We start from the raw sequence: 70661 nt of genomic DNA on the forward strand, positions 1-70661 counted from the left end.
GTTCAGAAGAAAGTTAACAGAAGGAGAGGGAAAGAAAAAGGAGAAAAGAGATAGAGAGAAAAGACAATGAAAATCTGCTTCATCACCTTTTTTTTCTCTTTTTCTTTTCCTGGATCACCTGTTGAGAAAGAAAAAAGAAAACAAGCAGAAGAAGACTAGAGCAATAGAATAAACAACATCACGATGATCTATGGGAATATAACAGTAAATACTAAATGTTAAACAATTTTTGTGCAGCACGTAAGATCGACAGCACACAGTGTGCTTTAAGGTAGGAGCCAAAAAGGGTGTAGTTTGTGTGTGTGAGCACTCGTGTGTACACCTGTGAGCATGAGCGCGCTTGTTTTTAAAAGGTTCCTTCATGTAATGATCTGCTAGAGGGTGTGGGGAGCCACAGCCCCGTCCTCCAGGGCATGAAGCAGGTATGGAGGAGATCAAGACTCCAGACATCCAGAGGCCCTCAGAGCACAAGAGACCAAGGAAGACCAACAGAGGGGCAGCTGTGCCACTATCCCAGAAAGAGCTGAGGAGAGCCCCAGATGAGGGGTCACTCAGCAGCTGTGGAGCAGAAGCCAGGGGGGTTTGCAGTGACCTGCCCGTGAGCTCCGCCGGCAGCCAGCTGCGCCAGAGTGACCGAGCCCCAGGCCGAGAGGCCGAGGGCACCCCACCCCCGAAGTGGCCCGAGCCACTGTCGAAATGTACCAGAAGACAATATTAAAACACCTTCGTTTCATTTTATACTCTGTCGTGTATTTCACGCTGCCTCATAATGTACTGTTTACTGCAACAGTTTACTTCTTCATTGCTTTAGAGTTTTATGCTTTTAGTGCAATTGATTGTCGAGCTTGCATATTTTAATGTCACATGTTGTTTATAGTAAGTTGTAAGGCCAGGTGTTGTGCAGGTGACCGTCATCTGATATTGATTTCCAGTCTGGGTTAATATGTAAGCAGAACTCATCTGCACTGAGGGTGGTTTGTTTGGGCATATGCATGAATGCAGATGAGCACATATACTTTCTTGCTGTTAAGATACGTTAGTGTAAATAAATATTTTTCAAACTGTGACACACAGCAACTAAATTCTGACCACTTCTTGAAGCATTGACAAAATAACGTCTCTTTTGTCCTAAATCTGTGCACATTTGTGCGCGTAGATCGTAATGACATCCAGCACGCTGATGTTCAGTACATCCTGGACTCAGTTGTGGATCAGTTGTGGAAGAATCCAGATAGGAGGTTCATCTATGTGGAGACGGCCTTTTTCTACCGCTGGTGGAAGAGTCAGAGCTCCAGCATGCAGCAGACAGTCAAACAGCTGGTTAATGAAGGTAAATACCCATTCAGTACTATACAGCTGCGTTAAGTGTTTCAGTGCATCCTTACCAAAAGCTGCTCCTCCCGCAGGCCGTCTGGAATTTGTGAATGGTGGTTGGTGTATGAGCGACGAGGCTGCCACACACTACAGCGCCGTCATTGACCAGATGACCATTGGTCTGAGGTTCCTTAATGAGACTTTTGGAGCCTGTGGCCGTCCCCGCGTCGCCTGGCACATCGACCCCTTTGGCCACGCCCGGGAACACGCCTCCATGTTTGCACAGGTAGCATAGCTCTTTATGTTTATTCTTCGAGTTTTGTACGAGTCACACTTCAGAATTGCTCAGCTCATTCACTGTCACACTTTCAAACGTTGGCCATGTTTAATATCAGCAGTATAGGGCAGAATAGAAGGATGAGCATAATTGGTCACCTTAAGGAAGGCCTGATTTCTAGTGAGACTTAAAATGGGAGAATTTATCAGTTAAAGAAGAGAGTTGAGGCTAATTAGAGTTAGAAGGTAGCACTCACGTCGAGAAAGACTCTCCGTTTTCTCATTACAAATTTTTGGCTGTATCGTCATTATCAGATTTGCTGCTCTGCAATGAATCAAATGGGCTTATTTCCAGAATGCTGCATTATTACATGAAGGCACAATTTAGTTCACTGGCTTTCCATTTGACTTTCCTTTAACCATTAACTGTCTGTCTTTTGCTGCAGATGGGATTCGATGGCTTCTTCTTTGGTCGTCTAGACTATCGAGACCGGGCTCGCAGGATGAGGAATAAGGAGCAGGAGCTTCTATGGAGAGCCTCCGACAGCCTTACTCCTCCAATGGCTGACCTCTTTACTGGTATGCAAAGTTTCTTTCTTCATCCCTTTATGTTAATGACTTCTGGACTCAGCAACAGGACGGTGTCACATTATTTTTTAACCGCTTGCCCCCGTTAACCAACAGGGATCCTTCCTAATGGCTACAACCCTCCTGAGGGCTTCTGCTGGGACCAGCTCTGCAGTGACCCACCTATCAGAGACGATCCTGATCTTGAAGACTATAATGTTGATGATGTGGTGGGACGCTTCCTCGTCATCGCCAACAGTCAGGTTGGACACAACTCCACACTGGCGCACAGAGACACTGATTTATCAGTCACGTGGTGTTCTTAACACCGCATGTTTAACTAACACTACGAAAAAAATGCTCATGTTAAATCAAAAGACATCAAACAACGCTTTCTGATTTAGAAAAAGAGGAAGCAGAAGGGATGCTGTGCTTTTTATCCCAGCCCATATACAGCTGTGACTAGCTAACATGACATGTAAAATTTCAGTAGGAACCTCTTGTTTCAAGTAATGTCAGCATATCTTCATGCAGGTCCCCATAATTTTTTTCTCAACCTGTCTGGTTTTATTTTATGAACCTGTCATGATCACAATAATAAAGACATCTACAGATAGTGTAATGCAATGTCCTCCTTTAATAATCCGCATTCACCACTTTAGCCATCATATAAATGTGCTTTGAATAGTGTGAGGTGACGGAGCCGGTTGGGAGTTCGGTTTCAGGTTCGGTGGAGTTGCTGGAGGAATGGGATCGGGCGTCCAGCGCGGCCAGCGACTGCAGCATGCTCAGCAGGCTGTTGGAGGAGGGCAGCTGCAGGTATTTCTCCGGGACGTAGCCCACCTGTCCGCTACGGTTTCTGGCCTGGAAACACAGACAATGCACACAGACGATGACAACAGCCAAAAATGTTTCAACAGGAAAACTCCTAATGAGAAAAAATAAAATTAGATGTAAAGAGTAGGGCTGTAACAATATCACTGCATCGTCGCCAGAATTTAATAACAGCCACAAAGAGAATAATAGGAGAGCTTTTGTTCGCTCTTCCTGAATTAACGAGAAATCTAAAATCCTAAACAAGCCTCTGCTGAATTCATGAAGCTTGATTTCATGAACACCGGTGGCCTCCCCTTCCGCTGCTTACTTATTTTCATTCAGATTGAAAACACTCAGAGGTATTGGGATCTCTGTTGGGGCATGCTGTGGGGAATCACAGCACTAAAACAGATCTATATAAATGATATTGCTCACATTTTTATGTATGATTATATTCATTAAAATAAATACCCCATTAAAACACTATATCTGTATATGAAAAGATAATCACCTAAGTAAATATACATAAAATATTGGCTCAACACGTGGAGATGGTCTGTGCCTCCTGAGCCACTGCTCATAAAGGCTAACAGGGACAAAAACAAATACAGTAGCAGTGTTAAGTTCAAGCATTGAGTGCAAATGTACGGTTTTCTGTGTTTTTGTTATGTTTTTTTTCATAGAAATGTTTTGTTTTGTTTTTGTTTGTTTTTTTTTTTGTCCGGTTTGGATCTTTAGCAATCAGAATTGTTGTCTGAAGGCCAAGAAAGATGCCAAGTGGATTTACTTTACCAAGTGGATCATCATGGCCTTGCCATATTAGTCCATTTGATTGACCTTTATTATAATTATGTATTTATTTTATTTTTGTTTTTTAAAGACGGGACAGACATGACTGGGGGATAGGACAGGGAGAAAGAATGACACAATAAATAAACAATAAACAATAAACTAGCTAACAATAGATACTTTTTTAATTTCACCTGCTGAGAATGAAAAAAGAAAACAAGCAGAAGAAAACGAGAGCAATAGAATAAACAACATCACAATGATATATGGGAATATAACTGTAAATACTAAATATTAAACATTACTGTGCAGCACGTAAGATCGACAGCGCACAGTGTGCTTTGAGGTAGGAGCCAAAAAGGGTGTAAAACACCAGTCAGTGTCACGCCGCCGGGTATATCAACTTCTCTTTTAAGCTGTGCTTTCTGCTTCATGCTCCGTGCCCACGCATGTAACAAGGGCTGCTACAAAGCCCTTTAAAACAGGAAGTAGCATGTGCTGCAGTGAGCTTGAATGGTGTCCCAATGCGCTGAGCAAGCACAGTGCAAGCATGCTAGCCAGGTGTGGTGCGTGATGATAAAGTGGTGACTAAAACTCTATAAAGGACATAACTAATATAACAGCAGGTCAGGGTTACTCTTACAATTTTCTCTGGTAAGAAGTCAAAATCCTTCATATAGAACTCTGAAGTTACCTGGAGAGATGAGATCCTGCTTCATAGTACAGGCCTCAGGGCAACATTTCAAAGTTAACGTGCAAAACAATCAATATATGTATTTGTATGTAACTGACAAAAAAAAGGAGAGAAAAGCGTCCAAACACTTCTTGTGTCATTCCAGAGTTGAGGACGCAGGTTATGGTGCCACCACTGGACTAGCTAATGAGAAAAGAAGTAAGATGATTTTTAACAAATTTGTTGTATTAAGAAAAAAGAAAACAAACCATCCAAACTGTTACTTTATTAGTAAAGAGATGTTGCAGATATTTGTACTGAAATTGTATTTTTCTTCATTTCTAATGTGTTCAAAGTAAAAACAAGCTTTTCCTGTGAGCTCAGACCATTTTATTTCTTTCTGCTGCATTTCTGCATAAAATACAAATCTGCATCATTTTTTAAAAAGTGCTTTAAGCTGAACTAATTGTCCCTTTTTTCTAGAACCTGGTGAATCACCCTCTCTTCACTGTGCAGAGACTGAGGTTGTCAGCTGTACAGAGCTCAATGATATTTTACAGAAATAATTCCCCGAGGTCCACCGAGTCAAGAGCTATCAGCACTGGTTCTGTGGACAAAGTCCTGGGAAAGATATATGTCGAGTGAGTTTGCATGATCCCTCAGCTCACAGCTGCATTTATTAAACATTCAAAATACAGAAAGATTTTATAAACCTGGGAAACTGTATTTCTGTCTTGCAGGGAGACTCTGGTGGAGGAGTGGTTCATAATGGCAGGATTTATGGGGTCTCTTCTTTTGTGGGAGATCCAGACTTTGTATGCAGAGCACCGGCTGCCTTCATGGACCTCTGTGATCCTGAGTATGCAGATTGGATCAGGAAAACTATCAACCCATAAAAAGCTGTGAGGTGTGGATAACTGTAAACAAGCTGAAATAAATAATCTTTTAGAGTTTAGCTTTGGTTTCTTTTATTCTCTTTGATATAAGCAGTAGAGGATTTCAGAATTTCTGTGTTATTTGCCAAAAGACGTTTTTTCAGCTGCACCCACACACAGTTTCTTTAGATAACTTCAACTGCAGAAAGTAAAAGCTCAGCATTAAGTTTCAAATGCAGTTTTAAAGATAATGATAATATGGAGTCCCTGAAGAAAACACCCGTCAATAGAAAAAGCTGCAAAATCCTGCAAAATGTAACAGAAGTTGAATAAAACACAACGGAAATAGAAAAAAATGCAACAAGGCTGAAAAACTGAACAAACAAACAAAAAACAAACACAAATTACAACAGAAATAATAACAATGATATAAAAAAAATAGAAGTAGAAAAAAAACATTCTCATCCTAAAACTTGGTGACAAAGTGGAACATGGTAAGGAAACACTCACTTAAGTGCTGTCATTACTCAAAGGTTCCTGATAATCATGCATGAAGTGATTTCTGGAGGGGAATGAAACTTAACTGAACTGCTCCCTGTGACATTTTGACCTGTCAAACGCAGGCGTAACTCCTGTTATTCATTGTTGTATTGCAGGTCTGCTGTGCACGACGTCTGTGAATCTGAGTAATTTGGTACAGATGAAGGAATAAGACTGCTCAGATGCTTTGGGTGTCACGTAATGATCCCTCAGGTTTGGGTGTCTTTGGTGCCCTTTGATTTCAATCTACCTGCACATTGAACAGAAATCCTGCCATGACAGAACACACTAATGCCTTTTCAAGGGAGAACCGATCCTAATCTGAGCTGTCAGCCCCAAGTTCTCTGCAGTCATCAAATCAAGCATAATCTGGTTTGAACAGGCTCCCTGCCTCACTGCAAAAGCCTTTTTACCAGCTGCTGTTTGACAAATTGCAAAGCCTCTGAAGAGACTTTAGAAAGGGGGAAAAAGGATACGAAGAAAAAGCTGAACAAAAAGCTATCCATGCACTGTTTAACATTTCACTTGGAGTTTATTGACTGTATTCTATCTGTGGATTGCATTATAGCTTCTCTGAGAGCTTTGCTCCCTGAAGATTTTATGATCTGTGAACGCTGAGTCTCTCTTGTGGCTGTAAACCAGTCTGCTCAGCATGGCACTGCATGGCAGAGTTTCTCTCCATTTTTTTGAATCACCTTTGCTCAGTTGTGCTCCTAACTGATCTCCTGAGTTTGGCTGTATTCCTGGACTTTGCCCTTTAGTTACTCTTCAGTCTCTTTGACACACAGGCTGCCAAATTTGAAATAACATTTTTAGTTTTGGAAAAAGAAGAGCGTGTCTAGCAAATTCTTGCACATCCTTGTTCTTAAATAGCACTTTTCTACTCAAGCACTCAAAGTACTTTATACACCTCATTCACCCATTCATACAAGCACTTTTCTGTACCTAAGTTCTTTCTATCTAACATTCATACTCTGATGGACACATGAAAGAGCAGTTTGGGGTTCAGTATCGTGTCCAAGGATACTTTGAGATACAGATCAGATCAGGCAGCGATCGAACCTCCAACCTTCTGATCGGTACTAATTGGACGTTTGCTGCTGCACATGTAGCATCACAGCTTAGAAGATGGTGGTGTGGAAATGTGTTTCCCATTAACAATTGACTAAGAAACTCTTAGTCAAGGGTTAACGTCACTAATGTCAGTATTTTCACTGACTCTAAAAAGGCACTGATCGTCATTAGATTAGATAAACATTGTGCCTTAAACCTGAGCTGTACAGGAAAATAGATTTCTGATACACATGTACATAAACAAATAAAGAGAGATGTTTCCCACCTGCTGAGAAGACAACAAATGCATAACCTGATTACCACCATTAATCTCACATCCACTGATTTCTGGCACCTATAAGTGAGATTGAGTTCACTGTCCTGCTGTCTTGGCCTTTAGGAGAACACAGTGAGACAGATGAAGCTTGCACCAGATGGTGGGAACACAATGATCGTGGTCTTAGACACAGCATCCACACTCTGTACATGATAGTGTGTGTGTGGTGCTGTTTGCAGGAACTTGATGAGGCTTTGCTTAAGTGGAAATCCACTGATGTTCAAGCCCCAGGGAAGTGGGCGGGGGGGATAGGACCTCTGGGGCCCTCTTCCTGATGGAGCCCTACCTGACTCCTTTCACTGCTAAAGCAAGAATGGTGCCACAGCTCATTGAAACAATACTTCATTTCATCAGAATCATCAAATGATTCTGTTAAAAACAACCGTCCAGTGTACTTGCATGGCAAACATCGTGATTAGATATTCAAGAAGAGCCTCTTAAAGATGAAGGTCTGTGTCTCTTGACCTAAACACATAATCCAGTTAAATCTGATTTATGTTCATTAATGCCCATCACACTGTAACTTAAAGTAATAAATCGGTCACTGATTAATTACAGAAGTACGTCTGTGAGCATAAAGATTTAAGCCTTGAACCATCAGGATAAAATGTGGTTGGGAAACTTAACAAGCTTTGATAAAACTTCATCAGTAGCTCAAGCAAGACCTCAAAACCTTCGATCACCACGGGTGGTTAGCAGACTGTGGTTGTACCATGCAGCCTAACAACATGCAGTAAATTGCAGGTTAAAGCAGTCTGCTTACACATTGTTAAACGAGGGAAGGGAACTAATGTGGCTGTCACATTACCCTTTTGTCCCATTTCATCCCAGGACTTGATTAAATTGCTGCTCACTTTCTACAGTACTTAAAACTGATCAGTAGGACCTGAAACTGCAAACATTCAAACATTCAGGCCAACAATCAGTTGGTGAACATATTAATCTACTACAATTAGCAAAAATGAATAAATAAACAGAAGAAAGTTAGAGTGATATCAGAGTCATGCAAGTTTTTGACCAGGAGGTTAAACTCATGCAAATTAGCTTCATCCAGGCTCATGAAAACACTTTCCTGCTTATAAACAGCAGATCATTTGTGTCAGTGTCAGGATGGTTTATATTTGAGCTTTTAGTTCACACAGAACAATTTTTATTAATTGTTTTTAGCGATTACGAAAGTCTGTGAATCCCCAAATTGTTCAGTTGTTCTCTTTGCTCCCCATGAGGTCACTTTCACCATGTGACAAAAACAACACCCCACTCTACACACTCGGGCCACCAGCAACTTTCTAAATCCTCAATAAAAAGCTGACAGGTTGCAATGATGTTCCAAATAACCTATTAAGAAAACCACTAAATACACAGAAAATGTTATGAAACTTGGTTTATTTTATATCTCATAGTTTTAAATGATGCAATAAAAATATGTACAAAACATCACAAACTGTAATATTTTACAAATGCTTACGTCCTGCTGATGCAATGGAGACATCTTCCAGTGACAGTCTTCATCAGTGTGAGTGTGAGGAGGATCCTAAACCCACCGACACAGAAGTGCATGTTCACAACTCCCTCTGTGCAGGCGGGGTCAGGACCCTCCTCACCCAGGGTGAGGAGGGTTGGTGCTGTGGCCAGTCAGGTATGAAGTGCTGAGAGTGGATCTTTGGTCCTCTGTGCAGCTCTGTCCACTCTCAGCTGCCCTGCAAAGTAATAACACAAGAAAGACGTCATTTTAACACAAAACAGCATTTTCATTGTTGGTAGCTGCAGTATGTTGTTAAAAAACTATTTTAAACCCAACGTATACACATGAAAAATATAAATAAAGCTAAACCTACAGTGCTGCTGACATAGGATGATGATTTATACCAACTATTGGAAGAATTTTGTCTTCAATACAGTTTGTTGTCAATGTGAGGTGATAACTTACATAGTTGGAACACAGCACCACTCTCCCGTTTTTCACTTGGTCATCCATCCTTCTCATCGGGTTGGTCGGGGTAAGGCTGTCTTCTGGGTGGGGTGTTTGCTCCATCTTGGACGTAACTGGAAGTAATAACAACTAAAAAACGACCTTTAATTCACAATGTAATATTAATATTAATGTCACATATCAAGAAAAAAAGAAATACATTTCACATGTGCGAGTCACATGTTCATATATCTGTAAAAACAAAAACACAAAGGCAAAGTTTAAAAACACGTTCTAACATAAACTAATCAGAGTCACTGTCATCCATGGAAAGGTTAAAAGGCCTCTCCCAGAAACGTCTGACTCCAAAACTACCTGAGGATGTTGAAGGGGCATCAAACTGGTCACTCACCTTGCACCTCTTTGCACTTACCTCTTCGGTGCAGATGTCTTCTCTGCTTCTCTTTTCTGAGGAAGGAGCAGCAGAGAGATCAGCTGAGGAAGCAGATGACAGAGCAGCTGAGAAAGGAGCAGCAGAGGGAGCGGCTGAGGAAGGAGCAGCAGAGGGAGCGGCTGAGGAAGGAGCAGCAGAGGGAGCGGCTGAGGAAGGAGCAGCAGAGGGAGCGGCTGAGGAAGGAGCAGCAGAGGGAGCAGCTGAGGAAGGAGCAGCAGAGGGAGCAGCTGAGGAAGGAGCAGCAGAGGGAGCAGCTGAGGAAGGAGCAGCAGAGGGAGCAGCTGGGGGAGGAGCAGCTGGGGGAGGAGCAGCTGGCGGATCACCAACCTGGGCAACAACTCGAGGGAAGAATGGGGCATTGGCCTGGCCGAAAGGCGGCATGGGGATGGGGGCAGCACCTGGAGCAATAGGACGTTGCCAATCGTGCCAAAACGGCTCTGGAGGGTGCTCCCGGATGAGAGGGGAATCATCTCTCTCATCCATGGTGTCATACCCAGAGTCATCGCTAAGCCAATCCCCCCACTCTTCTGAGTCGCTCCAGTCAGATGAATTGTCAGTCTGTTCACTCACCTCTTCATCGTCTATAGGTAGGTAGGGGCGGTACTCACCATACTCACCTTGCTGTTCACCGTCATCAGCATCTGGTGCTTCATGAGAAGAGGGTGAGGGTGAGAGAGGGATAAAATACCTACCATACTCACCTTGCTGTTCACCGTCATCAGCATCTGGTGCTTCATGAGAAGAGGGTGAGGGTGAGAAAGGGATAAAATACCTACCATACTCACCTTGCTGTTCACTGTCATCAGCATCTGGTGCTTCATGAGATAAGGGTGAGGATGAGAGAGGGATAAAATACTCACCATACTCACCTTCGCTGATACGCTGGGTATCAGTGTCCTGAGCTTCACCAGAAGAGGTGGTGCTCTGGAGACTGTCATCCAGGATCCTGATGACTTCAGGAAGGCCTTCTTCTGCAGGGCGTTCAACCACATAGTCAAGACGCCCTGTGAGGAAACAATTTTTAAAATAACATTAGGAATGTAATAGACACCCAGTGTTAAAGCAACAGACCTACATCTGTTAGTTTGAGCAGAGGATGAGAGAAAAGCATTTTATGTCAGACTGAATGACACTTCTACTTGTTCAATCTTTAAGTGAAGTTTTTTAATAGAAGACCACCAAACCTCCACCAAGGCAGCTCACTCTGTGTACTTTTAAGGTGACACTATATCAGGAGTGGGCAATCTCAGTCCACGAGGGCCGGTGTCCCTGCAGGTTTTAGATGTGTCCTCGAACCAACACAGCTGATTTAAATGGCTAAATTAGCTCCTCAACATGTCCTGAAGTTCTCCAGAGGCCTGGTAACGAACTAATCATGTGATTCAGGTGTGTTGACCCAAGGTGAGATCTAAAACTTGCAGGGACACCGGCCCTCGTGGACTGAGATTGCCCACCCCTGCACTATATTGACACTATAAATGTCACTGTATTTTGTGTACATTCAATTTGTTTTATTTGTTCTTTGTAAGCCTTTATGCAAACACTGTTGGAATAGGTAATGGATAATAGGTATTGATTTGTAAATAGCCGGACATGAGTAACTTATTATATAAATATACTACAGTACATTTATAACTAACCATGCAGCTCATTCTCCTGTTTTATTTACAATTCACGATGTCACACATTTTGAAAAAAGCTCATAGGTTAAATATGTGGATGCAAACCATAATGTAACATTTAGACCACATGTACCAATCGCATGTCCTAAATATAAAAAAAACAAAAACAAATTATATATATATATATATATATATATATATATATATATATATATATATATATATATATATATATGTTTTTTTTATTTGTTTTTTTTTTTAAATAAAAACACAACCTCCTTGGCAAGAGTAAAAATTGCACACACAAAGCTCTGCAGGTATGTCTGAAAATGATGGTCAAGTGAAAAACAAACAAACAGAAACTCTTAACCCAGAATCCACATTTTTAGAAATGTGCACAAGGACTGTATCTGCCATAAGGACAGGTACATCTAATCTGTGGTAAACATGCTATCACTGTGTAAATATCCCTGTGTACAATATCTCTCTCTGCTATCTAATAAGGTTAAAAGCATTACCGTAACAGAAGATAGGTCTTAATGCCATTATTACTACTGTTTTCATATTCTTTTGATATTATTTTATTTGCATTTTTTTTATCTTTGTGTTTTGCAGCAGAGAAAAAATATAGTTTATGTCAATAAAGCCTTTGATCCGGAGAAGAAAAGGATGTCAGGAGGGGACCTGGATCTGTGTGTTTACGCCTGCGTGTTCTGACCCGTGACATCTTGAAGATGCCGTTACCACAGAAACTGATTTTTGGGCATTTTACAAATTTTAGTCCATTAAGCTATTTTTAACCATTTCATTTTAAAGAAAAGTGTCAAATTTGAAGCCTTCAAGTCAAAGTAACACCTTTTTTTCATATTCATACACCAGTCGTTAATAATTTCTACACCTCTCCCGGAAAATTTAAAACATACAAACAATTTACAGGAAACAGACTTGAAATACACATATTTGATCACGTTAAAACTTGATATTCACACTGGAACTTGTTAAATTATTACAGTAATTTACATTTAAAGAAATTTTCACACTTACCTGCAGCGAAGTCCAGGTGACAGTCGGGGAGTCCGGGTCCACGGCGAGCCATCTTCAAACTTGAAAAACAAAAACAAGTACAAACGATGAAGTACTTGTTCTGCTCTCAAGTTATATCCGCTTTTAGTGAAATAGTTTGCAAAACTTAGCTTTCCACAGGCTGAGGTTGGAGCAGGTCGAAACAAGTCCACGAGCAAGTGTAAACAGACGTTTGGAACCTTGTGCAGCATTTATATACCCTCGGCGGCCATGGTTACGGTTGTCAACGTGTACACGTGCACGGGATAGAACTATCCGGTTGTCCAGTCTGACCTCACTAGCCGTGTCTGGGTCTAAACTCCGCTGCAGGTCCATATATCAAACGATCACTATGGCATTACTGAGAGTTGAAAAACTGTCTAAAGTCTTTCATCTTTAATAAAATGATCAGCGTTCTGCTCTACCAGGTGTAACAATTGAGTTTAACATCCAGGCATCCATGAAAACGGAATTTATGACATTTAACAGAGAAGTTAGCAGGGAGTTAGCTCGCTAGCTTCTATCTAAATACAATATAGCATGTCCTGACTGCAGGTTTTGGAAACAAATTCAAACGTACAGCTCTGCTATCACTTCCAGCATAAATGAAGACAGAAAACTAAACAGCAGTGACGTTTGTAGGGTTACTGAAGTTGGGCTAGCTGGTCTATAATGATGTGCTACGTGACCGCTAGCGACACAGCTATGTTAGCATAATATAAACAAGCTAACTTTTTTCCACTCGATAAAAGTTAATGTGAGTGTTCTCGGTGGTCAGGAACAAATGTAATCGCATGGCAGGATGCTGTAAAAGGACCAAACTTCAGCCAGGAGGACAACTGAGATAATCCATCCACAATACGAGGTTAGTCATTCATATACTGCTGCATGGGCTGGGCTGTAGTTACATCCTAAGGTTTTAAAAACTGAGCTTAAATAAATGATTAGCGGTAATAAAAGCCGAGGGAGGTCAACAGTGATCACTGACTGTTTTAGGAGCTTTTTGAGATCAAATAGAAGAAAATACATAACATTAAACATGTTAACAATACAAAAGCCATATTAAACGCAGACTACTTTAGACCCGGAAGTACGATTCGTGTGTCATCACTGAACAGCTAAATTCGTAGGAATGTTTTAGCTTATTATTTGGATAACGACCGTCATTACAATAAATTAAATTTGTAGTCATTTAAAACACACAGGCCTACAATCAGCTGGCCTATATAAAAAACAAAAACAAAACTTGAACACAGTGCTGAGCTGCATCTCAAATTAATCTTCCAGCTCTCAGCTGACATGTACCAGAGCCCGATTGATGGATCAGTTGATCAGGATCATTGGCCTGATATAGGTCTATCATAGTGACATGGCTCTTAATCAGTAGGGTTATATATTTCCCGATATGATATATTTTTTTAAAGAACATAATGTGGATTGTTTTTATTTGTTAGCTGTATGGGCAGCATTTTTGTGTATGTGATCCCTTTTCTTAAATTACATTTGCTATATACACATATTTTGCTCTCTTAGTATTTTTAGAACCCGACTAATATTGAAAACTTTAGGGTGATACTGATAAAAAGGAGTTAAAAATTTAGATACTGATACATTGGTCGATACTCTTTTTATAAATAGTATACAGATTACAGAACTTAGAATGTATACAGAAATTCATGTTTTTTGCAATGATCGTTCAAAATTGGTTTACATTTGTAAATAAATACAGCAATATATCTGCAAGATTTGACCAAATTCACCACTCTTTTATACTATGCTAAACAATCAAAGATTAGCTCATGTCTAGTTGAATGATGTTTTAAAAATGTGTTTTCCTGTAGTGTTAATCACAGTGATGTTATGAAGTAATGTATGAACCTGACGTATGATAATATTTATCTCTACAGAGGAAACATCCATCGAAGATTGAGCAGTACAATATCACTGTGGCATCAACATCTCGTCAGCGAAAGACCACAGCCACACCAAACAAGCTCTCAGCAAATACACAAGCCAAGTTACCAGACCTGATGTTGAGAGCTGCAAACAAACATGTTCCACAAGCAACTGTTGACATGCTTGTCATCAATTTCATATGTGAGGGTCTACAGCCAGTGGTAGAACAGCCATCTTTCAAAGAATTGGTTACCACATTACAACCTCAAGCCAAAGTCATCTCCAGACCCACTGTCTGTGCCAGAATCTGTGAAGCTGCTGATCACATGAAGATGACTTTGGTTGCAGCATTGGATAAAGTCAAATTTGTTGCTACCACTACTGATTGTTGGTCAGCTCATCAGAAAAGTTACCTTGGAGTCACATGCCATTGGAGGAAGAGTCCCTGGAAAGAAGATCTGCAGCACGAGCATGCAAAAGATTGAGAGGGTCTCACACATTTGACATGCTTGCTGGTGCGCTTGATGATATCCATTGCCAATACAAGATTAGAGGCAAAGTTGTAAGAACCACAACTGATAGTGGATCCAACTTTGTCAAGGCCTTCCACATGTTTGGGGCACAAAATGATGCAGATGAAGCTGAAGATGAAGCAGACCCAGAAACTATTGACCTGACTGACCATATTGACTACCATGAGGCAAGTGCAATTCTTGATGAAGACTCTGGTTTGGAGTATCAACTCCCGCCTCATCAGCGATGTGCATGTCACCTGCTAAACCTTGTGGCAACATCTGATGCTGCCCTAGCAGAGAGCATGAATGAAACCTACAAGAGGCTCTCCCGTGCAACCTTTGCAAAATGCCAGGCCATTTGGAACAAAACTCATTTGGCTAATGAAGTGGTAGAGGACAAGTGTGAACTACAGATCATTCGTCACAATGCAACACAATGGAATTCAACCTACCTTGCCATTGAAAGGATAATACGCATCATTGATGAGAAGGGGGAAAATGCCATCAGGAGCATTTGTGAGGAGTTCAAGGTGAAAATGTGAGTAAAATTGGACACCTACCAATATGGTTGCAAATTTTGTGAATTTTCCTTAATGGATGGTTAAAAACGTGAGCAGACTCTTAATATTAAATCAGAAGATCCCTATTATAGTCATGGTGGGTTTTGTTGTTGTGTCTTACAGGTTGAGTCCTGCAGAAGTTGCATTCCTTAGGGAGTACTGTACCACCATGAAGCCACTGGTGAAAGCTTCAAACATTCTTCAGTCTGAGTCCACTTCCTTTATGGGATGGCTCCTGCCAGTAATCCAACAACTACTGTCCAAACTTAGCAGGCTGGAGACATCAAGCAAGACATGCGTGCCACTCATCAGAGCCCTGCAAAATGGCCTTCAAAAGCGTTTTGGAGCGATGATGGAGGATCCAGAGTTGGCTGCAGCTGCAGTCCTCTTACCCAAGTTCAAGACTTCCTGGACTGACAGAGCAGATGTAACAGAGGCTGGTAAGGATTCATGTGATCCCATTTTTGTGTGTTTTTACATTTGAACACATGCTTAAGTGAGTATTTCACCTAATACATTGTAAGTTATTGATGGTCTGTCCTGAATACTAAACAATCCTTTTTGAGAATTTGCCGTTTTTAAATTTGTGTTCAGGAATAATCACTGAAATGTAAATAACAAAATTGTGTTATCTACTTGCAATTACAGCCTTGACATACATCAAACAACATCTTGAAACGACAGAGCATGAGAGTGAGGATCAGCAAAGAGAGTCATCTGATGAAGATGAATTCTTCTCCAGACCAATCTCCAGAAGGCTGCAAAGTGCAGTTGAGCTTGATGGTTACCTTGCTTGTGCCACAGACACCATGGAGCTGCTGCACTCCTTCTCAGGTATCAAAAACCTCTCTCTTAAACTGAACACAGCTCTGCCTGCTTCTGCTGCGTGTGAACGACTTTTTAGCTGTGCTGGTCTACTCTTCACAGCCAAACCAAGTCGGATTGCCTCTGTTAATTTAGAAAACCAGCTCTTGCTGAAACTGAACAAAAGGTTCAAGTGTGACAGAAATGCTAAGAGTTTAAGACACTCACCTGCCTGTTGTTCAGTGTATGGGGAAAAGTTTAAACGGTTCTACGCATGTTCAGAAACATATTTGTCATTGTTTTAACAAACAAAATTCCTTCTTTTATATCTACATTTATTTACAAAACAAGTTACCTTTCTATACCTTGTTCATCTGAGAAATGTGCTTTGAACATAAATATTTATACTGGTGAATCGAGTTGAATGCCTGCTATTGACGACAGAATAAAACATCAGTCTGTTAAAAAGTAATTAATACTCTGAGTAGTTTTTGAGAAGAGTACTTTGTACTTTTACTCAAGTATTTTTTAACACCAGTACCTTTTACTTGTAATTGAGTACAATTTAAGCAGTGTAACAGTACTTGTACTTGAGTACAAATTTTGAGTACAGCAGGTGGATGAGGGAAAGGGGAGGAAGGAGGAGGAGAGACCCGTGGTGGCCGCCGGACCGGCCGCGCTTCGTATTGAAAAGGAACCCGATTTGTCCCGGACTTCAGCTTGAATGGAAAACAAAAATACACAAAGCTGGAGTTCTTCTGTGTCTTTACGTGGCCAGCTGCCTCTTCTTCTCCCATTCTCTCTCCCTCTCTCTCCTGTTGCTACTTAAATCATGAAACTGATCAATGATCAGCTGATCGCTTTTCTCTTGGAGATACTATATAGCTCATGCTTACGGAGCCCCTCTGATGACATCCTCCAAAAAATTAATAGATTGTGGTGACAAAATACTACTTCCTGCCCTCGAAATAGTATAAGTGCCCACGAAATACTTATTTGTGGCCACAAAATACTATTTCGAGGGCACGAAATAACGTGCGCACGAAATGCTAATTTGTGGGCACGAATTGGGTATAACGTGGCAACGAATTACGCATTTGTGGCAACAAATAGATGACGTGCGCACATCATATTGATACATTGGACAGCTGTGTAGAGACATAAGCATAAGAGTAGGCTAAACCTGTACAACATGGCCAGAGACAGTATGATTGAGTTTTATTTTTGTCATGGTCTGCGTGGCAGACCTTGGGTGTGTGGGGAAGGAGGACCCAAAATGCGTTTATTTACAGTGGAGTAAACAATACACAATAATAGGTCTATGTCCCTCAGACCCAGATCCCTGACAATTTTAGGCTGGGAATGAGCTACACATGCATTTTGAAAAGCCTGGCACTGAAAGGAACCATTATTATGGAGAGACATTTAAACAGGATATTAAGAGCCCAGTTGCATTGCAGACGTAAGTACGACCCGGACGTTGGGATAGATTCTATTGTCAACCAACTGCAAGGGCCTGGGAAGGATCACGGTTATTGGTCAAGTGTTTCGTGCTCACAAATAAGCATTTCGTGCGCACGTTATACCCATTTCGTGGCCACGAAGTAGTATTTTGTGGCCACAATTTATTTATTTTTTGGACCATGTCATCAGAGGGGCTCCGTACATGCTAATATCACATCTTCACATTTTTTTTTAGAGGTAACAATAACTTTGCATTCTCGCTACTCACCATGCTCTAAAACAGGTATATGTTAGCAATGACAACATTTAACAAATGTTTTTAAAATTCTAGCCGTGCTAATTAGCCTTAGGATTGGTTGAGGTCTGTGAAAGCCTTTGGAACAAAATCAGTCTTGTAAAGCTCACTATTTTCCAGCTGAGCCTATAGCACATTTGTTAAAGTCAGTCCGGATTGTACAGCTTCTAATCAGAAACAATTAAAGTTTGTTTCTTTTTTTCTGCTCATCAATCTTTTTCTGTAACCAGGATACCTGGAAAGTCTTAAATAACTCATGTTAAAATGTTGCAGTGCTGTAGAGTGGGGTCATGTTAACAATCCATTCAAACTTGTGGTCTTCGAGGTCAACTTTAAGATTTATTGGTTGAAAATTGACAAAAAGTTTTAGAACTTAGAAACTATCATTCCTACAACTGTGCTGTGTATATGTCACAACATATAGCAGGAACCTATAAAGGTAACTGACCTTTGACCTCTCCTCTAAGAAGGTACATGTAATGTCTACAGTGATTAGACATACTTAATAAAACAGTGTGGGGCCCAGAGTATTGTTGTGCATCAGTGTGGAACATGTCAGTAACACTGAGGGTTACACACACTTTGCCAGGTACACCTGTTCACCTGCTCGTTAAACACAAATGTCTAGTGAACCAATCAGACGTCAGCAAATTAAAGTATTTAAGCATACAGACATGTTCATGATGACCTGCTGAAGGTCAAAGCAAGTATCAGAATGGGGGAAAGAGATTGCGTGGTTGTTGGTGCCAGATGGGCTGGTCTGAGTATTTCAGAAACTGCTCATCCAATGAGCTCACAAAATTACCTCTACAGTTTACAGACTGTAGTGGCAATCCAACCAGCAAAAGGCCACCTGAGGGAATTTGAAGTATTTCCAACTCATCCTGGTGATGAGGTCAAACACAACCAGTACTTTTAACATTTTATCAATTATTTACCAAATTAAAAAAACAACTTGTGGTAACTTATTTTTAATTTTGCTGCATACAAGTTGAATGAATGCTTACTGGATCTAGAACACCATTTAGATCATAACAGCTCCTGATCAGGATGAATTTCATTTTCAAATCAAATTTCATGTCGCAGTTTCACAATTTTGTAACATATTATTTCAAAGCTTGCTTATGGGCTCGTTTTGGAGCAGACCAACAGTCAGGCTCGTCTTCACCCTTACTGTCAGACTCTGAATTGATGGTTCTGCTATATCTCACCTGGCTGAGCTCTTGTAATTATTTTGTGATAAAACTTTTTCTATTTTGAGATCAAGATTCAAGTGGAAATCTTTGTGTGTCTGTCTCTCTCCCTTGGTTTCTGTAGAGGTACAGTGTGGGGGCGCCTGGATAAATGTTAAACAGAAGCTAGATGTAGTGTTCCTCCACTGTCCATTAAGGATATGAGGAAAAGAAATGGTCAAGAACAAAGTGTATGGTGTATTTATAAAAGAAAATGGCTTTTAAATTGTATACCAAAACCACCACCAGAAAGTCAACTACAACTTGTTACATAATCATCATGACTGTTGTATCAGTTTAACAGTTTATGGGTTGACTTCTTTCAGTTCATTCACTGTTTACATCATGAAGGAAAAAGAAGGCAACAGGCTGAGAAATGAAGCTGTTGTGTGTCTTTGTGGCCACACGGGGGCAGTGCTGCATAAATAGTAGAATCTCTTCCTGGACACTTTTTCTAGACCTTTTTAAATGACTAATAAAGACAACAACAAAATGAATTACATCAGGATCTGATATGGTTGTCTTTTTTTGTTGAGCTTTATATATTTCAGAATGCCTAGAGTTTGTTTGTTTCCCATGTTTTGTGATACAGAACATCTCCTCTCAGACGGCTGTTGTCTCATAATGGGTCATTACCTGGTCTGATGGGGTGTTTGTTCCATTTATAAATCAAGTGATTGATTTGTAAAATGAGAGATGGCCTCTGACCTGCTGACTGGTGTCTGATCTTCTCTGCTCCCCTCAAATTTGACAACTACTCAGCTGATGTGATGGTGGACAGGAAGTCACTAAACCTGGGACTCTGGAAACACATTTCTAGGGATAGAAAAGTTAATGTAGATCGTTTCAGGAGATAAATACGAAATAATCGATTTGGTGATTATACTAATATAGTAAGAAAATAATGCATGAAAAAAAGATTTTTTATCTATACACTTAAGCAACGACCAGAGTCTTAGAATTGCGCTTTCACCAGGTTTTACTTGACTGAACAACAGAACTTCTCTGTCTCCTTTATAAGGGGTCACATCCTGAGTTACACAATGAGTCTTTCAAATGTGTGCGATAACCCACTGCATGTGTAGTCGTGCTGAGACCGCGTGGTCTTACTTTTATTACCCCTTGATTCAGCTGTGACCTGCTTATCAAGTCTTTTTACAAGTACATCATAATTATCTGCTCTGTGCAGACATAAGTTGAGCAATGGTTTAACAAACTTTCCCATCAAAAACATGAAGGTTTAGCTTTAAGCTTATTTGTCCAAACAACAAAGGATAAACTGCCAGCACCTGGACTGAAACAGAACATAGTAGTGTTGGATGTAAGTAAAGGAAATACAAGTATAACTGTGACTATGGAACAAATCTCCTTCAATGTTAAACCTTAATGTTAACCTGATTGTGTTTATTAGAAAAATCAGCCATTACAGTGTCTGTGATTGCTTCACATAGTTAACTCTGGTTGTCTGTGGGTTTGTGTCAAACTTGGAGTGAACAAAAGCATAAAAACTGTGGAAGATGCAGACTGTGAAAGTCTAGTTTATTTCATGAATACAATTATTTTTTACAGTCGCTAGAACAAAGTAGCGTACATTCATGATAAAGTAAATACCACAACACAACATGGACAGTAAGAAGTAAACTGAATTGTCTTAGAACTTATTATATTCTTTAAGCTTAAAAGCAACACCCAGGATTAGACTGTTTGTGTTTTAAGCCTTTTATTCAAAGCTAGTATGTGTCAACACTTCTTTCTGCCAGCAGCATTATTGAAGTGACACTTTAACGACACTTTACCTGCTGATGCTTCACATCACAATCTTTATGACGAAAAAGCTCAGATGTCTGTGCTGTCACTTGTTATGAAAATGGACAGAACCTGGGCTCAGGCTTCCTCTTCTTCTTTCCTTCCTCTTTAATAATAACCATAGATCAGTAAAATAGCCATATTTTTAAACAAATGATTGTGATGAAGAGAATTTTTTTTTCCAGTGTGCATGAACTCAAAATCTTTTAAGTTTAAATCTTTTTTGTTTACCAACAACTGGGCAAATCCAAACTTGATGTACCAGGTCAACTCAGCTCCTGCCTTGACCTCCCCTCTGCTGAGCGTACACACACACACACACACACACACACACACACACACACACACACACACACACACACACACACACACACACACACACACACACACAACATAAAGCAACATTAAATAACGGATCTTTCATCTGAAATAATTACAGTTTGTATAAATTTACACTGAAGACCAAAATACACACACATACATAAAACCCATAAATCACTAAAACCTATTAAAACACATGGAAAATTACCTCATTTGTTGTGCTATTCAAAGATGTGTATGTGTGTGTATTCAGGCCAAGTCATAAAGAAAACAATAGAGGTCAATATACTTTATGTTCTACAGTCGCTGCAGATTAATGAAATATAGTGGAAACCTGAAGATCCTAGGTATAGTAGTTTGTGGGAAATAAATACAGTGAAGTGACCATTTAGCTCTTGTGGCATGAAACTGCTTAGTGCATTATTATTTGCTTTTCTACAATATGATATTTGTTTAATAATTGATTAATTTAGTGCATAAAATAGTTGATAAATAAAATGTTAAATATCTAATCTAAGGGAGTGTCTTTGACACATGCTGACTGCATTCTTCTTATAACCAGAACAGGAAGTGAGATCAGAGGAGAACAAGAGTGAGCAGTTTGGTGAAAGGAACAGGAAGGATGAAGAAGAGGTGAACAACCACACAGTTTAAAAGGAGACATTATGGCACAATAAGAGCACAAGCTCTAAGATGAAGACTGGTAATGATTAAAAACTGCACTAAATAGTATCATTCTGTGACTTCACACTTTAGGTAGTGCATAACATTTACCACTTTATATTAATTTTACTGTATGTTTAAATAAATAAAAACAAATAACTTTAAAAGGTGCTGTTATTGAGTGAAAATTCAAAAGACTTCAGGGCTGGGGAGGAAAAGGGAGAAAGATGGAGGAACACAGCACACATAAGAAACAGGTAAGAGTGGACATGAAGTCAAAGTCAGCGACATGTCCAATAATAAAGACCTTCCACCTGGCTACATACAGTGGGGCAAAAAAGTATTTAGTCAGCCACCGATTGTGCAAGTTCCCCCACCTAAAATGATGACAGAGGTCAGTAATTTGCACCAGAGGTACACTTCAACTGTGAGAGACAGAATGTGAAAAAAAAACCATGAATTCACATGGTAGGATTTGTAAAGAATTTATTCGTAAATCAGGGTGGAAAATAAGTATTTGGTCACCTCAAACATGGAAAATCTCTGGCTCTCACAGACCTGTAACGTCTTCTGTAAGACGCGTTTCTGTCCCCCAGTGAAACTGGTTCACCCGAAAGATAAAACGCCAAAACACAGACTTAACAATGTGGTGTATGCTGTACAGTGCAGCGAGGAATGCCCAGACCTCTACATTGGAGAGACCAAACAGCCACTTCACAAGTGCATGGCACAACACAGAAGAGCCACCTCCACAGGACAAGACTCAGCAGTCCATCTGCATCTTAAGGATAAAGGACACTCTTTCGAGGATGCCAATGTTCACATTTTGGACAGAGAGGACAGCTGGTTTGAAAGAGGAGTGAAAGAAGCCATCTATGTCCACTGTGAGCGACCATCTTTGAACAGAGGCGGGGGTTTACGACACCAACTCTCTGCCATCTATAATCCAGTTTCGAGTTCCCTCCCCAGACGCCTTAACGCCCACTCACATCCTGGGCCATCTGATCTCAGGAATTCGCATGATAAGGTGGGGCCAGGTTTCACAATGAACTCACCCGAAACTCTGGCTGATTGGGACCCACACCCAGTTTCACACCTTGGCTCAGGCGATTAGAGGATCATCAGGGGGTCCTTTTGTCCCTCTGTGGGGGGGATACTCCCACTAGGTCTATATCTGGGACTCTCCACCATTTGACCTTAGAACTGAAGAAGCTTCTCGGATGAGAGGTGAAACGTCTTCAAGTAACTTACAGTTTTTTACAGACGCTAGGACACATTTCTCAATACTTAGGTCACATTTGCAAAACTCCTCACACAGTGAGCACAACAGAAGTCTATGTGGGCTAAACTGAGGACCAGTTATCATTGTTTTGGCACAAAATGCATTCAATGACTACATCTCTCAAATTTCATGAATTATCTTCTCACTCAGACACAACAACTGCCAAAAACCTTTGTACGTGCAGGACATTTTGCATGTGCTTACATACTGTTTTCAAAACTGTTAAACTTATGGCCAAAACAATAACACAATGCAAAACTTGAAAAGACAGCAAAATCCAACAGCAATATTTTATTGACACATATTTTAAATCTAAAAATGCAGTTTAACCAGCCACAGCTTATTCTCATTGTAGATGAACATCTACACAGGTGTTACTCCTTCAATTTTTCAACTCCTTCAATTCTGGCAGCCAGAAGATTCTTTCCTAGGTGTATTGCCCTAGATGACATAAGATGTGATGTGGATGAGAACCTGTGGCCAAATGGAGAAGACAGAGTAGATTAGCATTACTATTGTATGAGTATCAGTGGATGGTGTGTATACAAATTCTTGTATTTTGGGATTACTTAGTGCAGAAAAATAAAAATACATAAACAAATATTAATGAATTCTGCATGATGTCTGATTCATTCCAGTAACATATATTGAAATTATAAACAGAGATGTTTCCTTGTTTTACACAGGAAAACACTGTGTAATGCTACATGTTGTTAGTGTTTTTTAGGTCATTGTTTTGTGGGTGACAAAGTGTGTTTGTCGGCTGTCAACCTTTGCTAGTGTTCTGGAAGAATGAGTTTATTTGAGACCTGAATGAAGTGTTTTGGTAGTTGTAGTGCATTTTGAATGTGAAATGAACTGCTTTGCCACGCTGAGGGTCAGTTAGGAGAATTGTGTGAAGAGTTTTGCAAAAGTGACCTAAGTATTGAGACATGTGTCCTAGCGTCTGTAAAAAACTGTAAAGAAGTCCAGACGCTTTTCTTTGCAAGCTCCTTTGACTACAATGACCTGGATGACTGAGAACCTTCACAGACATGAAGGTGTTTTGGCAAAAAAAGCTGGTCAAACATTAAACTGCAAAACTGAAAGTGCTGTTTGAGTCTGAACATTTTCAACTCACCACCAGAAAAAGATGCTGTTCTCCACAATATGTAAATAAGGATAGAGTATAGGCGATATCAGCAGCTGGATCAAAATGAGAATTTTATATCCCCCATAGTTGAGTATAGGCATTCAATCCAAAAGGTCACATGTTGTGGAGAAATAATGTGAATCTTTTGTGCAATCAAATGTTTTATTTTTATTTTAATAGCACAACAAATAATACATTTGTTAATAAATCTTATTCAGACACAAGTTTGCTTGTTGCTTGCTTCCTCACAAACGACCATTTCTGCTCCTTACATTCATCACCCTGAAAACAGCACAGTGAACAAATCATACTGAAACACTGTGTTTATTTCAGTTACAAAAGTTATTTTTATTTTAGGTTTCATGAAACACATATATATTGTTGGCAGTACTTTAGATGAAGGCAGCATGCTGCTCTCAGACTTACACTTAAACTCAAAGGGTCTATAATCTCTAAACTGATATATTTTACAAAGAAATCCTGTCTGGGCAGCGTCTGGATTTGGACTTAAGAGCTCGTTGGCATTTCTAAAACAATAGCAAACCTGCACACCATACATTGTTTGGTTTTTTGTTTTGTTTAAAGTTGTAGATATACATTAGAGACATGGCAGATTTGCATATATTCTTCAGGGTCTGCAGTCCTTTTCTCTTCTTCTGTGCTCCTGTGAGAATCTAAAACAAAGGTCACATAAATCATGGGGTTAAATTGATGCCTGTGGGACAAAATTACTCCAACAATATTCAGGACAAATTTATTTTTCCTCTGCAAAAAAATGAAATTGAGTACAAAGCATGTGAAACTTTTCTGTCTTGTGTTGTGTTCATTTATGTCTTTTCTTTTCTCTTTAATGTTTCTGTCCATTATATGTGCAAGAACAAACTTCTGAATCACCTCTTAGTGATAAGTGTCTACAGTTTCCTTTCTCGTTTGGCTCTGGATGAAGGCAGTCGCACTTTTCTCCTCTCCCTCTTCCTTCTCTTTCCTGCTTGGCTTCTCAATGTCCTTGTCTAGTCTCGTCTACTTTTCTACTTTTGCCCTGGATGACTCTCACGGTCTGTTACAACCTAAAAGAGGAATTATGGATTTGAACAACTGGTCCCTGAATGCAATTGACACGCTCTTCTCAACGAGAAGCCTGGGCTTGAGTAAGTCCGAGTGTCCTAGAGGGACGTTCCCCTCTGGATACACAATGGACGGGTGGAGGAACTGGAGGGTCGTGTGCCTGGCGGGACTGTCAATCGAGGACATTGTAGACATCTACCTTTTCGGAACCATGATAACAGGGTTCTTGCTGTTCGGAGTTGGCTTGGCCCTGGCTTATCAAGGAAGGCGGAGTCGACTTTTCAAAACCCCACAAGGCTGCCCGCTATGATGGAAATGATGGGACGGGTCGTGACTTCTCAAAATGGGCTCATTGAACGCAGCACGGATAAGATCTTGGGGAAGCTCACGGCAGTCTCTGCTCTCTGAGCACAAGATTGATAACATCTCAGAGAAGCTCTCCAACGGGAGACTGAGAGACCAGTTAGACCAACTGTGAAATTGACATGCAGTTGTTCGCACTAAAGGAAAACCACCATCATTTCATGCAGCTACCGTATCGGTGTCAGCTGTGGTCTCAAGGCTGGAGCTGATACGTATGTATGTTCGGGGGGTCCAATTTCACTGCAGATGTAAACATTGCATGTGACAAATAAAAGGCTTGATTGAATAGCTTCAGACTTATGTTCAAAGAAAAGAAAAGAAGCCCTCAAACCTCTACTCTACTTTATGTGTTGATTTAATGAGCGAGTTCACTTTGTTTCTCTCTTCTCTCAAACGTCTAATCTCTCTTCCTCCTCTTCCTCTGTGTTTTATTCAGTCGTACCGTTTACAGCAGCGAGCAGGGCTTCTTCTTGACCTTGGCGGGCTGAGGGCAGAGGACGGCACGAATGGCCTCATCAAACACAGTCTTCAGACCACGCTGGGTCAAGGCTGAGCACTCCAGGTATTTGACTGCATCTATACATGCGAAGACACATATATGTTAATAAAAGAAGAGAAAGAACTACAAAGACAAAGTAAGAGAAGAAAGGTTTGCTGGTAGTGGAGAAGAATAAGTTCAACTTTCAAAGAACACTATAGTCAACTACAGCTACTATACTTTTACTGTGATGCCAGGAAATGAGGGGAATAACAAAAATTTGCAGAGGCAGTCAGGCTACAAAGTTCTCTAGCATCTTCATCTGCTAGTTTCATATCTTCACTGGTGAGGAGAGCTTCAAATCTTAAAGTGCTTTTCAAGCAAATAAAGTAAGAGTGACTGACCTATCTCCTTAGCCAGAGCTAGGCCCTGTGGATAGGTGATAGGCGCCAGCTTCTTGTCCTTCAGTTTCTCAATGGTATCCTTTTCATCCCTCAGATCCAGCTTAGTGCCAACCAGGATGATGGGCGTGGAGGGGCAGTGGTGACGGACCTCAGGGTACCACTGGCAGAATACAGAGTAAAGGAAAACTAAATAAGAGGCAAGAAAGGGGAACACGCAAAATCAAGGAACGTGTTAGAGGCAAAAAACAGAATCAAAGGTGGAGGGAGATGAAGCTCTGATGCCAGGTGTTACAGAAAGGTGGATGAAGGCATGAAAAACAAATGATATGCTGTAGCTATTAAAGATGAGAGAAATACATCATCCAACTTTCACCCACAGCATCAATCATTCATTCACATCAATTATTAGACCTGTTTAGGCTTTTTCTCCATTTTGTAATCCAAGTACCTATTTTTTTTCTCTATAATAAATTCCTGCTTTTGTTCCGTTTGTTCTTTTTTACATTTTGTTCCTCGGCAGCTGAGAGACAGGCCTCATAAAAAACAGCCAAAACTCACCTTAGCTCTGACGTTCTCATAGGATGCCGGGCTAACCAGGGAGAAGCAGATTAGGAAAACATCCTGGATGGAGAGACAAGGAGACAAAGAATTAGAATAGCTGCTGCAGTTTTAATTAGCTGACATGTTATACAAGTTCTGTCTCTGTAACTTTATGTCCATTAGTTACTGTGTGTGCCTGTGTGAGTCTGTACCGTCTGTGGCTAGGACAGTGGGCGGAGCCTGTCATAATCTTCCTGTCCAGCTGTATCCCAGAGGCCCAGGTTGACCGGCTTGCTGTCCACCATCACATTAGCTGAATATTTGTCGAATCTGTGGGGAGAGTAGAGAAGGTCAGCGATCAGCCAACAAGTCATAGGCAACCTTTCATTTCATTGGTTATTCATTCATTCAACAATCTTTCAATTCACTGATTGTTTAACCAGTGAAACTCCTGTAATGGAGAAAAAAACAGGACCATACTTGAAATACCACTGTTCACAAAAACATTAACCAACAACATTACTTTGGTTAGTTTGACACAAAAGCCATCCTAACCATGTCTAGTAAGAGAGAATAATACATAATAAGGCAGGGCTGCCCCCGTGTGGTCTCATAGTAGAATAACAGTTTAATTTCTCATTTTTAAAAACTTGAGAAATTTCATATTCATATTCAAATGTATTCAGGCTCAAATGAAACTGATAACACAAATGTTTGCAGACACAGATGTTTTTTTTACAGAAAGAAAGAGACTAGTGTACCAGATTAATCCTGTTTTATGGCCTGTCCGAGGTCTACCCCGCCCTTTGCCTAATGACAGCTGGGATGGGCTTCAGCCTACTTAATGACCCAGTAGTTAAAAAGATGGATGGATTTCCTGAAATAGAAAAGTCACTGAAATAACGTAAACTGTCAAACATAGAACAACTATGACAAACAGTCAACACTATCTGAGATCCTGCTGGTGGTTAGGGAGGATATACGTGATTCTGTTTGTTGTTTAAACATATTTATAGAGTTAAGAGTTCAGATTGCTGGAAGAACAACATTCACGCAGTCTGATTGCTGTTTTTCTCCCAAAATGTAGAAACACCTGCTAACCATGGCACACTCTGCTTTTCCATTAGGTCTGTGCAAATACTACTTAAGTACACTCATCCTCCTGTGCCATTAGTGATATTAACAGAGTGTATTTTTTGACATATATAATATAGTTAGTATAGTTATTATACTAGCCGTAGCTGCCCCGCTTATTTTAGACATTCACAATAAAAAAGTAAGCGATAATATTTCAATATCAAACGTCATAATTAAGGTCAACATCTAAATAATGCTGTGTACAGACTCACACAGGTGTTAAATTACAGCATAAACTTACCTTAGACCTTCCTCCGTCATTCTCCTCCTAATTGTGCTCGGAGACACAGAAAACATATCGGCAATTACCCCGATGGTTATCCAGGACAGCACTAAAGTCCTGAGTGCTGCAGCCGGGATTTCAAGACGTGGACGACCAACATTTGAAGACTGTTCTTCCTCGGCGTATTCCAAACGAACACGGTGCTGAATTGATCTTAAACTTTCGACAATGCTGTCATCGATGCTAACATCTTGAAGAGCAATTATCATCCCAAGCATTTCAGAAACATCATCTAAACGACTCAAAACAGTATCTACAGGTAAATGATCCCTCTCTATCTGATCTGCTAAAATGAGCAGAATTGACTGAAGTTCACACCAGTCCGCCATCCTCCCTGACCTTTGACCTAGCACGTTTTTGCTACCTGTGGCAGCCGTCCGCGGAGCAGGTATCCAGGAAAACTAGTCGATAGTAAACGATCAGCCAATAGGCGCAAAAGTCAAGCCCACTTGTTGTGTGCCCACCTTATTACTAAATTAGGCAGAGCACTCTGAATTGAATCAGGACATAAAGCACGGTCTTTATGTTGCTTTATTGAACACTGTCCATCTTACAACTAGCCACTTAACGGGGCTTCCTTCGGACAACCACATCCGGTTCAAAGGTCATCACATTAAGACATAGCCATATCAATACATGACATCCCCCTTTTCCTTAGATTCAAACTTTAGTTGTAATAACTTTGATGTCTTTTTTTCCCCCAACATTGAACATTCTTCTTGTCTTACTTTCTAACAATTATATAATCTAAATGTCTCACCACACATGTACCTTTCTTTTTTCAATATATACATGTCGAAATACACATATGAACTTGAAACTTGCCAAATGTAAGTTACCTCTTCACCTTAACATATTATAGTTCATTTCACCACAAAATCACGAAACCTCTCGGGTATCTTTTTAGCCCTCTGTGATCTACTTGGTCTCTCTGGCCCCTGGGAGCCCTCTTGTGGTGTTGGAGTGAAGGTGTCAGTCTTTGTGGGTGTTTCACCTTCCTCCCTTTCAGGTATTGTGTCATAGTGTCCTTCTCTGGTCTCATTTGTCTCGTATTTCTTCACATGTGTGGTATTCCGGTGATAGCGAGCTCCTGTTGGTGATTCAATAATGACTTGGTTTCCAGTTCTGCTTACAACTTTGTGTGGTGTTGCGTTGAATGGTGTTGTAAACTTGTCCACTTTGTCTTGTTGAACCAGCACTGTGTCTTCCTATTTTTATTTATTTTTTATTTTTATTTTATTTATTTTTATTTTTATTTTATTTTTCTGAAATTACACACGTTACTAACGTGTGTAATTTCAGAAAAATAGCTCTACCATTGACCAATCTCACCTGTCCTAAGGTTATTTTTCTCACCTCCTATCACTTCCTGTTCCAACACATGGTTGTGTTTTTGTGTAGCTTATCTGGATAGCCGAAATAACTAAAAACTTATAGATAACTTCTTATTTCATAGTTTAATCTTCACTTGCTTCATCCGAAGCACACTCTCTTGTATTCACTCCCTGTATTTTTAGGAATTCGCTACCTTAGCTTAGCTAAGCCAAATAACACACACCAATTAGTTAAACTACATGAATGTCTCAAAGCCATAAAGACCTGGATGACCTCTAATTTCTGCTTTTAAATTCAGATAAAACTGAGGTTATTGTACTCGGCCCTTAAAATCTTAGAAATATGGCATCTAACCAGATTCTTACTCTGGATGGCGTTACCTTGGCCTCCAGTAACACTGTGAGGAACCTTGGAGTGATTTTTGACGAGGACATGTCCTTCAATGCACATATTAAACAACTATGTAAGACTGCTTTCCTCGATTTGAGCAACATCTCTAAAATTAGAAATATCCTGTCTCAGAGTGAAGCTGCAGTTATTACTTCCAGGTTGGACTACTGTAATTCATTATTATCAGGATGTCCTAAAAACTCCCTGAAAAGCCTTGTAGTACCATATCACCCTATTAGAGCACTTCACTCTCACACTGCAGGCTTACTTGTTGTTCCTAGAGTATTTAGAAGTAGAATACGAGGGACAGCCTTCAATTTTCAGGCCCCTCTTCTGTGGAACCAGCTTCCTGTTTGGACAGACACTATCTCTACTTTTAAGATTAGGCTTAAAACTTTCCAAAATATATAATTAGGGCTGGACCAGGTGACCCTGAATCCTTCCTTAGTTATGCTGCAATGCGGTGGGCTGCTGGGGGATTCCCATGATGCACTGAGTATTTCTTCTTCAGTCACCTTTCTCACTCACTATGTGTTAATAGACCTCTCTGCACTGAATCATACTTGTTATTAATCTGTCTCTCTTCCACAGCATGTCTTTATCCTGTCTTCCTTCTCTCACCCCAACCGGTCCCAGCAGATGGCCCCGCCCCTCCCTGAGCCTGGTTCTGCTGGAGGTTTCTTCCTGTTAAAAGGGAGTTTTTCCTTCCCACTGTCGCCAAAGTGCTTGCTCAACAGAAAGGCAGTTGTTAGAGGGTGAATGGCAGGAACACTGTGTCTGCTGCCTCTTCTCTTGCCTCTGTGTATCAGTGAGTATTCAACAACAGTTTCTATATTTAACTGCAGGTTCTTACTGCATAATTCTGTCTGTATAATATGAAAATGATTCAATGCATCGAGTTATGCCAAACCTCACAAAAACTGTGCACGGTGGGTATTCTGAATTGCTGCTCGGCACATATATGCAGACCACAGTCAGAGCCTTACCCTCTGCTGCTTGAAGTCACACAGAGGTAACCCACTCGCTCTCTGTCAGCACACAGTCGCAGACTCGTGAGCGAGGTTTTTTTTTTCTTTTGTTTTGCTCTTCTACTCTTAAGAGCTCCATTAGCCACACAGAGGGCACAATATGTTCTGCATTGCTTCTCAAAGTTAGCATTGGTTAGTGATCATGGCCTGTTTTAGGTTTATAAATCATTGGTTTACACCATATTCCTCTGAATTAATGTCACAAATTGACAAACTGACAGTGAGATACAGTGAAGTGTGTAGAACATGTAATTCAAATCAGAGCACGAGCAGAACAAGAGCATGAAGCTGAGATCAAACTTCATTTGCTTCCATCTATAAGGTGCAGGTCACTGAGGTCTTCTGACAGAAACCTGCTGGTGGTTCCTCGTTCTAGGCTGAAAACCAAAAGAGACTAAGTGTGTCTTCAAGGCTGTTGGCTGATAATCTATGGAATGCACTAATATTACATTTGATCTCTGCGGTCTGAACATTTGAAAGAGCAGCTCTACTTATTTGTACAGGCTTAATTTTAGGTAGTGGATATTATTATTGTCTTTTAATGTTTGTATTTATTTTTATTGATTATTATTGTGAAGCACTTTCTCTATAGAAATATTTTACCTTCATTTCCCTTCTGTAACTTTATGAAAGCCAAAAGCAAAAAGAGACGATAAGTAACTTTGCATAAATGTGTGGAGCTTTGCAGCTTTGCAGTTCATAAAGCTTCATAATGACACTATGTGACTATGCAGTGTCCAATATTCAAACTGAAATGCAGTCATTAGAGAGTGAATGGCAGCAACACTATGTGTGGTGCCTCTTCTCTTTTCTCTGTGTATCAGCGAGTGTTCAGCTACAGTATCTATATTTAATGGCTCTGGTCCTCACTGTGTGTTTCTGCCTTACTTCTGAGAGCAGATATTTTACAGGTACAAAGAAAAACTGGCAGTGACCTGGTGGGCGGGGGATTCCTCTTTCAGGTGTGACGGCGAACACAGAGGTCGCTCTGCAAAAGAGAGTCATTGGAGGTGATGAATGTGAGCGACAGTATCGTGTACAGCTCAGAGCAGTTTATCCACATGGACCTTCCAGCTTGTGTGGAGGCTCTTTGATCAGCGACCGCTGGATTCTGCAGCTCACCGTCTGAAGCCAGGAGGGTGAGGAGATCAGAGCAGCAACTAAAACTTGTTAACCCAAGGAATGTCTAGTAGCCGTGTTTTTGCTATTCAGTAAAAAGTAAAATACATTCAGACAAGATGAGAAATAAAATATGGTGACCATCAGTAATCATGTTTTATGTTTGCTGTGCACATGCAGGACCATGTTTGCAAATCTAAGTGTGCATCAAGGGGGTCCGGAACAAGAAGTGCAGATAACAGCAGAAGCTGAGATCTATACAGACAAAGACACCAGCACAGGCAGAGTTCATGACATCATGCTGCTGCAGCTACTAGCAGCTCTGATGTCCATCCTATAAAACTACCTGACTGTGAGTTGTGGATGTTTCTGCATCAGGTTCATGTGTTCTGACAGATACTGATACGTCGTGCTAACTTCAGTTTTAGATTCAAATGATACTTTGATGTTCCTGTGGCTCAAAGTTTCTTGCTTTGAAGTTTTTTTTCTTACAGTTTCTTCTTGACCTGAGCTCTGTGCTGTGAAGTGAGTTCAGCATATGTAGAATATATTTCCTTTATCTTATCCCAACAGTGGGAATCAGGATAAGTACTCACAGGAAGCTGCTTATCAATTGAAAGCCCTGGTTATCAAGTTAACCAGGGCTTTCAATCCTAATGGATGTGGATAAACTATACTGGCAGTGCAGGTTTTAAAAAGGAAGATAAAACTGTAATATTAGAAAATTATGAAGGGTTTAAATGCATAATACAGACTGAAAGTAACAGCTGCTGCAGAAAAACCAGTGTTGTGTGTGTGTGTGTGTGTGTGTGTGTGTATGTGTGTGTGTGTGTGTGTGTGTGTGTGTGTGTGTGTGTGTGTGTGTGTGTGTGTGTGTGTGTGTGTGAGTGGAAAATTGCTTAGTAGTAAAAGCACTATATGAATGTGCAAGAACTTCAGATGCTTTGTTCAATAAGACTAGCAGGAGGGACTATGCGCTTACCTGCTGCTCCTTGGCAGGTAGCTCTATGCCCTCCTGGGTTTTAATTGCACCTTAGAACACACATGCATCAACACTACAATGAGCGGGTGGAGGGAGGTTTGGAGTCTTCTCCCACCCCCGTTCTCTGCGGCCTGCTGGAGCGGGAGGGCTAGGAGAAGTTGGCCGTCCGACTGCGGTCTGGGGTGTGGGGCCTCCCTGCTGCTACGGAGTCGGGGTGGTCTGCCTCTCCCCACCGCAGGGAAAAGGGTAACACCACCTGGGTCTGGGTGCAATTCCCCCCTCCAGGGGCAAGGGTACCTAGACCCGGTTTGTAGAGTACGCTTGGGGAGTGTGATCGTGTGTACAGCGTCTCTTTATGTCTGTCTCCACGTTGGTTGAGTGTGGAGTAAGTGCACATGAGAGCATGAGGGTGGGAATGGATGTTTGTGTCTGTGTGTGCCCGTATGTCTGTGTCTATATGTCAGGTTGGGTATCAGACACCACCTCTCTGGGGACACCTCAGGCCCTCCAAGATTTGGAGGCCTATCTCCACCCACCACCACTTCCCCTGCCGGTGGCGGACTCCCTCAGGTGTCGGTGCGTTGGTGGTTCTTTGTGTCTGGGGGTGGGTGTCCAGGTACACACCGGCTCACTCCTTGGTGGCCGCTTATCGGGGCCTGGAGCCTGGGGCTCGCTCGGGCCCCTTCGGAGGTGGGGTGCCCCCGGCCTCTCGGCCTGGGGCTCGGTCACTCAGGCGCAGCTGGGGGCCGGCGGAGCTCATGGGCGCGTCACTGCAACTCCCCCTGACTTCTGCTCCGCGGCTGCTGAGTGAACCCTCATCTGGGACTCTCCTCAGCTCTTACTGGAACAGTGGCGCGGCTGCCCCTCTGTTGGTCTTCCATGGTCTCTTGTGTTCTGGGGGCCTCTGGATGTCTGGAGTTTTGACCTCCTCCATACCCGCTTCACACCCTGGAGGACGGGGCTGTGGCCCCCCCACACACTCCCTAGCAGATCGTTACATGGAGAAACCTTTGGAATACAAGCGCGCTGATCCACACAGGTATGTACACGGGTGTTCACTGCTCGTAGACCCAAATTACACCTTTCTTGGCTGCTACTTCGAAGCACATCTGTCCTGCGTGCTGCACAACAACATTGAATATTTAGTATTTACTGCTGTTTACACTTAGCTAGATTAATGCGATGGTGTTGTGTTTAGTATGTTGCTTTGTTTTTTTTGCTTGTTTTCTATTTTTCTCTCAACAGGTGATCCAGGAGATTTTTTTTCTCCCCCCCCTTTCTCACTGTCCCTCTCCCCTTCTTTTTCTCCTTTCCTTCCTCTTTCTTTCTTCCTTTCCTATCCCTCACTCATGTCTGTCCCGTCTGTAAAATCTGAAAATAAAATATAATAAATAATAAAAACAAAGATCGACCAAATGGACCAATACGGCAATGCCACGATGATCCATTTGGCAAAGTAAATCCATTGGGTATCCTTGTTGGTCTTCAGACAACAATTCTGATGGTTAAAGAACCAAATGGGACAGGCAAAAAAAAAAAAAAAAAAAAAGACAGCAAAAATCCTGACTGACATCACGACCTATCATTACACAGGAGAATCTGATGGATCATTAATCAAGTATTTCATTTAATTAATGTTTGAAAGACAGTTTCAGCTTTTATTCTGTCAGCTGCAAACTTTCTGCTGTTTATTAGTTTAAGAGAAAATAAAACTTAATATAACAACAGAATTTAAACATAGGCTGCAAACTGAAAAATGTCTACGAAAAAATGCTATTGAAGAATTTTAGCCCCTCCCACTGTCCATGTAGTACAGTAGGAGGGTCTAAAGTTGAAAGTTTCAAGGGATCTTCCAGGAATGGTGATGCTGCTTTTCTGGACAAATGATCTCTAAGCTTGAACTTAACCAGAGGGATATAGTACAAAGAAAATTCAACAAGGCTTGGCTTACTTTGCGTTAGCTGGCTTGAGAAAACGTAAAACACCAGTCAGTGTCACGCCGCCGGGTATATCAACTTCTCTTTTAAGCTGTGCTTTCTGCTTCACGCTCCGTGCCCACGCATGTAACAAGGGCTGCTACAAGGCCCTTTAAAACAGGAAGTAGCATGTGCTGCAGTGAGCTTGAATGGTGTCCCAATGCGCTGAGCAAGCACAGTGCAAGCATGCTAGCCAGGTGTGGTGCGTGATGATAAAGTGGTGACTAAAACTCTATAAAGGACATAACTAATATAACAGCAGGTCAGGGTTACTCTTACAATTTTCTCTGGTAAGAAGTCAAAATCCTTCATATAGAACTCTGAAGTTACCTGGAGAGATGAGATCCTGCTTCATAGTACAGGCCTCAGGGCAACATTTCAAAGTTAACGTGCAAAACAATCAATATATGTATTTGTATGTAACTGACAAAAAAAGGAGAGAAAAGCGTCCAAACACTTCTTGTGTCATTCCAGAGTTGAGGACGCAGGTTATGGTGCCACCACTGGACTAGCTAATGAGAAAAGAAGGAAGATGATTTTTAACAAATTTGTTGTATTAAGAAAAAAGAAAACAAACCATCCAAACTGTTACTTTATTAGTAAAGAGATGTTGCAGATATTTGTACTGAAATTGTATTTTTCTTCATTTCTAATGTGTTCAAAGCAAAAACAAGCTTTTCCTGTGAGCTCAGACCATTTTATTTCTTTCTGCTGCATTTCTGCATAAAATACAAATCTGCATCATTTTCTAAAAAAGTGCTTTAAGCTGAACTAATTGTCCCTTTATTTCTAGAACCTGGTGAATCACCCTCTCTTCACTGTGCAGAGACTGAGGTTGTCAGCTGTACAGAGCGCAATGATATTTTACAGAAATAATTCCCCGAGGTCCACCGAGTCAGGAGCTATCAGCACTGGTTCTGTGGACAAAGTCCTGGGAAAGATATATGTCGAGTGAGTTTGCATGATCCCTCAGCTCACAGCTGCATTTATTAAACATTCAAAATACAGAAAGATTTTATAAAACTGGGAAACTGTATTTCTGTCTTGCAGGGAGACTCTGGTGGAGGAGTGGTTCATAATGGCAGGATTTATGGTGTCTCTTCTTTTGTGGGAGATCCGGACTTTGTATGCAGAGCACCGGCTGCCTTCATGGACCTCTGTGATCCTGAGTATGCAGATTGGATCAGGAAAACTATCAACCCATAAAAAGCTGTGAGGTGTGGATAACTGTAAACAAGCTGAAATAAATAATCTTTTAGAGTTTAGCTTTGGTTTCTTTTATTCTCTTTGATATAAGCAGTAGAGGATTTCAGAATTTCTGTGTTATTTGCCAAAAGACGTTTTTTCAGCTGCACCCACACACAGTTTCTTTAGATAACTTCAACTGCAGAAAGTAAAAACTCAGCATTAAGTTTCAAATGCAGTTTTAAAGATAATGATAATATGGTGGCCCTGAAGAAAACACCCGTCAATAGAAAAAGCTGCAAAATCCTGCAAAATGTAACAGAAGTTGAATAAAACACAACGGAAATAGAAAAAAATGCAACAGGGCTGAAAAACTGAACAAACAAACAAAAAACAAACACAAATTACAACAGAAATAATAACAACGATATAAAAAAAATAGAAGTAGAAAAAAAACATTCTCATCCTAAAACTTGGTGACAAAGTGGAATATGGTAAGGAAACACTCACTTAAGTGCTGTCATTACTCAAAGGTTCCTGATAATCATGCATGAAGTGATTTCTGGAGGGGAATGAAACTTAACTGAACTGCTCCCTGTGACATTTTGACCTGTCAAACGCAGGCGTAACTCCTGTTATTCATTGTTGTATTGCAGGTCTGCTGTGCACGACGTCTATGAATCTGAGTAATTTGGTACAGATGAAGGAATAAGACTGCTCAGATGCTTTGGGTGTCACGTAATGATCCCTCAGGTTTGGGTGTCTTTGGTGCCCTTTGATTTCAATCTACCTGCACATTGAACAGAAATCCTGCCATGACAGAACACACTAATGCCTTTTCAAGGGAGAACCGATCCTAATCTGAGCTGTCAGCCCCAAGTTCTCTGCAGTCATCAAATCAAGCATAATCTGGTTTGAACAGGCTCCCTGCCTCACTGCAAAAGCCTTTTTACCAGCTGCTGTTTGACAAACTGCAAAGCCTCTGAAGAGACTTTAGAAAGGGGGAAAAAGGATACGACGAAAAAGCTGAACAAAAAGCTATCCATGCACTGTTTAACATTTCACTTGGAGCTTATTGACTGTATTCTATCTGTGGATTGCATTATAGCTTCTCTGAGAGCTTTGCTCCCTGAAGATTTTATGATCTGTGAACGCTGAGTCTCTCTTGTGGCTGTAAACCAGTCTGCTCAGCATGGCACTGCATGGCAGAGTTTCTCTCCATTTTTTTGAATCACCTTTGCTCAGTTGTGCTCCTAACTGGTCTCCTGAGTTTGGCTGTATTCCTGGACTTTGCCCTTTAGTTACTCTTCAGTCTCTTTGACACACAGGCTGCCAAATTTGAAATAACATTTTTAGTTTTGGAAAAAGAAGAGCGTGTCTAGCAAATTCTTGCACATCCTTGTTCTTAAATAGCACTTTTCTACTCAAGCACTCAAAGTACTTTATACACCTCATTCACCCATTCATACAAGCACTTTTCTGTACCTAAGTTCTTTCTATCTAACATTCATACTCTGATGGACACATGAAAGAGCAGTTTGGGGTTCAGTATCGTGTCCAAGGATACTTTGAGATACAGATCAGATCAGGCTGCGATCGAACCTCCAACCTTCTGATCGGTACTAATTGGACGTTTGCTGCTGCACATGTAGCATCACAGCTTAGAAGATGGTGGTGTGGAAATGTGTTTCCCATTAACAATTGACTAAGAAACTCTTAGTCAAGGGTTAACGTCACTAATGTCAGTATTTTCACTGACTCTAAAAAGGCACTGATCTTCATTAGATTAGATCAACATTGTTCCTTAATCCTGAGCTGTACAGGAAAATAGATTTGTGATACACATGTACATAAACAAATAAAGAGAGATGTTTCCCACCTGCTGAGAAGACAACAAATGCATAACCTGATTACCACCATCTCACATCCTCTGATTTCTGGCACCTATAAGTGAGATTGATTTCACTGTCCTGCTGTCTTGGCCTTTAGGAGAACACAGTGAGACAGATGAAGCTTGCACCAGATGGTGGAAACACATTGATCGTGGTCTTAGACACAGCATCCACACTCTGTACATGATAGTGTGTGTATGGTGCTGTTTGCAGGAACTTGATGAGGCTTTGCTTAAGTGGAAATCCACTGATGTTCAAGCCCCAGGGAAGTGGGCGGGGGGATAGGACCTCTGGGGCCCTCTTCCTGATGGAGCCCTACCTGACTCCTTTCACTGCTAAAGCAAGAATGGTGCCACAGCTCATTGAAACAATACTTCATTTCATCAGAATCTTCAAATGATTCTGTTAAAAACAACCGCCCAGTGTACTTGCATGGCAAACATCGTGATTAGATATTCAAGAAGAGCCTCTTAAAGATGAAGGTCTGTGTCTCTTGACCTAAACACATAATCCAGTTAAATCTGATTTATGTTCATTAATGCCCCTCACACTGTAACTTAAAGTAATAAATCGGTCACTGATTAATTACAGAAGTACGTCTGTGAGCATAAAGATGTAAGCCTTGGACCATCAGGATAAAATGTGGTTGGGAAACTTAACAAGCTTTGATAAAACTTCATCAGTAGCTCAAGCAAGACCTCAAAACCTTCGATCACCACGGGTGGTTAGCAGACTGTGGTTGTACCATGCAGCCTAACAACATGCAGTAAATTGCAGGTTAAAGCAGTCTGCTTACACATTGTTAAACGAGGGAAGGGAACTAATGTGGCTGTCACATTACCCTTTTGTCCCATTTCATCCCAGGACTTGATTAAATTGCTGCTCACTTTCTACAATACTTAAAACTGATCAGTAGGACCTGAAACTGCAAACATTCAAACATTCAGGCCAACAATCAGTTGGTGAACATATTAATCTACTACAATTAGCAAAAATGAATAAATAAACAGAAGAAAGTTAGAGTGATATCAGAGTCATGCAAGTTTTTGACCAGCAGGTTAAACTCATGCAAATTAGCTTCATCCAGGCTCATGAAAACACTGTCCTGCTTATAAACAGCAGATCATTTGTGTCAGTGTCAGGATGGTTTATATTTGAGCTTTTAGTTCACACAGAACAATTTTTATTAATTGTTTTTAGCGATTACGAAAGTCTGTGAATCCCCAAATTGTTCAGTTGTTCTCTTTGCTCCCCATGAGGTCACTTTCACCATGTGACAAAAACAACACCCCACTCTACACACTCGGGCCACCAGCAACTTTCTAAATCCTCAATAAAAAGCTGACAGGTTGCAATGATGTTCCAAAGAACTTATTAAGAAAACAACTAAATACACAGAAAATTTTATGAAAATTGGTTTATTTTATATCTCATAGTTTTAAATGATGCAATAAAAATATGTACAAAACATCACAAACTGTAATATTTTACAAATGCTTACGTCCTGCTGATGCAATGGAGACATCTTCCAGTGACAGTCTTCATCAGTGTGAGTGTGAGGAGGATCCTAAACCCACCAACACAGAAGTGCATGTTCACAACTCCCTCTGTGCAGGCGGGGTCAGGACCCTCCTCACCTAGGGTGAGGAGGGTTGGTGCTGTGGCCAGTCAGGTATGAAGTGCTGAGAGTGGATCTTTGGTCCTCTGTGCAGCTCTGTCCACTCTCAGCTGCCCTGCAAAGTAATAACACAAGAAAGACGTCATTTTAACACAAAACAGCATTTTCATTGTTGGTAGCTGCAGTATGTTGTTAAAAAGCAATTTTAAACCCAACGTATACACATGAAAAATATAAATAAAGCTAAACCTACAGTGCTGCTGACATAGGATGATGATTTATACCAACTATTGGAAGAATTTTGTCTTCAATACAGTTTGTTGTCAATGTGAGGTGATAACTTACATAGTTGGAACACAGCACCACTCTCCCGTTTTTCACTTGGTCATCCATCCTTCTCATCGGGTTGGTTGGGGTAAGGCTGTCTTCTGGGTGGGGTGTTTGCTCCATCTTGGACGTAACTGGAAGTAATAACAACTAAAAAACGACCTTTAATTCACAATGTAATATTAATATTAATGTCACATATCAACAAAAAAAGCAATACATTTCACATGTGCGAGTCACATGTTCTTATATCTGTAAAAACAAAGTTTAAAAACACATTCTAACATAAACTAATCAGAGTCACTGTCATCCATGGAAAGGCTAAAAGGCCTCTCCCAGAAACGTCTGACTCCAAAACTACCTGAGGATGTTGAAGGGGCATCAAACTGGTCACTCACCTTGCACCTCTTTGCACTTACCTCTTCGGTGCAGATGTCTTCTCTGCTTCTCTTTTCTGAGGAAGGAGCAGCAGAGAGATCAGCTGAGGAAGAAGCAGCAGAGGGAGCAGCTGAGGGAGGAGCAGCTGAGGAAGAAGCAGCAGAGAGAGCAGCTGAGGAAGAAGCAGCAGAGGGAGCAGCTGAGGAAGAAGCAGCAGAGGGAGCAGCTGAAGAAGGAGCAGCAGAGGGAGCAGCTGAGGAAGGAGCAGCAGAGGGAGCAGCTGAAGAAGGAGCAGCAGAGGGAGCAGCTGAGGAAGGAGCAGCAGAGGGAGCAGCAGAGAGAGCAACTGAGGAAGGAGCAGCTGAGGAAGAAGCAGCAGAGGGAGCAGCTGAGGAAGGAGCAGCAGAGGGAGCAGCTGAGGGAGGAGCAGCAGAGGGAGCAGCAGAGGGAGCAGCTGAGGGAGCAGCTGAGGGAGGAGCAGCTGGCGGATCACCAACTGGGGCAACAACTCGAGGGAAGAGTGGGGCATTGGCCTGGCCGAAAGGCGGCATGGCGATGGGGGCAGCACCTGGAGCGATAGGACGTTGCCAATCGTGCCAAAACGGCTCTGGAGGGTGCTCCCGGATGAGAGGGGAATCATCTCTCTCATCCATGGTGTCATACCCAGAGTCATCGCTAAGCCAATCCCCCCACTCTTCTGAGTCGTTCCAGTCAGATGAATTGTCAGTCTGTTCACTAAACTCTTCATCGTCTACAGGTAGGTAGGGGGGGTACTCACCATACTCACCTTGCTGTTCACCGACATCAGCATCTGGTGCTTCATCAGAAGAGGGTGAGGGTGAGAGAGGGATAAAATACCTACCATACTCACCTTGCTGTTCACCGTCATCAGCATCTGGTGCTTCATCAGAAGAGGGTGAGGGTGAGAGAGGGATAAAATACTCACCATACTCACCTTCGCTGATACGCTGGGTATCAGCGTCCTGAGCTTCACCAGAAGAGGTGGAGCTCTGGAGACTGTCATCCAGGATCCTGATGACTTCAGGAAGGCCTTCTTCTGCAGGGCGTTCAACCACATAGTCAAGACGCCCTGTGAGGAAACAATTTTTAAAATAACATTAGGAATGTAATAGACACCCAGTGTTAAAGCAACAGACCTACATCTGTTAGTTTGAGCAGAGGATGAGAGAAAAGCATTTTATGTCAGACTGAATGACACTTCTACTTGTTCAATCTTTAAGTCAAGTTTTTTAATAGAAGACCACCAAACCTCCACCAAGGCAGCTCACTCTGTGTACTTTTAAGGTGACACTATATTGACACTATATATGTCACTGTATTTTGTGTACATTCAATTTGTTTTATTTGTTCTTTGTAAGCCTTTATGCAAACACTATGTTGGAATAGGTAATGGATAATAGGTATTGATTTGTAAATAGCCGGACATGAGTAACTTATTATATAAATATACTACAGTACATTTATAACTAACCATGCAGCTCATTCTCCTGTTTTATTTACAATTCACGATGTCACACATTTTGAAAAAAGCTCATAGGTTAAATATGTGGATGCAAACCATAATGTAACATTTAGACCACATGTACCAATTGCATGTCCTAAATATATATATATATATATATATATATATATTTTTTTTAAATAAAAACACAACCTTCTTGGCAAGAGTTGGCAAGAATTGCACACACAAAGCTCTGCAGGTATGTCTGAAAATGATGGTCAAGTGAAAAACAAACAAACAAACAAGCAAACAAACATACAAACAAACAAACAGAAACTCTTAACTCAGAATCCACATTTTTAGAAATGTGCACAAGGACTGTATCTGCCATAAGGACAGATACATCTAATCTGTGGTAAACATGCTATCCCTGTGTAAATATCCCTGTGTACAATATCTCTCTCTGCTATCTAATAAGGTTAAAAGCATTACCGTAACAGAAGATAGGTCTTAATGCCATTATTACTACTGTTTTCATATTCTTTTGATATTATTTTATTTGTATTTTTTTATCTTTGTGTTTTGCAGCAGAGAAAAAATATAGTTTATGTCAATAAAGTCTTTGATCCGGAGAAGAAAAGGATGTCAGGAGGGGACCTGGATCTGTGTGTTTACGCCTGCGTGTTCTGAGGCCATGACATCTTGAAGATGCCGTTACCACAGAAACTGATTTTTGGGCATTTTACAAATTTTAGTCCATTAAGCTATTTTTAACCATTTCATTTTAAAGAAAAGTGTCAAATTTGAAGCCTTCAAATCAAAGTAACACCTTTTTTTCATATTCATACACCAGTCGTTAATAATTTCTACACCTCTCCCGGAAAATTTAAAACATACAAACAATTTACGGGAAACAATCTTGAATACACATATTTGATCACGTTAAAACTTGATATTCACACTGGAACTTGTTAAATTATTACAGTAATTTACATTTAAAGAAATTTTCAAACGTACCTGCAGCGAAGTCCAGGTGACAGTCGGAGAGTCCGGGTCCACGGCGAGCCATCTTCAAACTTGAAAAACAAAAACAAGTACAAACGATCCACAGATGAAGTACTTGTTATGCGTTCAAGTTATATCCGCTTTTAGTAAAATGGTTTGCAAAACTTAGCTTTCCACAGGCTGAGGTTGGAGCAGGTCGAAACAAGTCCACGAGCAAGTGTAAACAGACGTTTGGAACCTTGTGAAGCATTTATATACCCTCGGCGGCCATGGTTACGGTTGTCAACGTGTACAGGTGCACGTGATAGAACTATAGGAATGGAGCTCACCACAGTGTAATTACAGTTAATTTATGGTCATTTACTGTCAGGGTGGAAGTAATGAATTACAAATACTCACGTTACTGTAATTAAGTAGATTTTTTTGGGTACTTGTACTTTTATGAGTAATTTTTCAAGTGTGTAATTTTACTCATACTTGAGTACAACTTACACCATGTAATCTACTGAGTACTACTGAGTACGCCCACAATTTGAATTAATATTCAAACCTTTCGTCTGCATTTTTGCAGCCAATAAGGCCGTGCAATCCCGACCGGCCAATTTAAGACATAAGCAAAGATAAACTCTGCTGCAGCAGCAGGCACAGGTGTCTGGAGGTGCTACATGGTGGAGTACAAACTACTTTATAGACAGAAGATTTGGAGACAAAGAAGCCAAAATGGAGACAGAGGACAACACTGTCAACCATGAAAACGACGTAGAAAAGACGGAGGACGCGTGCCCGTGGCCATACCTGGAGGAATTTTTCATGTGCAGAGGGAGAAAAGGAGACAGCGTCCAGATGCAGTGCAAACTTTGTTTGACCTCTACAGTCATTTCAGCTTACAAGACTTCAGCGTCTAATCTTAAAAAAACACATTGAGGTAAGAGGTTTTACAACTATACGTGTACAATATTGCCTTCTTATTTTTCATGTGTGTTAAGGTTATTAGTTTGGCTAAGATATTGTCACCGCCATTGGTTAGCCTGATATTAAAATAAGACGGAGCTAGCTAATGTGCGTGTGTGTGCATAATTGAGCTAAATTCGTAGGAATGTTTTAGCTTATTATTTGGATAACCACCGTCATTACAATAAATTAAATTTGTAGTCATTTAAAACTCACAGGCCTACAATCAGTTGGCCTATATAAAAAACAAAAACAAAATTTGAACACAGTGCTGAGCTGCATCTCAAATTAATCTTCCAGCTCTCAGCTGACATGTATCAGAGCCCGATGGATCAGTTGATCAGGATCATTGGCCTGATATAGGTCTATCATAGTGACATGGCTCTTAATCAGTAGGGTTATATGTTTCCCAATATGATTTTTTTTTTTAAAGAACATAATGTGGATTGTTTTTATTTGTTAGCTGTATGGGCAGCATTTTTGTGTATGTGATCCCTTTTCTTAAATTACATTTGCTATATACACATATTTTGCTCTCTTAGTATTTTTAGAACCCGACTAATATTGAAAACTTTAGGGTGATACTGATAAAAAGGAGTTAAAAATTTAGATACTGATACATTGGTCGATACTCTTTTTACAGATAGTATACAGATTACAGAACTTAGAATGTATACAGAAATTCATGTTTTTTGCAATGATCGTTCAAAATTGGTTTACATTTGTAAATAAATACAGCAATATATCTGCAAGATTTGACCAAATTCACCACTCTTTTATACTATGCTAAACAATCAAAGATTAGCTCATGTCTAGTTGAATGATGTTTTAAAAATGTGTTTTCCTGTAGTGTTAATCACAGTGATGTTATGAAGTAATGTATGAACCTGACGTATGATAATATTTATCTCTACAGAGGAAACATCCATCGAAGATTGAGCAGTACAATATCACTGTGGCATCAACATCTCGTCAGCGAAAGACCACAGCCACACCAAACAAGCTCTCAGCAAATACACAAGCCAAGTTACCAGACCTGATGTTGAGAGCTGCAAACAAACATGTTCCACAAGCAACTGTTGACATGCTTGTCATCAATTTCACATGTGAGGGTCTACAGCCATTTGCAGTGCTAGAACAGCCATCTTTCAAAGAATTGGTTACCACATTACAACCTCAAGCCAAAGTCATCTCCAGACCCACTGTCCGTGCCAGAATCTGTGAAGCTGCTGATCACATGAAGATGACTTTGGTTGCAGCATTGGATAAAGTCAAATTGGTTGCTACCACTACTGATTGTTGGTCAGCTCATCAGAAAAATTACCTTGGAGTCACATGCCATTGGAGGAAGAGTCCCTGGAAAGAAGATCTGCAGCACCAGCATGCAAAAGATTGAGAGGGTCTCACACATTTGACATGCTTGCTGGTGCGCTTGATGATATCCATTGCCAATACAAGATTAGAGGCAAAGTTGTAAGAACCACAACTGATAGTGGATCCAACTTTGTCAAGGCCTTCCACATGTTTGGGGCACAAAATGATGCAGATGAAGCAGACCCAGAAACTATTGACCTGACTGACCATATTGACTACCATGAGGCAAGTGCAATTCTTGATGAAGACTCTGGTTTGGAGTATCAACTCCCGCCTCATCAGCGATGTGCATGTCACCTGCTAAACCTTGTGGCAACATCTGATGCTGCCCTAGCAGAGAGCATGAATGAAACCTACAAGAGGCTCTCCCGTGCAAGCTTTGCAAAATGCCAGGCCATTTGGAACAAAACTCATTTGGCTAATGAAGTGGTAGAGGACAAGTGTGAACTACAGATCATTCGTCCCAATGCAACACAATGGAATTCAACCTACCTTGCCATTGAAAGGATAATACGCATCATTGATGAGAAGGGGGAAAATGACATCAGGAGCATTTGTGAGGAGTTCAAGGTGAAAATGTGAGTAAAATTGGACACCTACCAATATGGTTGCAAATTTTGTGAATTTTCCTTAATGGATGGTTAAAAACGTGAGCAGACTCTTAATATTAAATCAGAAGATCCCTATTATAGTCATGGTGGGTTTTGTTGTTGTGTCTTACAGGTTGAGTCCTGCAGAAGTTGCATTCCTTAGGGAGTACTGTACCACCATGAAGCCACTGGTGAAAGCTTCAAACATTCTTCAGTCTGAGTCCACTTCCTTTATGGGATGGCTCCTGCCAGTAATCCAACAACTACTGTCCAAACTTAGCAGGCTGGAGACATCAAGCAAGACATGCGTGCCACTCATCAGGGTGATCCGAAGGGCCAGCTCTGTTCTAGGATGCCCTCTGGACCCAGTGGAGGTGGTGAGTGACAGGAGAATGGCGGCTAAGCTGTCATCCCTGTTGGACAACGTCTCCCACCCCATGCAGGAGACTGTGACAGCACTGAGCAGCTCCTTCAGTGGGAGACTGCGGCACCCACGGTGTGGGACGGAGAGATTTCGCAGGTCTTTCCTCCCCACTGCTGTCAGACTCCACAACAAAGACTTTAACTGAACAAACACACACATCCACACATGTGCAATAACACTAAGTGCAATAATCTTTTCTGGCATCGTTGTATTTTACTCAGTTGTATATAGCATTCGTATTCTATTTTTATCTTATTGTATATTTTTATTCTATTTTATTCTACTGTATATAGTATATTATTTTATTCTATTCTGTACAGCTGTGTACTGTATTTATTCTTATTGTATTCTAATTTTTGCGTCATAACTTTTGCACTGTCCACTTCCTGCTGTGACAAAACAAATTTCCCACATGTGGGACTAATAAAGGTTATCTTATCTTATCTTATCTTATCTTATCTTATCTTATCTTATCTTATCTTATCTTATCTTATCTTATCTTATCTTATCTTATCTTATCTTATCTTATCAGAGCCCTGCAAAATGGCCTTCAAAAGCGTTTTGGAGCGATGATGGAGGATCCAGAGTTGGCTGCAGCTGCAGTCCTCTTACCCAAGTTCAAGACTTCCTGGACTGACAGAGCAGATGTAACAGAGGCTGGTAAGGATTCATGTGATCCCATTTTTGTGTATTTTTACATTTGAACACATGCTTAAGTGAGTATTTCACCTAATACATTGTAAGCTATTGATGGTCTGTCCTGAATACTAAACAATCCTTTTTGAGAATTTGCCGTTTTTAAATTTGTGTTCAGGAATAATCACTGAAATGTAAATAACAAAATTGTGTTATCTACTTACAATTACAGCCTTGACATACATCAAACAACATCTTGAAACGACAGAGCATGAGAGTGAGGATCAGCAAAGAGAGTCATCTGATGAAGATGAATTCTTCTCCAGACCAATCTCCAGAAGGCTGCAAAGTGCAGTTGAGCTTGATGGTTACCTTGCTTGTGCCACAGACACCATGGAGCTGCTGCACTCCTTCTCAGGTATCAAAAACCTCTCTCTTAAACTGAACACAGCTCTGCCTGCTTCTGCTGCGTGTGAACGACTTTTTAGCTGTGCTGGTCTACTCTTCACAGCCAAACCAAGTCGGATTGCCTCTGTTAATTTAGAAAACCAGCTCTTGCTGAAACTGAACAAAAGGTTCAAGTGTGACAGAAATGCTAAGAGTTTAAGACACTCACCTGCCTGTTGTTCATTGTATGGGGAAAAGTTTAAACGGTTCTACGCATGTTCAGAAACATATTTGTCATTGTTTTAACAAACAAAATTCCTTCTTTTATATCTACATTTATTTACAAAACAAGTTACCTTTCTATACCTTGTTCATCTGAGAAATGTGCTTTGAACATAAATATTTATACTGGTGAATCGAGTTGAATGCCTGCTATTGACGACAGAATAAAACATCAGTCTGTTAAAAAGTAATTAATACTCTGAGTAGTTTTTGAGAAGAGTACTTTGTACTTTTACTCAAGTATTTTTTTAACACCAGTACTTTTACTTGTAATTGAGTACAATTTAACCAGTGTAACAGTACTTGTACTTGAGTACAAATTTTGAGTACAGCAGGTGGATGAGGGAAAGGGGAGGAAGGAGGAGGAGAGACCCGCGGACCGGCCGCGTCTCGTATTGAAAAGGAACCCGATTTGTCCCGGACTTCAGCTTGAATGGAAAAAAAATACACAAAGCTGGAGTTCTTCTGTGTCTTTACGTGGCCAGCTGCCTCTTCTTCTCCCATTCTCTCTCCCTCTCTCTCCTGTTGCTACTTAAATCATGAAACTGATCAATGATCAGCTGATCGCTTTTCTCTTGGAGATACTATATAGCTCATGCTTACGGAGCCCCTCTGATGACATCCTCCAAAAAATAAATAGATTGTGGTGACAAAATACTACTTCCTGCCCTCGAAATAGTATAAGTGCCCACGAAATACTTATTTGTGGCCACAAAATACTATTTCGAGGGCACGAAATAACGTGCGCACGAAATGCTAATTTGTGGGCACGAATTGGGTATAATGTGGCAACGAATTACGCATTTGTGGCAACAAATAGATGACGTGCGCACATCATATTGATACATTGGACAGCTGTGTAGAGACATAAGCATAAGAGTAGGCTAAACCTGTACAACATGGCCAGAGACAGTATGATTGAGTTTTATTTTTGTCATGGTCTGCGTGGCAGACCTTGGGTGTGTGGGGAAGGAGGACCCAAAATGCGTTTATTTACAGTGGAGTAAACAATACACAATAATAGGTCTAGGTCCCTCAGACCCAGATCCCTGACAATTTTAGGCTGGGAATGAGCTACACATGCATTTTGAAAAGCCTGGCACTGAAAGGAACCATTATTATGGAGAGACATTTAAACAGGATATTAAGAGCCCAGTTGCATTGCAGACGTAAGTACGACCCGGACGTTGGGATAGATTCTATTGTCAACCAACTGCAAGGGCCTGGGAAGGATCACGGTTATTGGTCAAGTGTTTCGTGCTCACAAATAAGCATTTCGTGCGCACGTTATACCCATTTCGTGGCCACGAAGTAGTATTTTGTGGCCACAATTTATTTATTTTTTGGACCATGTCATCAGAGGGGCTCCGTACATGCTAATATCACATCTTCACATTTTTTTTAAGAGGTAACAATAACTTTGCATTCTCGCTACTCACCATGCTCTAAAACAGGTATATGTTAGCAATGACAACATTTAACAAATGTTTTTAAAATTCTAGCCGTGCTAATTAGCCTTAGGATTGGTTGAGGTCTGTGAAAGCCTTTGGAACAAAATCAGTCTTGTAAAGCTCACTATTTTCCAGCTGAGCCTATAGCACATTTGTTAAAGTCAGTCCGGATTGTACAGCTTCTAATCAGAAACAATTAAAGTTTGTTTCTTTTTTTCTGCTCATCAATCTTTTTCTGTAACCAGGATACCTGGAAAGTCTTAAATAACTCATGTTAAAATGTTGCAGTGCTGTAGAGTGGGGTCATGTTAACAATCCATTCAAACTTGTGGTCTTCAAGGTCAACTTTATCAACTTAATCTAGAAACTATCATTCCTACAACTGTGCTGTGTATATGTCACAACATATAGCAGGAACCTATAAACGTAACTGACCTTTGACCTCTCCTCTAAGAAGGTACATGTAATGTCTACAGTGATTAGACATACTTAATAAAACAGTGTGGGGCCCAGAGTATTGTTGTGCATCAGTGTGGAACATGTCAGTAACACTGAGGGTTACACACACTTTGCCAGGTACACCTGTTCACCTGCTCGTTAAACACAAATGTCTAGTGAACCAATCAGACGTCAGCAAATTAAAGTATTTAAGCATACAGACATGTTCATGATGACCTGCTGAAGGTCAAAGCAAGTATCAGAATGGGGGAAAGAGATTGCGTGGTTGTTGGTGCCAGATGGGCTGGTCTGAGTATTTCAGAAACTGCTCATCCAATGAGCTCACAAAATTACCTCCACAGTTTACAGACTGTAGTGGCAATCCAACCAGCAAAAGGCCACCTGAGGGAATTTGAAGTATTTCCAACTCATCCTGGTGATGAGGTCAAACACAAACAGTACTTTTAACATTTTATCAATTATTTACCAAATTAAAAAACAACTTGTGGTAACTTATTTTTAATTTTGCTGCAGACAAGTTGAATGAATGCTTACTGGATCTAGAACACCATTTAGATCATAACAGCTCCTGATCAGGATGAATTTCATTTTCAAATCAAATTTCATGTCGCAGTTTCACAATTTTGTAACATATTATTTCAAAGCTTGCTTATGGGCTTGTTTTGGAGCAGACCAACAGTCAGGCTCGTCTTCACCCTTACTGTCAGACTCTGAATTGATGGTTCTGCTATATCTCACCTGGCTGAGCTCTTGTAATTATTTTGTGATAAAACTTTTTCTATTTTGAGATCAAGATTCAAGTGGAAATCTTTGTGTGTCTGTCTCTCTCCCTTGGTTTCTGTAGAGGTACAGTGAGGGGGCGCCTGGATAAATGTTAAACAGAAGCTAGATGTAGTGTTCCTCCACTGTCCATTAAGGATATGAGGAAAAGAAATGGTCAAGAACAAAGTGTATGGTGTATTTATAAAAGAAAATGGCTTTTAAATTGTATACCAAAACCACCACCAGAAAGTCAACTACAACTTGTTACATAATCATCATGACTGTTGTATCAGTTTAACAGTTTATGGGTTGACTTCTTTCAGTTCATTCACTGTTTACATCATGAAGGAAAAAGAAGGCAACAGGCTGAGAAATGAAGCTGTTGTGTGTCTTTGTGGCCACACGGGGGCAGTGCTGCATAAATAGTAGAATCTCTTCCTGGACACTTTTTCTAGACCTCTTTTTAAATGACTAATAAAGACAACAACAAAATGAATTACATCAGGATCTGATATGGTTTTGTTTTTTTGTTGAGCTTTATATATTTCAGAATGCCTAGAGTTTGTTTGTTTTCCATGTTTTGTGATACAGAACATCTCCTCTCAGACGGCTGTTGTCTCATAATGGGTCATTACCTGGTCTGATGGGGTGTTTGTTCCATTTATAAATCAAGTGATTGATTTGTGAAATGAGAGATGGCCTCTGACCTGCTGACTGGTGTCTGATCTTCTCTGCTCCCCTCAAATTTGACAACTACTCAGCTAATGTGATGGTGGACAGGAAGTCACTAAACCTGGGACTCTGGAAACACATTTCTAGGGATAGAAAAGTTAATGTAGATCGTTTCAGGGGATAAATATGAAATGATCGATTTGGTGATTATACTAATATAGTAAGAAAATAATGTATGAAAAAATGATTTTTTATCTATACACTTAAGCAACGACCAGTCTTAGAATTGCGCTTTCACCAGGTTTTACTTGACTGAACAACAGAACTTCTCTGTCTCCTTTATAAGGGGTCACATCCTGAGTTACACAATGAGTCTTTCAAATGTGTGCGATAACCCACTGCATGTGTAGTCGTGCTGAGACCGCGTGGTCTTATTTTTATTACCCCTTGATTCAGCTGTGACCTGCTTATCAAGTCTTTTTACAAGTACATCATAATTATCTGCTCTGTGCAGACATAAGTTGAGCAATGGTTTAACAAACTTTCCCATCAAAAACATGAAGGTTTAGCTTTAAGCTTATTTGTCCAAACAACAAAGGATAAACTGCCAGCACCTGGACTGAAACAGAACATAGTAGTGTTGGATGTAAGTAAAGGAAATACAAGTATAACTGTGACTATGGAACAAATCTCCTTCAATGTTAAACCTTAATGTTAACCTGATTGTGTTTATTAGAAAAATCAGCCATTACAGTGTCTGTGATTGCTTCACATAGTTAACTCTGGTTGTCTGTGGGTTTGTGTCAAATTTGGAGTGAACAAAAGCATGAAAACTGTGGAAGATGCAGACTGTGAAAGTCTAGTTTATTTCATGAATACAATTATTTTTTACAGTCGCTAGAACAAAGTAGCGTACTGTTAGAGTTTGTATTGTTGATTGTCATTTATGCTTAGAAATATTTAACCATAAATGCTTAGAGGTGTATAATCAATTGTGTAGTGATAAGTTGTGTGATCTTTAACAGGCTACAGAGGCTTGGTGTGCATTCCACACCTACATCCTGGGAGCATGAGAGAGGTCATACCTTCTCTTATTGTTTTATGGTAGGATTAACGTAATTACGTCTGTTCTAGTCTAAGTGCTTTTTGTGTATAAATGAACTGCTGGACTTCCTTACTGTGTTATCTAGGATGAGGGGGGGTCTACCCTCTTCCTTTTTTTTTTTTTTTTTTTTTTTTTTTTTAAAATGACATCAGAAACAGCAGTATGCGACATTACGTGATGGCAGAGCTTCAGTTCATCCTTTGTCATTTTTTTTTTTTTTTTTTTTTTTTTAATAAATAGGACAGGGGGAATGAATGAGAGAAAGAGGGGGAGAGAAAGAAAGAAAACCAAAGGGGAGAAGAGATGGTGAGAAGGGGGGGGAAGAGAGAGAAAAAAAAAAAAAGAAAAAAAAAACTCCTGGGTCACCTGTATGGAGAAAAAAAACAAAAAAAACAAACAGAGGAGACAGCAAACAACAAAGAGCAACATAATAATAGAGAAAACAAAGCACCATCACAATAAACTAGCTAGTCATAGATATCAATATTTACTAAATAATAAACGATATTGTGCAGCACGCAAGATAGACAGCGCACAGTGTGCTTTGAGGCAGCAGCCAAGAAAGCTTTAGTCCGCGTCTGTGAATACCCATGTGTGCATACCTGTGTGGATCAGCATGCTTGCATTCCAAAGGTTTCTCCATGTAATGATCTGCTAGGGAGTGTGGGGGGGCCACAGCCCCGTCCTCCAGGGTGTGAAGTGGGTATGGAGGAGATCAAAACTCCAGACATCCAGAGGCCCCCAGAACACAAGAGACCATGGAAGACCAACAGAGGGGCAGCCGCGCCACTGTCCCAGTAAGAGCTGAGGAGAGTCCCAGATGAGGGCTCGCCCAGCAGCCGCGGAGCAGAAGTCAGGGGGAGTTGCAGTGACGCGCCCGTGAGCTCCGCCGGCCCCCAGCTGCGCCTGAGTGACCGAGCCCCAGGCCGAGAGGCCGGGGGCACCCCACCTCCAAAGGGGCCCGAGCGAGCCCCAGGCCCCAGGCCCCGACAAGCGGCCGCCAAGGAGTGAGCCGGTGTGTACCCGGACGCCCACCCCCAGATACAAAGAACCACCAACACACCGACACCTGAGGGAGTCCGCCACCGGCAGGGGAAGTGGTGGTGGGTGGAGATAGGCCTCCAAACCTTGGAGGGCCTGAGGTGTCCCCAGAGAGGTGGCGTCTGATACCCAACCTGACATATAGACACAGACATACAGGCACACACAGACACAAACATCCATTCCCACCCTCATGCTCTCATATGCACTCACTCCACACTCAACCAACGTGGAGACAGACATAAAGAGACGCTGTACACACAATCACACTCCCCAAGCGTACTCTACAAACCGGGTCTAGGTACCCTTGTCCCTGGAGGGGGGAATTGCACCCAGACCCAGGTGCTGTTACCCTTTTCCCTGCGGTGGGGAGAGGCAGACCACCCTGACTCCGCAGCAGCAGGGAGGCCCCACACCCCAGACCGCAGTCGGACGGCCAACTCCTCCTACTAGCCCTCCCGCTCCAGCAGGCCGCAGAGAATGGGGGTGGGAGAAGACTCCAAACCTCCCTCCACCCGCTCATTGTAGTGTTGATGCATATGTGTTCTAAGGTGCAATTAAAACCCAGGAGGGCATGGAGCTACCTGCCAAGGAGCAGCAGGTAAGCGCATAGTCCCTCCTGCTAGCCCTCAATGTCTAAGTGTATTTAAAATTGAGAGGTGGGCAACGACGTCAGGGGTGAGGTGTACACCCTGATGGTATTTTGGACTCCGTGATTGTGCCCACCCCCAAGATCCTATATGTATGTGTAATGAGAGTGTGAATAATGTGAATGTCTAAGTTGTGGGATAAAATTGAGGCAGAGGCAGCCAGAAGGGGACAGGGGGGGGTAGCCTCCTCTGCACCCTGGTGACATACCCCCACTCCAAGGCCCTGCATGTGTGAGTGGTTGTGGAGGAGCGGGAAGAGGGAGGCAGCTGGAGATGGGGAGGGAAGGAAGGGAGGGGCAGGTAACCCCTCCCTGGGGCCAGCTCCCCCGCTGACCCCAGTAGGCACTCCCACCCTTCGCGACCCGCCAGGGAAGGGGGGCCCAGGCCCATCAGACCGGGGCCCAGTGCAGTAGCGCCCTCCGGCTCCACAGAGCCCTGGATAGTCCACCCAACCCCACCACAGAGAAAACTGCACCCACCCCACCATCCACACATCTTCCAGACTACATAAGACGGTAAACGCCCAGGCTGAGATCTTCCTCCACCTCTCCTGTATTTCCCCCTCCTGCAGAGAGTTCCTGAAGAGAAGAAAGCTCCTGCAAGATGTGACCATCCCCCCCACCAGTTGAAGAGCCCCCCAGGCGGCTCGACGCACCAGCGGCACCCTGCTCCAGGGCCGGGCACCCATGCACCCACCCGCCCACAACCCCGGCAACACACCAACCAGGACCCAAGCCCCCGAGGCCCGGCCCGGGCCCCAGCCCAGAGACGGAGCGCCCCCAGAACCTCACGCCCATCCCGGACCCACCCAGGGGCAGCCAGGTTGCCAGGTCAGTAACCCACGTCCGTCAGCACAGACCCTCCCCTAGCCCCGCTGCACGCAGCCGCGAGGAAACAGTCACCTGAGAGCCAACAGAGCCCCCAACCGGACGTGACCGCTACCCCGGGTTGAGCCCCCCAAGGAAGATGCCTCCGGGGAACCCCCCCCGACGCCCTAAGCCTGTCCCTACCCCCTCACCAATCACAACAGTGAAGGCGGGACCAAACTATGACCCCCCACCCCCACTAGGTGATGGAGCTGATAAAAGGGGCCCAGAGCAATTGATCTAATGTGGTGGCAGAGGCTGTGTCAAGACTAATGTAATCTAATAGATAATTTCTATATTGGTTAGAATTAAGATTATTTTTATTTTTCCAGTTCATGAGGACTGTTTTCTTGGCTATGCATAGGGCAGTGAAGATCATATGGGCTATATTCTTTTCTGAAGTGACATTATCTAAGCTGCCCAGTAGACACACTAAGGGGGAAGTTGGAATGTTACATTTCAGACACTTTGATAAGTCTTCACATATCTCGCGCCAAAACTTTTGCACTGGTGGACAGAACCAAAGAGCGTGGATGTAATTGTCTGGTGTATTGCCTTGACAGTGTGAGCAGTTGTTGGAAGATGTAAAGCCCATCTTGAACATCCGATGACCTGTATAGTGCACTCTATGAAGTATTTTGTATTGTATTAATTGCAGACTGGGATTTTTAATTAGTTTAAAAGTTTTTAAGCAAATCTGAGACCAGAAGTTTTGGTCTAGGTTGACTGATAAATCTGCTTCCCACTTTGCAGTAGGAAGGGATATTGATTCATCTAATTTAGAAAGTGTTCTGTATATTTTAGATAATAATTTGGGGGATTTAAGAGTAAGAAAATGTGCCGCACTTAGTGGTGTTTGTAATTCAACTTGACTGAGGTTAAATTTCTTTTTTACTATGGATTTAATTTGTTGATATTCTAAAAACCTTGTCTTGTTGATCCCATATTGTTCAACTAGTCTGTCAAATGGAATAAATTCTGTTCCCTCTAATATATGTTCTAAGTATTTAATTCCTTTACAACTCCATTCTGGGAAATTAATCATATTATTGTTTTGTAATATGTCAGGGTTATTCCAGATAGGTGTACGTTTGCATGGGATTAATGAAGACTCCGTTATTTTTAGAAACTCCCACCATGCTGTCAGAGAAAAGCTGATGTTGATACTTTTAAAGCATTCATGTCTTTTGATGTTTGAGCTAATAAATGGTAGGTCTGAAATCTCTAGATCCTTGCATAGTGCCTGTTCAACATCTAGCCAGGGCTCAACTAAGAAGGTATGTTTTAACCATTCTGAGATGAACTGAAGCCTGTTGGCTAAGAAGTATTGGTGAAAATTAGGCAGATCTAATCCTCCTCTATCCTTGGTTCTTTGTAGCGTTTTTAAGCTAATACGCAGGGGTTTATCTTTCCAAAGGAATTTGGAAATATATGAATCCAGAGATCTGAACCAATCTTGTGATGGTTTGTTAGGGATCATCAAAAATAAGTAATTTATTTTTGGCAAGATCATCATTTTTATAGTGGCGACCCTTCCCATGAGTGATATGGGTAAAGATTTCCATCTAGTCAGATCGCCTTCTACTTTCTTTAGAAGTGGGATGTGGTTTAGTTTAGTTAAGTCTGAAAGCTTAGGAGAGACATTAATACCTAAATATTTAATATTTCCGGATTGCAGTGGGGCAGAGGAAGAATTATGGAAGGAGCAGTTAATGGGGAGAACTGTAGATTTTGGCCAGTTAATTGAATAATCTGAAACTCTTGAAAACCAGTTTATTAAAGTAATTACCTCAGAGAGGTTGGTTTGTGTGTTTTGCAGAAAAAGCAACACATCATCCGCATAGAGACTGATTTTATGTTCTATGTTCTTACATTTTATGCCCTTAATTGTTGTAGCCTGTCTAAATGCTGCTGCTAGAGGTTCGATAAAAATTGCAAAAAGTGAAGGGGAGAGTGGGCATCCCTGTCTGGTGCCCCTCAGGAGACAGAAGCTGGAGGATGTCTGGTCATTTGTTCTGATACGAGCCGTTGGGGAATTGTCTACCCTCTTCCTGACCAAGGATGTTTGCTTGTGTGCTTTTATGACCCTTTGATCAGCAGTACCCGACACACACACACACACACACACACACACACACACACACACACACACACACACACACAGGCAAGGTACTCTTTGTGTGTATGTAGACGTCACATGTTAATGAACCTATGCATATTCATGTAACCTCAATAAAAGGACAGTGGTACGGGAGAACGGACGAGAGCAACTGGGGTCAAGTGAAGGAACGGCACTCTGTCCGGTCTCTCCCGTGCACGAGTAACATGAAGAACTTTGCCTATTTGTGTCTTGCTTAGCAGTGTAATTATATTGTCTTCAACGTTCCAGCGGATGGGTTCAAGCTACAAACCTATCATTAATTGGTCCTTCGAGTGCCGGAGCCCTGGAATCGGCATTCACCGGGGGGAGGAGGGACACGCTGAAAGACTGACGTCAGCCAGGAAGTTCCTGTGGATTCGCGGTCTGTCTTTCTCCTCGATGAATGGCGATCGGCGGGATTCGAGGCTATATTACACGCTAAGCAACACCGAGTAAGTTTACAGAGGCCGACTCTATAACCGTGTTGTTGTGCAGTCTCCGCCATTTTGTGAGGCGTTGAGAAGTTCGCTGCTTTGTGGAGCGAAACCCGGGTTCCTTGCTACTGTGTGCAGCAAGAGGTTCCTTACCGCTTTGTGGGGTAAGAGGTTCCTTACCGCTTTGTGGGGTAAGAGGTTCCTCGCTACTTTGTGCAGCGAGAGGTGAGTTCTCCGCCACTTTGTGAGGCGTTGAGAGGTTCCGCGGGGTCCAGATTGTGCTGGACAGTAGGCCTATTTTGTGTTGTTGTCATTGTCGTCGTCGTTGTTGTTGTTGTGTGAGTGTGTGCGGAGCAGAACATGTGGTCTGTGACACCGACTGTTGTTGTTATCATGGGTTTCTAAGCAACCAAGAGTGAGTCGGAGGGAGACAGACGTTTGTGCTGGACTTTGCTCCTGGCAGCACAAAGTATTTATGTAAAAAAGAGAGAGAGAGCGACGGCTCCACAGCTGCGCGGGTTCACGCGAGCGCGGTCACGCGGGTTTCACGCGGACCTGAGCCGTGCGGTTAATCGCAGGCTTATAAATGGAAGAGATTCAAATGTTAGAAGTTTTCAGAAAACACACCAGCCTTGAAGAGCGTGTGGAGACCATAGACGTAATTGAGGTGGATAGTTGTTAAAAGTAATCTACATTACGCTTGTGGTTGCTCAAATTCAGTACAATGACATATGAGGTGAAGTGATATAGATAAATATTTAAACTAATGAAGTGCATAGAGGCACTTGACCTGTGTGGAAGACTGTCGTCTTATTATGAACCATTGTTGAGATGTAGAGCACACCTGTGAAAACAACTAATATGCTGAACCCTGTATGAAACATCTAAAAGTACATGATGGAGAAGCTGTGTTGAATATGAAAGTGTAAGACTTTGCCGCTGTGGGCAGAGCAACTACTGTGTGATGTTGCGTTGCAGTTTTTTTTTCTGAGCTGATGAGCAAGCTACACATTATCAGATCGAGAGCTGTCTGAGAACTACTCAAAGAGAGGGAAACAGCGCTATGATAACTGTGATAACTGGAGTGTGCAGCGTTTCCATGAGCAGTTTTCCTGAATCTTGACTCTTGTGTGTGAAGTGTTCATAACATCAGCATCATGTTTTTGTTTATTTGTTTTGTTGGGTTGAAAATAATTAAATAAACATGTGATCATGCCTATGGATCACCATGGCACATATCTCCAGCCATATGATTTATTTATGCAGGTGACAAAGTGAGTGTGAATGTGTCTGACATCACAGTGTTTTTGTGCACTGTGCAAAAGTAATTGCCTTTGATTGTGAGTGACAGCGGTGATTTTGCAGGTCGCCAGCTATTGTAAAAAAAAAAAGAGTGAATAAGAGGGAGAATTTATATTGTAGAAAAAAAATAATCATAGGAAAAAGGTTTTGTGTTGATCAACCAAAAAAACAACTATAATTTCATTTTCTGCTTTTAAGAAAGGATTGTTCACAAAAACACAGAGCGAGAGAGAGAGAGAGAGATATGTGTTGATTAAGCAGTGATGATAATAATGAAAATGTCTTAGTTGTCACTTTCAGGTGAAAAGCAGACCTGAATCAATTTTCCACATGCAGCGGTCGGAAGAAAAGTTATAGTTTAACAATTGGAAACGTTCAAGCCAAGTTTCTGGCTGACTTATTTACAGCACGATCTGTCTCAAAACTCTCACTCGTCCCTGAAAAAACCTGATCAGCAGCGGCAGTATCGGAGCAGAGGCTGCAGAAGCAACCTAACAAAGCATCAGAGAAGAAGAAAAGCAAACCCATCTTCCTGTCTGATTGGATGAATTCCACGGAAGGGCGAGCAAGATGGCGGCGTGAAGAAGAGTTTTTGTTCGAGCGCTTAGCACGAGACACTTATTTGACGTCTTTCTGGCTTTCGGGACTTTTTTGGAGATCAGCGCGCTAAGCTTGCTGGATCTGAGGCCAGGTTCTGCGGCGGCAGCATGTCGAAATGCTCAGAAAGGACTGAGTGACTCGGGCAAGCCACATGCGGCTAGCATGCTGGCTAGCGACCATAGCTACATGAAAGAAATGGACCCTTCATGATGCGCTCAACGTGCCGGCGCTGTGGTGGGAAAGGCTCCATCATAAACACGCCCTGCGCCCTGTGCAGAGGTTCAGGCCAAGAAGAAGAAGACGACGACTTCCAATCCCAAGAAGGTCGGCCCCAGCGTGGGCGAGCTGATTGTGAAAGCCGTGGCCGCTTCCAAGGAGCGCAACGGCGTGTTCGCAGCCGCTCTCAAGAAGGCTCTGGCTGCCGGAGGCTACGATGTGGACAAGAACAAGGCCCGTGTCAAGACCGCCATCAAGAGTCTGGTGGCGAAGGGCACTCTGGTGCAGACCAAGGGCACCGGGGCCTCCGGATCCTTCAAGATGAACAAGGTTACTGAGAGCAAAGCTAAGACGCCCGCCGCGGCCAAAGCCAAGAAACCGGCAGCAGCTGCTAAGAAGTCGCCCAAGAAGGCAGCAGCAGCACTTCAGCCACTAGACAGGACAAAGCTGAAGGAGAACTGCCGGGACTGTTGAAGTGGGAGAGGACAACAGAGTGAGAAGACTAGGTGAGAACACAGGAATTATTTAATGTGGGAAATCAAAATTTGGGTTAGCAAACCTGGGGAAAAGAAAACTGACTGCTTAAGTTGGAAAATTGAGAAGGAGTCTCAAACACTGCAAAAATAGAAACATACAAAATCACACACACAAGCACAACAAGCATTAACCCTACTAACACAAACACAAGAGAGCTCATGAAGATTAGACAACATCTTAAGCGTGTGAGTCTGTTTATCATCTTGTCCAAGTCACTCAGTGTGATGCAAAAACCAGTGGACTCATAGCACATTAGTTACAGAATGATCAAATAATAGTAGAGAAGTGTGTAGGACAGGCAGCTTTAAGAACATGCTCTGCTGGAGATGCAGCTCCACACACATGCAATGAAAATTAGCTTGTCATCTTTCATCAGTGTTAAAATAGTGTCAATTTAGCAGACACTTGTTATCAAATGCTGAATTTATCCAATGCAAAAAAAAAAAAATTGACTCTCTAGGTTGCAGGACAACAGTTTAACTTTTGTGGGGAAAAAAGATTCTGGTTTGACCAACCAGTGATCAGACAATAAATTTAGTTGTTAATATAGTAAATTGGGAGAAGCTTCCTGCTTGATTGATGCAGCACAAGTTTACTATAAATTTACTGTATGAGGGAAATTCTCTTTTAGTGATAACTTTTTGAACATGCTTTTCTGTTGTCCTGTCAACTTAGTGGGTTAATAGCTGATATGCAAATTAGTTGATCGTTCTTAGATTAATGAAAGGTGATTGAATTCTAGCACGAGTGAATGAGATGTGTTGGAGTTTGTTAGAGTGGAGACTCTAAAACACTGAGTTTCCTGTTTTGATGTGCGAGTGAATTCTGTATCTAGATACACAACTCTGAATACGTCAGAACAAACTTTTTTGTGAAGTGCATGACAGCATGTCACATGTTTTATGATGACGGGAACAGGAAAACTGAATAAAATAGATCTGTGGCCTAAATGAGTGAAGAGCACAGACCTGGTGATTAAACTCATAGCTAATAAGACATTAGGCTTATGTGTGTGTTGTGCAGCTGATGGTTGATTTGGAGTGAATCTAGCTGATGATTTTTCTTCTGTTGTGAAGTCGAGCTTGCCGATTAGTATAATGGTATGATTTACCCTCCTGAGATGAGGAGCTTGTGTCATGACTTAACAAGGCCTTTTTATTTTGATACTTTCACAGTGCACTGAGAGTTTGGTTTGATAATCTCTGTTATTTTTCATTTTTATCTTTTGAACAGGCACTGATTTTGTTTGTCTATTTCTTTTCTTTAAGCAGATCTGCACGTCGGGAATTAAAAGTGCTATACGACCTGTCGAGAAAGTCGTTACAAGTGAGTTCTCCACATTAAAATGGGCTCTGGAGAAAGCCACTTATTGGGACAATATTAAATAAAAGTCCCGGCCTAAAACGGATACAGCGATGTAATCTGATCTAGAAGTTCTTTTTCTTTTTGAAATGACGTCATTTTGCTGAGAGTGGAAACTGAATGCGACGACAGGTTCCACTATCAGCAAAGAAAGAAAGAATGCATGTATGAATGTATGAGTGAAAGAGGAAAAAAAACTGACTAACTGGTAAAAGCTGACAAGACTTTACTGATGTAACACGACTCAAAGTTAACCCCCACCTGACAAAGGTGGATGAATTTATGTGTTTTTGTTACAGGAGCAGAAAGATGACAGCAACATTCGAGGTTGCATGATGATTTAACTTGTGAAATGCCATTTTCTGTGTCTGTGCATTTACCAAAGGTGTTATTCCCTACCTTGTGTTGCTCACAGACATTACTGTGAGAAAGTGTACACACCTGCGCAGCGCTAACATTTACATTTCTTTTTACAGCAGATGATTAATCATGTGTTTGATCATGTGGTTTATAAGAGGATTAGTTGATGTTTTTTTTTTTTACTATAGGATTTTTGGGTTTATATGTGAATGACATTCTTTCCACGAGAAGGGATGGTTGACTTTATGGTCTTTTTTATGGCACCTCTAGAATCTGTTGACCTGTGTCTGACCTCCGTCTGACCACAGTCAATGTGTATTGCTAATGTTTGTTTCTTTGAGAATGCTGTAGTAGATTCAGCTGAAGCGGACAAGTGACATGAGTAAAACAAATAAGAGATTACGGTATTTATGGAATAGTTTATTATGGGCTCATTTGCTGGCCACTTTTGAACCCATAATAATATATGAGTGGAGTGACCTTGCTTAAGAGTAGTCACTGATTACATTAATGTTGACTGAGTACATGGGATGATCCATGTCTGAGGCAAATTATGGAAATGATTGTAGTTTACTGAGAAAACCTGCACATGACACTTGTCTTGCTGATGTTGAATGCTTATTACTCTTATGATACAATTGTTTACAGGTATGAAGTTTGATTTCACTTCCAGATTTTTCTTTCCAGGCCGTGATGGTGTGTATGCAGGCTCCTGGTGGAGCCAGGTGTTAAGCAAACTTAATATGCAAGACACACTAACATCTTTTATTGCAGGGTTACGGAGCTACTCCGGAGGAGATGCCCTGATGTTGCCTGGGACATGATCTAGCTAATCTTTTTCTGTAAGACAGGGATCCAGGTTTGATGAGTTGACGCGTGGGGGTGCCCATGCGTCAAGAGGAGGGGTCCAGGAATTAACATTAAACAAGGTTTACTATTATTGTTGCAGTGATTTGTGTGATTAGCCGTTTATTTACAAGTATTAAATCTATGCAAGTGGTGCATCCATGTTCAGATGAGGCTTTGATGGCCTATAAGTGAAGTTCACTGAACTAAAGAATGTGGTTTGATGATTGTTGACATGCTCTCCAAATAGAAGTTTTTCTTTTTAGCAAGGGAATACAGGTGCAGCAGTAATCTCCTGAGAAATCTTCAGAGGCCCAGTGAGAAGCGTGAACCATTCCAGGCATAGCCGACAGCCAGGCAGTGGTTGAGGTCAAAGGTCAAGCTGGTTGGGGCCCATCATGAGATCAGACTTTGGAGCCACAGCAAGGACCATGAAACTGCGTTGGAATGAGAGCTGTGCCAAAAGGGCTTTCCAGAGGCCAACAGAGGAGATTGTGGACAGCAGACGGGCACCTGAAGGATGAGGGGAGCGTGCCAAGCTCCATCGACAGCGCAGAGGGAGTCTAAGGATGACATCATGATTCTGTGAAAGCACAGGAACCAGAAGCTGTGGTGGTGATGACAGCAGTTTCCTATGTGCATATGATGACACTCTGAAGGCTGCTGGGATCATAACAGCAGTAAGACAACGGAACCCTGCACCCTTTCCACAGAGGTGTTTCTCTGCAGAGCGTGGACAATTAAGGAGTCATAAATATCCCCCTCACAGGACGAAGGCTTGAATGAGGTGATGGGGGTTGGTGGAGGCCATAAAACTAGGGTGCTGAGAGGTCTGCAGCTTTGGAAATAGCTGAGACCCATGTTGACAAACAACAACACTAACTGGTATGTTTGAATGTTTATTCTACATACATTTGGACTCTGGTCCTATGGACAATGAAACAACTGGAAGAGACATTATGACGTCCTGCAGAACTCAAACCACCCTGCAGAGAGACATGTGATGTGCACACCTGGAGGAAGCACCACCAAGCTGAGATGTGTTTGAAAATGTTACTTTCTTAGTTTCACTATTAAATCAACAATTTCTTTGGTTGCTCGTAAGATGCAGTTTGCCATGAGATGAGCTCAATGAATGGGATAACTGCTAATACATTTATTAAACTGTGTATCTTTGCAATAATTTAGGGTGATTTGACATATGCTGAGTATAAAAATGTTTGCATTGAAACTGTCAGACATGAGGTATTCATAACTGGGAACTTTCTAGCATAAAGGTCAAAAACGGGGGAATGTTAGAGTTTGTATTGTTGATTGTCATTTATGCTTAGAAATATTTAACCATAGATGCTTAGAGGTGTATAATCAATTGTGTAGTGATAAGTTGTGTGATCTTTAACAGGCTACAGAGGCTTGGTGTGCATTCCACACCTACATCCTGGGAGCATGAGAGAGGTCATACCTTCTCTTATTGTTTTATGGTAGGATTAACGTAATTACGTCTGTTCTAGTCTAAGTGCTTTTTGTGTATAAATGAACTGCTGGACTTCCTTACTGTGTTATCTAGGATGAGGGGGGGTCTACCCTCTTCCTGACCAAGGATGTTTGCTTGTGTGCTTTTATGACCCTTTGATCAGCAGTACCCGACACACACACACACACACACACACACACACACACACACACACAGGCAAGGTACTCTTTGTGTGTATGTAGACGTCACATGTTAATGAACCTATGCATATTCATGTAACCTCAATAAAAGGACAGTGGTACGGGAGAACGGACGAGAGCAACTGGGGTCAAGTGAAGGAACGGCACTCTGTCCGGTCTCTCCCGTGCACGAGTAACATGAAGAACTTTGCCTATTTGTGTCTTGCTTAGCAGTGTAATTATATTGTCTTCAACGTTCCAGCGGATGGGTTCAAGCTACAAACCTATCACGTACATTCATGATAAAGTAAAACCACAACACAACATGGACAGTAAGTAGTAAACTGAATTGTCTTAGAACTTATTATATTCTTTAAGCTTAAAAGCAACACCCAGGATTAGACTGTTTGTGTTTTAAGCCTTTTATTCAAAGCTAGTATGTGTCAACACTTCTTTCTGCCAGCAGCATTATTGAAGTGACACTTTAACGACACTTTACCTGCTGATGCTTCACATCACAATCTTTATGACGAAAAAGCTCAGATGTCTGTGCTGTCACTTGTTATGAAAATGGACAGAACCTGGGCTCAGGCTTCCTCTTCTTCTTTCCTTCCTCTTTAATAATAACCATAGATCAGTAAAACAGCCATATTTTTAAACAAATGATTGTGATGAAGAGAATTTTTTTTTCCAGTGTGCATGAACTCAAAATCTTTTAAGTTTAAATCTTTTTTGTTTACCAACAACTGGGGAAATCCAAACTTGATGTACCAGGTCAACTCAGCTCCTGCCTTGACCTCCCCTCTGCTGAGCGTACACACACACACACACACACACACACACACACTGTATCATCATAAATGCCATGATATCTTTCTTGTTCAAATAGTTTATTCACTTAACAAAGAGGTAGCTCGGAAACTCAGTAAGAAGGAGGAAAAATAGTTTAAGGACACTTTCTCAAATAAAGAGGATTTCATCATCTTTCTGTTCATAATACAGGCTAAATAAAAGAAGAGATACATCAGAAACAAATCAGTAGATCCAGAAATTATAGAGGCAAACTCTTTTCAGCTGTAGAGGTACACTTCATGTACTCATTAGCCTACAGTTCAAATGCCTGTGTTAGGGTGCATTGTTTCAGTTTCATTAAGTCTTCTTGCAGTTACATGATAATTATTATGCTGGAGTGATCAAAGCTCATAAACATCTGAGTTACACAATGAGTCTTTCAAATGTGTGGAATATCCCAGCTGTAACCTTTGCTTTCAGTTTGGTTAAATTCATCATTCAGATCACAGACTAAACAACAAGTACAGTAGGTCTTCCACTCCGCAATTAAAAATAGCAACACTCATGTAAGGCTTTATTCTCCATAGAGTCAACATTAAGCAACATTAAATAACGGATCTTTCACCTGAAAAAATTACAGTTTGTATAAATTTACACCGAAGACCAAAATACACACACATACATAAAACCCATAAATCACTAAAACCTATTAAAACACATGGAAAATTACCTCATTTGTTGTGCTATTCAAAGATGTGTATGTGTGTGTATTCAGGCCAAGTCATAAAGAAAACAATAGAGGTCAATATACTTTATGTTCTACAGTCGCTGCAGATTAATGAAATATAGTGGAAACCTGAAGATCCTAGGTATAGTAGTTTGTGGGAAATAAATACAGTGAAGTGACCATTTAGCTCTTGTGGCATGAAACTGCTTAGTGCATTATTATTTGCATTTCTACAATATGATATTTGTTTAATAATTGATTAATTTAGTGCATAAAATAGTTGATAAATAAAATGTTAAATATCTAATCATCATATCAAAAATCATATATTTGGAGGGAGTGTCTTTGACACATGCTGACTGCATTCTTCTTATAACCAGAACAGGAAGTGAGATCAGAGGAGAACAAGAGTGAGCAGTTTGGTGAAAGGAACAGGAAGGATGAAGAAGAGGTGAACATCCACACAGTTTAAAAGGAGACATCATGGCACAATAAGAGCACAAGCTCTAAGATGAAGACTGGTAATGATTAAAAACTGCACTAAATAGTATCATTCTGTGACTTCACACTTTAGGTAGTGCATAACATTTACCACTTTATATTAATTTTACTATATGTTTAAATAAATAAAAACAAATAACTTTAAAAGGTGCTGTTATTGAGTGAAAACTCAAAAGACTTCAGGGCTGTTGTAAGCCCTGTATGCTTCAAGATCCTAGCAACACCCTCGCCAGCAGCAGCAAACTGATATGGACCAGTTTATGCCTTTTATTCGGTTGTAAACTCTGATATACTTTTATAATTAACCTTTGGGTGACTGCACAAAGACTGAGAGGGGATGACAGAGAGGGAGACAGATGGAGGAACTCAGCACATATAAGAAACGGGTAAGAGTGGACATGAAGTCAAAGTCAGGGACATGTCCGATAATAAAGACCTTCCACCTGGCTACATATATGTCACTTCTGCTTTGCCCACATTCATCTATGGTGATCGCTCATAACTAAGCAGGGTGCTATGCTCTTATCAAACGATGCTCTTAAAATAATTATTACAAGAATATATTTTTCGTTATTGTTTTAGTTGAATATAAAATGTTTGTGTGTGATTGTCAGTACAAAGAGGAAGCGCGGACAGAGAGACTGGAACTAACAGAGATCAGGTGGATTTTTCACACAATCTACATGCATTAAATGGATGCGTTGTGTGCTTTTCAGTAGCACTCTGCTATTAATGTGAATAATAGCATTTAGCAGCATTCACATCACTGTAAACTTGAACAGGATGAATGCTACTATACTGATGTGACAGACTACAAATCTGTTCTCCACTCTCTGAATTGGTGTACACGAGTCTCTGTGCTGAGTCTGCTCAACAAAGTGTTTGGGTTTGCATGAATTCAAAAGCTGTCATTTAAAACCAGCTCTATTACCAGTTTGCTTCTTGTGCAGGTGGAGTCGCAGGGGGATTTTGAACTGTCTGTATTGTATAATGGTACTTTAAATACTTGATGATTTGGTGGACTGGCCTCTATGTGGTTAAGAGACTGAAACAATGCCGTGCAGGTTTCTCCTCTGATCTGCTTTTTCTTAAACTGTTTTTGAAATTTACTGTCAACATGACTGTGCCATTGCATCGGGTTTTAAACTAAAGTGACCACCGTAAAGCTGATGTATTATATTAAAATCTGTTATTCTTAGACACTGCTGTAGGTCATCCAAAAATTACATTTCTTTTGAAGGCAACACTAAAAGCATGACATTAAGACTGAGCTGAGCCCTCCTAAAGGTTTGATGCTGGAGTCGCCCCTGATTGAGTGCTTCTCACACATTTATGATTTTGAACAATTTACAGTAAATAATATCAACAGTAAGTACTTTTAAAGATTAAACATATAATAATAGTTGCTAAATTCATGCAAGTCAAATAACTGATTGATCAACTACAGAAACAAAATTGTACTTCATGTGTTTCATGAGCACAAATCTTCATCTGTAAAAAAACAACTAAAGATGTCAGATATTTGTAGTGAAGTTAAATGTACCAATTTCCACTTAGAAGCAGCGGAGAAGAAGCCACAAATGTGATGGAAAGACCAAATAAAATAAAATAAAGTACAAATTCCTTACATTTGTACTTTACTGTAGTAATTGTACTTAATATCATCTGGCAAAAAGGACCCAACAACCTTCATGCAAACTTCACAGTTTCTGAACAACTGAATGATCTACTTGATGCCTGAAACTACATTGAAAACACACATGACATATTTATATTTTAACAATCGAAAGTTCACATGTAGAAACAATTCACACCGAAGCAGTTTCTTGCAGAGCGGACTGTTTATTTTGAATGTTATTTTAATTTTATTATTTTCCATTACTCCGTGTAATGACTTGATTTATCCAACCAATGTAAGAGCAGACCTTCAGAGAAATAGTTGGTCCGGTACAGGCAGGTTCACAACCACCAACATGCACACCATGAATCTTGTTGTTTTTGGCCATCACTCCACCACCAGAATCACCCTGAGAGAGAAAACATAAATATTTTGTACCAAAACATCTGATAATGATACAGATAAAATGTTGGCAGCATGGTAACTCACCTTACATATGTCCACTCGAGGTTCTTTGTAACACATCGTGTTTCCATTTGGCCATAAGAATGCTGAATTACATGGATGGAGGTTAAGCTCACACTCAACAACATGCATCTTTGCACACTGGAGATGAGGCGGTTCATCAGGGACTAGAGAAAAAAGGAAAATAACAAAAGCTACTGCATGTTTCATGCAAGGAAATCAGATATTGAAAGAAACATGCTTTGCCTCATTTCTGGAACAAAATGTGTTCTTTAAAAGAAGCTGAGCAGCATTTAAAAAGGAGGGAAATTGACAGTATATCCACAAAAAAATGAAATAAATACTTTATGTCATCACAGTTTTCAAATAAAATGAAAAAGTAACTATAACAGGCACACAAGACAAAATCAAAGTATAATATAAACTAAAAAATTGTGAAATAATCAAAACAATACTGGTCTTACGTTTGTTGTAGTTTACATCAACCGTATAGCCACCATGGCCTGCAATCTGAATGACATCCATCCTACAAATTAAAAAATAAATAAAATTGCATCTCCATGTCTGCAGGCTGAGTATTTCCAGTTCACTCTAAGTCAGCTAATCTTTTCAGATTCAAACATTTTATTAAAACATTACATTTCCTTCCATTTCCTCATGCTCGTGTTTTATTGTCAGTTATTATAGATCATGGATGTAGCTCCTAAGCAGGTACCTAAAATCAAAACCAGAACCCTCTGCTCAATATTCAAGTCTCAGTTACATTATTGTTAATAAAGAAGCTCTGCAGTCACTAATGGGGGTTTGTAACTTCAGAAGCATGATGTCATTTTGTTCATAGACTACAGATGTTGCTACATTTTTTTGCTCTTCCTGGAAGTTTAAAAAACCAACCAACTAAACAAGAAAAATACATATTATGTCAACATATTCCAGAATTCAAACTTTACACTTAAAAGGTTACTCAAAACTCACTTTTTGCGACGTGTACATTTAGGGAAGACAACAGGCTTAATCTTATTCTCTGGTGGGTCGATTTTCAGAAGCATGATGTCATGTTTTCCTGTTTGGTCCTCAAAGATTTTGTGATCAATAATTGTCACCATTCTTCCTGGACCTGGATGAATTCCTACATATGCAGACATAGTCCTAAACAATGGAAATGGTAAAAGAACAAAATACCAGTAATGATTTTTGTCTCTGGACTGGTTTTTTTTAAATATGTGAAACAGTCATTTCTCACCATCCAGGTTGATCTTTCCAGCAGTGAGCTGCAGTTAGAACCCACTGGCTGTGGATCAGAGAGCCGCCACATAGATGATATTAATGTGTTCCATGGGTCAGAGTTATGTGCACGTGATACAGACGATCATTTTTCTCACAGCTATGGTCGTGAAAGATTCTCTTGTGCAAATCCACCTCTGTGCACACCGTGAAACCTGAGAGAAGAGTAATATACTTACAGATGGTTGGCTTACCACCTGAACAACATATTGTGCAGCAACTATACTCGCAGTCCCAATTGTTCTGTTTCACAAACTCTTTGCCTTTTTCAGTGATATAGATGCAAAGCTCAGTGACAGTTATTTATTTGCTTCAGTAGCTCATTAGGGTCTGTCTCAAACTTTTTATAAAAGCAGTATAAAAAAAGCATGAAACATCAGTTGTTCAGTTAATGTGATATTGGCTCACTTGATATAACAATTTCTTTTCTTTTATTTGTCTTGTACATATCGTTATTGCACTTCCATAAGTGACAACATTGAACACCGATGTTTGACAGAAACGAATCCACAATGTCTCATTCACTCAGTACAAAACCTTGAGGCTGTTTTCCTGCCTTAGTGAACAAAGATATGAAATGCTATTTGATTATGAGTAAGCTCAAAATGAAGTTCATTGTTCTGTGACATACAGCTGTCTTACAGCCTTAAAACTTTTTGTGTGGGCCTCTTTCAGTGGTCACTTATTGCACTCTTAGTTGTTAATACTCAATATTCAGTTTTCCCCCATGCAGGTTAATCAGTCATGTTTGCATGGTTGTAAAATAAACATATTCATTGTTAATTATTGATAATCAATAAGTACATAACCTAAGAAGTTGTTTCACTTCCTCCTGAATCATATCTTGATATTGTTACCTTTTTAATAATAGCACAACTTTAATCAATTGAATTCTTTTACCTCAGGTGTCTATTTCCAAATCCACTCTAAGCTTCTTCAGAGCGGTT

General features: G+C 41.0%; 4 protein-coding genes and 2 pseudogenes across 5 annotated transcripts; 2 read left to right on the plus strand and 4 right to left on the minus strand.

Moving 5' to 3' along the window:
- Nucleotides 1-9456: 9456 nt before the first annotated feature.
- On the minus strand, nt 9457-12324 carry LOC146667068 (uncharacterized). The gene is made up of 3 exons (XM_085408865.1): nt 12273-12324; nt 10392-10610; nt 9457-10307 (listed from the first exon to the last, which is right to left on the minus strand). Exons 1-3 carry the CDS (start codon nt 12322-12324, stop codon nt 9457-9459), a joined length of 1122 nt encoding a protein of 373 aa, XP_085264991.1.
- Nucleotides 12325-15285: 2961 nt separating this feature from the next.
- LOC146667069 (uncharacterized) lies at nt 15286-16490 on the plus strand. The gene is made up of 2 exons (XM_085408426.1): nt 15286-15701; nt 15910-16490. The coding sequence occupies exons 1-2, from the start codon at nt 15299-15301 to the stop codon at nt 16368-16370; spliced, it is 864 nt and encodes a 287-aa protein (XP_085264552.1). The 5' UTR covers nt 15286-15298; the 3' UTR covers nt 16371-16490.
- A 7981-nt stretch (nt 16491-24471) lies between these two features.
- On the minus strand, nt 24472-27430 carry LOC146667070 (ras-related C3 botulinum toxin substrate 2-like; annotated as a pseudogene).
- A 13242-nt stretch (nt 27431-40672) lies between these two features.
- Nucleotides 40673-43291, minus strand: LOC146667071 (uncharacterized). The gene is made up of 2 exons (XM_085408872.1): nt 43240-43291; nt 40673-41850 (listed from the first exon to the last, which is right to left on the minus strand). Exons 1-2 carry the CDS (start codon nt 43289-43291, stop codon nt 40673-40675), a joined length of 1230 nt encoding a protein of 409 aa, XP_085264998.1.
- A 15610-nt stretch (nt 43292-58901) lies between these two features.
- LOC146667072 (histone H1-like) lies at nt 58902-64429 on the plus strand (annotated as a pseudogene). The gene is made up of 2 exons (XR_014912030.1): nt 58902-60075; nt 62941-64429. The product of XR_014912030.1 is annotated as a histone H1-like (transcript).
- A 3786-nt stretch (nt 64430-68215) lies between these two features.
- Nucleotides 68216-69575, minus strand: LOC146667073 (serine protease 1-like). Its single transcript, XM_085408427.1, has 4 exons — nt 69406-69575; nt 68895-68956; nt 68455-68597; nt 68216-68374 (listed from the first exon to the last, which is right to left on the minus strand). Exons 1-4 carry the CDS (start codon nt 69573-69575, stop codon nt 68216-68218), a joined length of 534 nt encoding a protein of 177 aa, XP_085264553.1.
- Between the last annotated feature and the right edge of the window lie 1086 nt (nt 69576-70661).

The sequence above is a fragment of the Rhamphochromis longiceps genome, linkage group LG6 (genome assembly GCF_057381845.1).
Source record: "Rhamphochromis longiceps isolate RC_006_pf linkage group LG6, R_longiceps_female_GT1.1, whole genome shotgun sequence".
NCBI classification, from domain to species: Eukaryota; Metazoa; Chordata; class Actinopteri; order Cichliformes; family Cichlidae; genus Rhamphochromis; species Rhamphochromis longiceps.

What these genes read in the sequence shown, in the direction of transcription:
- LOC146667069 (XM_085408426.1), top strand. Translation starts at nt 15,299, where the DNA reads ATGGTTAAAAACGTGAGCAGACTCTTAATATTAAATCAGAAGATCCCT. An exon ending in AGCAGATGTAACAGAGGCTG is followed by an intron (nt 15,702 to 15,909) that starts GTAAGGATTCAT and finishes TTGCAATTACAG; the next exon opens with CCTTGACATACATCAAACAA.
- LOC146667073 (XM_085408427.1), bottom strand. Translation starts at nt 69,575, where the DNA reads ATGTCTGCATATGTAGGAATTCATCCAGGTCCAGGAAGAATGGTGACA. An exon ending in AAATGTACACGTCGCAAAAA is followed by an intron (nt 68,957 to 69,405) that starts GTGAGTTTTGAG and finishes TTTAATTTGTAG; the next exon opens with GATGGATGTCATTCAGATTG. An exon ending in TGATGTAAACTACAACAAAC is followed by an intron (nt 68,598 to 68,894) that starts GTAAGACCAGTA and finishes TTTTTTCTCTAG; the next exon opens with TCCCTGATGAACCGCCTCAT.
- LOC146667071 (XM_085408872.1), bottom strand. Translation starts at nt 43,291, where the DNA reads ATGGCTCGCCGTGGACCCGGACTCTCCGACTGTCACCTGGACTTCGCT. An exon ending in TCACCTGGACTTCGCTGCAG is followed by an intron (nt 41,851 to 43,239) that starts GTACGTTTGAAA and finishes GTTTCCTCACAG; the next exon opens with GGCGTCTTGACTATGTGGTT.
- LOC146667068 (XM_085408865.1), bottom strand. Translation starts at nt 12,324, where the DNA reads ATGGCTCGCCGTGGACCCGGACTCCCCGACTGTCACCTGGACTTCGCT. An exon ending in TCACCTGGACTTCGCTGCAG is followed by an intron (nt 10,611 to 12,272) that starts GTAAGTGTGAAA and finishes GTTTCCTCACAG; the next exon opens with GGCGTCTTGACTATGTGGTT. An exon ending in TGATGACAGTGAACAGCAAG is followed by an intron (nt 10,308 to 10,391) that starts GTGAGTATGGTA and finishes GTGAACAGCAAG; the next exon opens with GTGAGTATGGTAGGTATTTT.